At 45.0% G+C, this 66,541-nt stretch overlaps 1 long non-coding RNA gene across 1 annotated transcript; it reads left to right on the forward strand.

Annotated features, from left to right (window-relative positions):
• Positions 1-45,643: 45,643 nt before the first annotated feature.
• On the forward strand, positions 45,644-52,647 carry LOC143963482 (uncharacterized). Its single transcript, XR_013270974.1, has 2 exons — positions 45,644-45,688; positions 52,313-52,647. It is a non-coding gene; the product is annotated as an uncharacterized LOC143963482 (long non-coding RNA).
• The last annotated feature ends 13,894 nt before the right edge of the window (positions 52,648-66,541 follow it).

Here is a 66,541-nt window from a genome sequence, read left to right on the forward strand (position 1 = left end):
AGAAAAAAAAAGGGAGGGGAGTTGAGGCGGGGAAAAAATTGGAAGGGAGGACAGAAGGGGAAAAAAGGGAGGGGGAGAAGGGGGAAAAAAACAAGGGAGAGGAATTGGGGGAAGGGGGGGGGATAAAACCATGAGGAGGTGGTGGGGCTGGTGTGAACAGTGAATAGAGGAAGTAAAAATTGTACCTGGTAAAGATATAAGGTTGAGGGGTTCCGGGAAGGGCAGTGCACTAAGAGAGATAGGGTCAGTATGTGGCCATATTATGTAGCCAATAAAGCCACAGGTCACAGGTGGAGGCATGATAGGGCTAATTCACCTGTGCCTGTGTCACCTAAAAGAAAAGTGAATGGTATCACAATTAGGGGTTCACCAGTGCTAGTACCAAAAAGTAGGGGGTAATGCATCAAAGATAACGAGAGGGTAAATTTTGATCACTTACTAGGAGCCATCTAGGACCCACAATCCCGGGTTCCCAGTCCAGACCGTCGAAAGACAGGCGATTGCTCGTCATTTGTAGCTCCCAACCGAGCGACGCCAGCGGGCGCTGCTACGTAACGTCGCAAGGTCAGAGTTCCCACATGACGCACCCGCAAGATCGATTGCGTGTACGCAGTTGGTGTTTGATTACACCAAATGGATTTGGCTGTTTACTACTGGTTAATGGGAGAGGAGGTAACTGCTCCTCATATATAAATTTCATTCGAAACCGGAAGTGATGTCCTTGATGACTCCCTGGAGGAGGGGCGAAACGCATTGATGCATTTCTAGTTTCATAAACCAGTGACGCAACTTCCCCTGTCCGTGTAATGAATACCGATCAGCAGTGGACCCGGATCATTCACTGATGCCTGTTTAACATGGATATCCTGTGAGTGGCGTTTTTTTAGTTGCACAGCACACATAGTACCAGCGGTACTTCACTATTGTTTTTCTTGTGTTTTCTCCCATTATGGTTGATTAACTCTGGTTCATCCACGTGAATACCCCTATGGAAAGCTTTTTGAGAGTCCACTTCTCATACACCAGATCACAGCTCTCTTGACCCCAGACTGCAAAGCTGAGGGTCCATAACCTCTGGTGAGTGGGGTTACAAGAGGGGAATGTGGCTCACGAACACTTTATCTTGAATCACAGATGCATTTTATATATTTTGGAGCACTCAGCATTTTACTATATGTCGTTTCTATACTGCACAGCACGGATCCCCTTCACCCATCCTGCCTTCTTCTGGCCCGGACGGGCCCCTTACAGTTGTAACGGCTGTACCCTTCCTGATGGTGGCCCTGCAGGAAGTAAGGCAAAAGTAATGGAGCAGTATTTTTTTTAAACAGCTATGAAGATAGGGAGGTAAGCCTGTGTAGAATTTTATGGAAAGCTGTTTTATATGTGCGAAAGAAATACGATAATGCTATATTGGTACATAGGGAAGCTGGAATTTAGAAGGGAAAAAAAAGTGAACAAAGGTGAACTTAGTCTTTAACCTATTTCCATCCTCCCTCAGCTATTATACCTAATATACAGAAACGACCCCCTCTAATACTTACCAGACATCAACTGCAGCTCCGCCCCTAATGCAACTTCATTAATTAAGTGAAAAATATGCAGCCATCTTTCCTGACCTTATTCTGAATCTGCACGTTTCCTCACTGTCTCTGGAAGCAACGACCCACAAGCAGGCAATTAATGGAGTCAGAACACCTAATCTGTCATTGACCTAAGTATAGAGGCGTGACAGCCAGGAAACTAGTTCTTTCAGAGCAGGGTGAGGGCTTCCAGCTTGTGTTTTCCACTCAGAACTCCAAACAAACGCCTAAATCCACCACTGAATTACATATGTGTAAATTGTTTTAGTTGTCAAGGCATTTCAAATACTGTAGCTGCTGACTTTTAGGCCTTATACACACAGGGCGTTTTTACAGCTGTTTTTAGCAGCGTCAGACTTTTTTTTTTCAGCTTAAAAAGGCCTCTCCGTGTTATTCTATGGCCTCATGCACACACAGGCATTAAGACCCCATTCACACCTGAGAATTTTGTAGCTTGAAGCCTGAAGCTACAAAACGCTGGAGGGGAAAAAAAGCTATTATTCTCAATGGAGATGGTTCACATCTCCACTCCAAGTCGCCTGAAGCTGAACGCCTGAAGCTCAAACAAGTTCCGGACCCTTTTTTGCCGCTCGAATTGGGCAGATTTGGGCGTTTTTCTTTTTTACATTGGTGACCTTTTGCCCTGCACAAAACCGCTGCAAAAAACGCAGCAGAATCGTGGTAAAATTACGCGATTTTCTGCCTGAAAACACTATACTTAGGTGTGACTACAGCCTAAGAGCTGTAAGTGGCGTAGGCGTTTTCAAGCTGCAAAAAAAAACAGGACCAGCATGTTTTGAGGACTGGCATTAAAGCTGTAAAAACATCTGAGGCTGCTAAAAGCTGCTAAATGTGGCTAAACGCTTGAAACAGCATTAAGCTACGTCAGGTGTTTTTTTTAATGTCAAAATCTATAGTTTCCTACAGGGGCGTACCTAGAGCATTTGGAACCCGGGGCGGATCCTATATCTCACCTTAAAATGTAAAAACACCCCACTGTGCCCCCTGCATACCTCTGCATCCTTCAATATCTTTTTGCCACTACTGTGTACCCCTCTCCACAACTGTACCTCTGGGCCCCTTTAAATTACACATCACCCTGCACCTCTGGACCCCTTTACATTACACATCACCCTGCACCTCTGGACCCCTTTACATTACACAGCACCCTGCACCTCTGGACCCCTTTACATTACACAGCACCCTGCACCTCTGGACCCCTTTACATTACACAGGACCTTGCACCTAAGGACCTCTTTACATTACACAACATCCTGCACCTCTGGACCCCTTTACATTACACAGCCTTTGTACCTCTGGACCCCTTTACATAACACAGTACCCCGAACCTCCTGACCCCTTTACATTACACAGCCCTTGTACCTCTGGACCCCTTTACATTACAAAGCTCCCAGCACCTCTGGACCCCTTTACATTAGACAGCACCCTGAGCCTCTGGACCCCTTTACATCACACAGCCCTTGTACCTCTGGACCCCTTTACATTACACAGCACCCTGCACCTCTGCACCCCTTTACATTACACAGCCCCTCACAGCTCTGGACCCCCTGCATGTTACACAGACCCCCTACAGTGCAGACCTCCCTACCGTACAGGCCCCCCATCTACAGTGTAGAACCCCCTACAGTACAGACCCCCCTACAGTACAGAATCCTCACCTACAGTGCAGACCCTCCTACAGTACAGACCCCTTCACCCTACAGCGCAGATCCCCCCTACAGCACAGACCCCCTACAGTACAGAATCCTCCCCTACAGTGCAAACCCTCCTACAATACAGATCCCTCCACCCTACAGCGCAGACCCCCCTACAGTACAGACTTCCCTACAGTACAGACCTCTCCCCCCTACAGTGCAAACCCCCCCTACAGTACAGAATCCTCCCCTACAGTACAGACCCCCTTACAGTGCAGACCCCTCCCCCCTACAGTGCATACCCCCTACACTGCAGACCCCCCTACAGTGCCAAATCTTCCCCTACTGTACAGACCCCTCCCCCTATAGTGCAGACCCCCTATAGTACAGACCCCCTACAGTGCAGGACCCCCCTACAGTGCAGGACCCCCCTACAGTGCAGACCTCCCTACAGTGCAGGACCCCTCCTACAGTGCAGGACCCCTCCTACAGTGCAGACCCCCCTACAGTGCAGGACCCCCCCTACAGTGCAGACCTCCCTACAGTGCAGGACCCCTCCTACAGTGCAGACCCCCCACAGTTCAGGACCCCCCCCTACAGTGCAGACCTCCCCTACAGTGCAGACCCCCCCCCCACAGTGCAGACCCCCCTACAGTAAAGAACCCCCCTACAGTGCCAAATCTTCCCCTACTGTACAGACCCCTCCCCCTATAGTGCAGACCCCCCTATAGTACAGGACCCCCCCTACAGTACAGGACCCCCCTACAGTGCAGGACACCTCCTACAGTGCTGTGCATGCAGGAGGAGGGGGAGGCGGCTTCACTGTGAGTGACAGCCGCTGCCGAGACTGATCAGAACGGCGCAACTTGACCACAGAGAGAAGGGGATTGTTGCGCCGGGTCCCAGATCACTAAGCCGACAGGTTTCACTCCACTCGGGTGCTGCTCGCACCTCCCCCCTGCAATGCCGCCCACTGCCAGTGCCTCGGGCTCTCTCTGTGTGGGCTGCGAACCCGAGGCACGGCGCTGTCTCCTCTTCAGTTGCGGAGGGGGAGGGCGCTGGCCTGACACCCCCCCCCAATGTGTGGCACCCGGGGCGGCCCGCCCCCCACTTAGTCCGCCACTGGTTTCCTATGAAAGTCGGATTATGATGATCCGATTTGTGGTGAAAATTGTGTGGTGAGAATATTGAATGGGAACCCCTCGCCAAAATGAGAAAAAAAGAAAACGGTGTGGGGTCGTCCCCCCCAAGATCTTTGGCCTGGTATGGATTTTGAGGGGGACCCCCACACCAGACCCTTATCTGAACCTGCAGCCCCGCAGGTCAGGAAAGGGGGGGCAAGCGAGGGCCTCCCCTCCTGGACCATACCAGGCCATACACCCTCCACATGGGGGGGTGGAGGCAGAGCCCACCCCAAAGCATCTTGTCTGGTCTCTTCCCCACACCCCAGGGGGCATGATGGGGCGAAGACGTCACAAGGGTGCGGGGTCTTCTGATGACATCACCGGGTGGCCATCCCAAAATGGCTATATAAGTAACGGCACACACCGGACCTAACACAACAGTGGGAGCTAGTGTCAGGAGCAGACATCAGAGGAAGAAGAACCAGAGGAAGAAGACAGCAGAAAAAGACAGTGGAGGGAGAAGAACCAGAGAGGTTAGAAGACATTGCTGGAAAGGGGAGAAGACATCACTGGACAGGTGAGAAGACAGCAGAGGAGGAGGGAGGAGGAGGGAGAAGACTTCACCAGAGAGGGGAGAAGACTTCACCAGAGAGGGGAGAAGACCACAAGGAGAAGATACGTTGGAGCTGTTTTAATAAAGGACATAAAAACCTGTGTATTGTTTTTATCTATTTTCTATACTTTTTTGGGTGCATGGGTAGGGGTACAATGTACTCCTTACTCATTCACATAGGGTGGGGGACCAGGATCTGGGGGCCCCCTTCTTAAAGGTGACTTCCAGATTCTGATAAGCCATCCACCTGCAGACCCCCACAACCACTGGCCAGGGAAAGGGGGTGCTTTGGAGTGGGGTGGCACAGAGCTGTGTTGAGATTTAACCCCCTTCTTGACCAGGCCATTTCTTGTGATACAGCACTGTGTTACTTTAACCGTCAATTTTGAAAAAATAAAACAATATTTTTTACTTTCTGCTATAAAACATATCCAATAAAAAAAAAATGTAAAAAATATTTTTTATATATATAAATTTAGGCCAATATGTATTCTGCTAGATATTTTTGGTAAAAACAATCCCAATAAGCGTATATTGATTGATTTGTGCAAAAGTTATACCATTTACAAACTATGGGATATATTTATAAAATTTGTATTTATTTATTTATTTTTACTAGTAATGGTGGCAATCAGCTACTTATATTGGGACTGTGACATTGCGGCAGACTAATCGGGCACTAAGTGCCACTTTTTTTGGGAACCAGTGACACTAATACAGTGATCAGTGCTAAAAATATGCACTGACACTGTACTAATAACATTGACTGGGAAGGAGTTAACATCAGGGGTGATCAAAGGGTTAAATGTGTGCCTAAAATGTGCTTGGTTACTGTGAGGGAGCTGCTTGTACTATGGGAAGGCATGGATCTGTGTTCCTGCTTTGCAGAAACAAAGTATCACTACCTTCCCTACTGACAGAACGATGGTCTGCCTTGCTTACATAGACAGACCGCCATTCTGCTTCTTTCCCGAATGATCAGTGGGTCCCTGTGAACATTGAGTCCGCCAGACCCGCTGATTGGCTCCCACTGTGCCCAATCACAGTGAGAGCAGGAAGTGTCAGGCCATGTGCTAGGTATGTGATCTGGCACAGAGTGGCCACCCTGCCACAGTAAATGTACGTGGGGCAGCTGCTAAGTAGGGATGAGCCGAACACCCCCCGGTTCGGTTCGCACCAGAACTTTCGAACGGACCCCAAATTCGAACGAACTTTAGAACCCCATTGACGTCTATGGGACTCGAACGTTCGAAATTAAAAGTGCTAATTTTAACGGCTAATATGCAAGATACTGTCCTAAAAAGGGTTTGGGGACCTGGCTCTTGCCCCAGGGGACATGGGTCAATGCCTAAAATGTTTTTAAAAATGGCTGTTTTGGCAGGAGCACTGATTTTAATGATGATTAAAGTGAAAAAAAAAGTGAAATATTCCTTTAAATATGGTGCCTGGGGGGTGTCTGTAGTATGCCTGTGAAGTGCAACGTGTTTCCCGTGTTTAGAACAGTCCCTGCACAAAATGACATTAAACAGAAATAACATCATTGAAAACTTCTTGCGGTTTTAATGTTATATCTGGTTCCTGCAATATGGTTGAAAACCATTGAGAAAAATGGCATGAGTAGCCCTCCCTGCCCATTACCAGCCCCTTTGGGTCTTGTACGCATATCAAGGGGAACCCTGTACCCATATTAAAAAAAGGAAATGCGTGTGGCCCCCAGGCCCTATATACTCAGAACAGCAGTATACAGGCGGTGCAAACAAGACAGGGACTGTGTAGGTTTGTTGTGTTAAGTTGAATCTGTTTGTAATTTTCAACTGGTACATTTTTAAAGTGTAGCTCCAGTCAAAAAAATATTTTTAAGCTTTTTGGAAAACATAGGGAAGGGTTATCACCCCTGTATAATTAGTTTTGTCGTCCATATTTTTTCATCTCACTTGCTGTTGTCTCCTTTCCGTTTGCAAGTAGGAGATGTTTGTAAGTTGGATGTTTGAAAGTAGGGGCCTGCCCTATATGCTCTGCAGAAATGGCGGAACAAGGTGTTGGTTTTGCCACAACATTGTAAGCCCTCAAAGTGACTCTTGCTGGGCGCTGGAGCTCCCTGCTGTGAACGATTATATCAAGAATTGTAATTACATGCCATTGTTGAACAGTGGTAGAAAAATTGACCTTTGGTGGTTGTGGTGCTGGTGCCACAACACTATAAGTCCTCACAGTTACTCTGGGTGGGCACAGGAATGGGCCCTCCTGTGAAATATTATATCAAGAATTGTAATTACATGTCCCTGTTAAACAGGGGCAGAAAAATTGGGCCTTAGGCACTGGTGCGGGTGCCACGACACTGCAACCTCTCCCATATACTCTAGTTTTATTGCAGGAATTAGCCCTGCTGCAAAGCATTGCATCAAAAATTGTACTTAAACGCCCCTGTTAAACAGGGGCAGAAAAATTGGGCCTTAGGTGCTGGTGCCACGACACTGCAACCTCTCCCATATACTCTAGTTTTATTGCAGGAATTAGCCCTGCTGCAAAGCATTGCATCAAAAATTTTACTTAAACGCCCCTGTTAAACAGGGGCAGAAAAATTGGGCCTTAGGCACTGGTTCTGGTGCCACGACACTGCAACCTCTCCCATATACTCTAGTTTTATTGCAGGAATTAGCCCTGCTGCAAAGCATTGCATCAAAAATTGTACTTAAACGCCCCTGTTAAACAGGGGCAGAAAAATTGGGCCTTAGGCACTGGTGCTGGGGCCACGACACTGCAACCTCTCCCATATACTCTAGTTTTATTGCAGGAATTAGCCCTGCTGCAAAGCATTGCATCAAAAATTTTACTTAAACGCCCCTGTTAAACAGGGGCAGAAAAATTGGGCTAATGGCATCACCCAGAACCAGAAATGTTCTTCCAACATATCAGCGGAGGAGGAAGAGGATAGACAATCAACATAACAGGACAGTCACTCAGCATCAGCATAGGCAGTCTTGAAGGGATGTGATATTTCAAAAAAAAATTATTCGGTTACATCAGCTTCAGGTGCTTGGTAGCTGTGGGTGATCCAAGACTGATTCATCTTGATGAAGGTCAGTCGATCAACTGATTCGGTGGACAGGCGCACCCTGTGATCGGTAACAAAGCCACCAGCAGCACTGAAGGTGCGTTTCGAAAGAACGCTGGATGCAGGACAGGCCAGTAGCTCAATTGTATACTGTGCAAGCTCTGGCCAGTGATCCATCCTCAAGACCCAGTAAGCCAGAGGATTTTCGGTGGGAAAGGTGTCCAAGTCTGACCTTGCCCCTAGGTATTCCTGCACCATGTAAATCAGACGCTGGCGATGGTTGCTGGAACCGATCATACCTTGGGGCTGCGGACTAAAAAATTGTCTGAAAGCATCAGACAGACGGCCCCCTTCTCCACCGCTCCTTCTGACCGATGCCTCAGCAACACGTTGTCCAGGACCAGGAGTTTGTAACCTCCCAGTCTCTGGGAACGCGTTGCACAGACCTTTCTGCAAGGCCTCCCGGAGATGTCTCATCCTCTGCTCCCTCTGCGATGGCAAGATAAGGTCGGCAACCTTACCCTTGTACCGTGGATCAAGGAGAGTGGCCAGCCAGTAATGGTCCCTCTCCTTGATCCGAAGAATACGAGGATCCTTCCGCAGGCTTTGCAGGATCAGGGAGGCCATGCAGCGTAGGTTAGATGAGGCATTCGGTCCGGAGTCCTCTGGGTCACTAAGGGCAACATGATCCGCAGCTACCTCCTCCCAGCCACGTACAAGTCCACGTGTTTCTTGGGACTGTAAATCATCCCTACAAGACTGCTGCTGCTGCTGCTGATGCTGAGTGCCAGCCTCCACCTCCATGCTGACACAATCATCCTCCTCCTCCTCTTCCTCCTCCTCATCCTCTTCCTGTGTGATGGGTGGCACAGCAGGAACACTGTCTGGATAAAGGGGGCCTTGAGAGGCAAGGAAGTCCTCCTCTTCCTGCCTCTGTTCTGCCTCAAGTGCCCTGTCCATTATTCCACGCAGCGTATGCTCCAAGAGGTGGACAAGAGGTACAGTGTCACTGATGCATGCACTGTCACTGCTCACGATCCTTGTGGCCTCCTCAAACGGTGACAGGACAGTGCATGCATCCCTGATCATGCCCCACTGGCGTGGTGAGAAAAAACCGAGCTCCACTGACCCTGTCCTGGTGCCGTAGTCGCACAGGTACTCATTGATGGCCCTCTGCTGCGTGTGCAGCCGCTGCAGCATGGCCAACCTTGAGTTCCACCTGGTGGGCATGTCACATATAAGGCGGTTCTTGGGCAGGTTCAACTCCTTTTGGAGCTCAGCCAGCCGAGCACAGGCATTAAATGATCGGCGGAAATGCACACAGACTTTCCTGGCCTGCTTCAGTACATCCTGTAAGCCGGGGTACCTGCCCAAGAACCGCTGCACCACCAGGTTAAGGACGTGAGCTACACAGGGCACATGGGTCAGTTGTCCCTGTCGGAGGGCGGAGAGGAGGTTGGTGCCATTGTCACAAACCACCATTCCTGGCTTAAGCTGGCGTGACGTCAACCACCTCTCGGCCTGCCCCTGCAGAGCTGAAAAAACATCCGCCCCAGTGTGGCTCCTGTCCCCCAAACAAACCAGCGCAAGAACGGCATGGCATCGTTTTGCCTGCGTACTTGTACTTACATAGCCCCTGGAATGCCTACGGAGCACCGCTGGTTCTGAGGACAGAGCACTGGAAGAGGCCATGGAGGAAGAAGAAGAGGAGGGGGTGGAGGAGAGAGGTGTGTCACAACCAATAGTAGCATTTTGGAGGCGTGGTGGCGGAACAACCTCCAACACTACTGCACCTTGTCCTGCATCCTTCCCAGCTGCCAGAAGAGTGACCCAATGGGCCGTGAAAGACAGGTAACGTCCCTGTCCATGCCTGCTGGACCATGAGTCAGCGGTAATATGCACCTTACCGCTGACCGCCCTGTCCAGCGAGGCAAGGACATTGCCTTCCACATGCCGGTAGAGAGCCGGAATCACCTTCCGTGAGAAAAAGTGGCGTTTGGGGACCTGCCACTGAGGAACCGCACATTGTACAAACTCACGGAAGGGGGCCGAGTCTACCAACTGAAAAGGCAGCAGTTGAAGTGCTAGCAATTTAACCAAGCTAGCATTCAACCGCTGGGCATGTGGATGGCTGGGAGTGAACTTCTTTCGCCGGTCCAGCAGCTGGGGCAGGGACATTTGCCTGCTATAATCGGACGTGGGTGTACCGCTAGCAGAGTTCCCGGAAGCACTTGGCTGTGACACACCTAATTCTACACCTTCAATCCTCTCAGAGCAGGTTTCAGAGAGGACTGAAGGTCTAGTGGGGTTGGAGATGCCAGCTGATGAGGAGCAAGGAGAGGTCCGCTTTGTTCTTTGGTGTGGGTCTTTGAGGTACGCTTGCCAACGAGCTGCATGGCAGGTCAACATATGTCTGGTCAAGCATGTGGTGCCCAAGCGGCTGATGTTTTGGCCACGCGAGATACGCTTGAGACATATGTTGCAAATAGCAGCGGTGCGATCTGATGCACTCGTCTCAAAAAAGGCCCACACCAAAGAACTTTTATGCTGCAGCTTGTGGAACATGACTGCCAGATTGCTGTCCTTCTTGAGCATCCCCTCTCTCTACGCTCACGCTACTGCCTTCCTCTAGCTGAGTGTCATCATCAGAGCCCACAAAACACTGGGCATCCTCCTGGAGCATGTACCCAACACTGTGCTCAAAGAGTTCAGGAGACTCCTCAGGAGGACGTGGTTGGTCTAGGGAAGGAGTCACTGATGATGACATTGAGAGGAGGGAAGACGATGCGTTGGCAGCTGCTTTGCTAGTACCCTGAGACTGGGTGAGAGAGGATGAGGAGGATGAAGAGGGCTTGGTCATCCACTCTACCAAGTCGTTGGCATGTTGTGTTTCAACATGTCCAGCTGCCGAAAAGAAGGACAAGTGTGTCCCATGGCCACGTGCTGATGACAATGCACCGCGTCCACGACCAGCACTGTTGTCTCTAGACACAGAGCCTGCTTGCCCTCTTTTATCGGCTCGCACCTGTCTGCCTCTCCTTGCTGGCCTTCCAGACATGGTAATGGCCTGAAGGGAGTTGGGTAAAACAGCAGTGTAATGGAGTCACACAACACCCACTAAGCCCTGCAGATGGCTCTATTAGAGAACAGCAATAAACGGTAGATACAGGTGTATATTGTGCTAGAGTCACACAACACCCATTAACTCCTGCAGATGCCTTTATTATAGAACACCAGAGATAAAGGGGTATACTGTAATTGAGTCACAGAACACCCACTAAGCCCTGCAGATGCCTCTATTAGAGAACAGCAATAAAGGGTAGATACAGGTGCATATTGTGCTGGAGGCACAAAAAACCCACTAACTCCTGCAGATGCCTTTTTTTATAGGACACCAGAGATAAAGGGGTATACTGTAATTGAGTCACACAACACGCACTAAGCCCTGCAGATGCCTCTATTAGAGAACAGCAATAAAGGGTAGATATAGGTGTATATTGTGCTGGAGGCACAAAAAACCCACTAACTCCTGCAGATGCCTTTTTTATAGAACACTAGAGATAAAGGGGTATATACAGATGTATACTGTGCTGTGCTGGAGGCACACACAACTTCCAATAACTCCTGCAGATGGCAAGTGGGCTCAAATAGAGAAGAGCTATGTAGGTGGATATAGCGGTGTGTACTGGGTACAGAGCACGCAGACAGCACGCACAAGCTCCTAACACTACTGACTGCAAGCTCTATTATAAAAGATAGATCACTAGCTATATAGGTGAGGTGAATATAGCGGTGTATACTGCGGTCAGGGCACACAGACAACAACCACTACACAACAGCAAGATCGAAAATCGTCCGAAAACGATCGGTGTGTACTGTGTTGAAGGTACACAGAACACCCACTAACTGCTTCAGACGCCAACACACTACACTAGGCCGCCGCGCTGGCGGCCTTATATAGTGTGGGGCGTGTACTACACAGCCTGAGCTATGATTGGCCACAGGCATCCTGCCTGTGGCCAATCATGGCTCTCCTCGCTGCTGGCGCTTTGATTGGCCAAGCATGCGGGGTCACAGTGCATGCTTGGCCAATCATGAGCCAGCAATGCTCTGCGATGACGCAGTGCATTGTGGGCCGTGAGTGCCACACGAATTTGGCGCGAACGGCCCATAACGTTCGGAATTCGCCGAACGGGCGAACAGCCGATGTTCGAGTTGAACGTATGTTCGACTCGAACATGAAGCTCATCCCTACTGCTAAGCAGTTAATATAGTATATTTTGCTCTTAATCTCTATTTTAATCTCCTCCTTTAGGCCTTATTTACACTTGTGTTTGGGGATGGTAAAAAAAACCACGGCTGAGCCCCATTTTTACTCCCCACAACTGCTGCCCCTTATGCTGCACAGATAGACAAGGTAAGTGCATATGGCATGGCTGTGATTCCTTCCATCGTGGTACGGCATAAATTATCCCCACTATTGCATTCAGCAGACAGAACCCCCTGCTGGTTTTGACCCATTAAACTAAATAGGGGTGTCCCGCAACCACGTGCAATGCAGGTGCTTGCAGTGTGCTACTTAAAAGGGCTGTAAACCCTCAGGGTTTTTCACCTTAAAGCCACGTACACACGTAGCCGCCTGTCCGACGTACTTAGTCTGGCGGACTTCCCGCCGGACTGTCCGTCAGACTTTCCGAACGGGCTACTTGCCCACACACGGCACTTTTTCAGCGGACTAATACGGCGTACTAAGTCCGCCGTACTATCCGCCCTACTTTTGAAATGAACGGACTCGCCCACACACGCGGAGGAAAGTCCGCTCATTTCGAGCGCGTCTCCAGGTAGGCAGGGCCCGCGAGGGAGACGTCGCTGGCCCCACCGCCTGGTATGGACTTAAAGGGGAACCCCAACGCCAAAAAAAATCGGCGTGGGGGTCCCCCCAAAGTCCACAACAGACCCTTGTCCTAGCACGCTACCCGGCCGGCCAGGAAAGGAGGGGCGAGCGAGCGCCCCCCCTCCTGAGCCGTACCAGGCCGCGTGCCCTCAACATGGGGGGTGCCTTGGGGAAGGGGGGGCCCCAAAGCACTTTGCCCCCATGTTGATGAGGACAAGGGCCTCTTCCCGACAACCCTGGCCGTTGGTTGTCGGGGTCTGCGGGCGGGGGGCTTATCGGAATCCGGGAGCCCCCTTTAATAAGGGGGCCCCGGATACCGGCCCCCCACCCTATGTGAATGAGTATGGGGTACAATGTACCCCTACCCATTCACCTGTAAAATAAAGTACAAAAAAAAAACACAACACACAAGATAAAATAATTTATTGCACAGCTCCGGGGGTCTTCCGTCTTCGGGGGTCTTCTCGCCGGACTCCTCCGCTATCTTCTTGTAGCTCTTTTACTAGCGGAGGAGCCCGGCATTCTTCTTCGCCGCCGCGGCCTCTTCTTCCGACTTCGGGGGTCTGGTCCCCCTCTTCGGTTCTTCTGCCGGGCCACCGTGCCTTCTTATAGCTCTTTTACAGGCGGTGGCCCGGTCTTCTGTCGCCGCCGCCGCCTTCCGTTCTTCTTCTGCTTCTTCTTCTCCTGGAGATGTTGACTCGACGTTCTCTCCGGCCGCAATGCCAGGGACGCGCTGCGCGGTGACTTATATAGGGACAAGGGGCAGTGTCACATGAGTTGATGTCACATGGGTTGGTGTCACATGGTGACCCCGCCCCCTTACGATGTCACAGTCCCGGAGGATGCTGGGACTGTCGCCATGTGACATCAACCCATGTGACCAACCCATGTGACACAACCCATGTGACACCGCCCCTTGTCCCTATATAAGTCACCGCGCAGTGCGTCCCTGGCATTGCGGCCGGAGAGAACGTCGAGTCAACATCTCCAGGAGAAGAAGAAGCAGAAGAAGAAGAAGAACGGAAGGCGGCGGCGGCGACAGAAGACCGGGCCACCGCCTGTAAAAGAGCTATAAGAAGGCACGGTGGCCTGGCAGAAGAACCGAAGAGGGGGACAAGACCCCCGAAGTCGGAAGAAGAGGCCGCGGCGACGAATAAGAAAGCCGGGCTCCTCCGCTAGTAAAAGAGCTATAAGAAGATAGCGGAGGAGTCCAGCGAGAAGACCCCCGAAGACGGAAGACCCCCGGAGCTGTGCAATAAATTATTTTATCTTGTTGTGTTTTTTTTTGTACTTTATTTTACAGGTGAATGGGTAGGGGTACATTGTACCCCATACTCATTCACATAGGGTGGGGGGCTCCCGGATTCCGATAAGCCCCCGCCCGCAGACCCCGACAACCAACGGCCAGGGTTGTCGGGAAGAGGCCCTTGTCCTCATCAACATGGGGACAAGGTGCTTTGGGGTGGGGGGGCCGCGCGGCCCCCCTTCCCCAAGGCTCCCCCCATGTTGAGGGCACGCGGCCTGGTACGGCTCAGGAGGGGGGGCTTTTGCTCGCCCCTCCTTTCCTGGCCGGCTGGGTAGTGTGCTGGAACAAGGGTCTATTGTGGACTTTGGGGGACCCCCACGCCGATTTTTTTCGGCGTTGGGGTTCCCCTTTAAGTCCATACCAGGCGGCAGGGCCAGTGACGTCTCCTTCGCGGGCCCCGCCTACCTGGAGACCCGCTCGAAATGAGCAGACTTTTCTCCGGGCGGGAAAAGTCCGTTCATTTCAAAAGTACGGCGGACTGGCATATACACGGCCGGATTGTCCGCCGAAATGCGAGTCCGGTGGGAAGATTGGAGTGTAAAACTACATTCTAAGTCCGCCGTACTTTCGGGTCAAAAAAGTAGGCCGGAGGCTACACACGGGGGGATTGTTTGGCGGACTTGAGTTTGCCGGACTTTTCCACCCGCTTGTTTGATCGTGTGTATCGGCATAATGTATTCTGTCTTGGGTCCTCATTGGATAGATTGATAGCAGCGGGAGCCATTGGCTCCTGCTGACATTAATCAAATTCAATGACACAGGGGCAGTGCTGAGACCTGCTGTCTGTGTCAATAGATGCAGCAGCAGGACTCAGGAGTGTGCCAGTGTAGCCAACCGCCCGGCGATTTACGGACAGCCGTAAAAATAGGCACTTTTTTTCCTGCCCATAAATGCCGAACTGCCAGTAAAATGGCTGAGACTGGATCGGGTGAGAACTGCAAATGTGCACGCAGTTCCAGAAATCCCAGAGAATCCGATCCTGAGTTCTCACTGCCTGACCAGCACACACCCGCTGATGATTTCATACCACAAGCCTCATGCTAAGATCCGAGTGGGCTGAAGAAGGAGCCTCGGAGTGGACAGTTCAGTGGAGCTGGCGAGGGCTGTCAGTGGCACCAGCAGTACCGTCTGTGAGTGAGATGGACAGCGCAGACCTGGCCCATCAGACTCACCCCCTGGACAGACACACAAGGACCTGACCAGTGCCACTGGCCAGTACTGAGCACACCCTGCCCTGGCTGCAGCCCCCTGGTGAGTAAAATATGAAAACGTACACACAACCTTACCTAATGTGCAAACAGTGCTTATCATTCTACCAAATAATTAATAAAGTGTCTTCATTTAGTGAATAAAATATGACTAAATACTATCAGTGTATAAATAAAAAATAAATAATGAAGGTGAATAAATAAATTAAACGTTCAATGATAAAATAATAAACTTTCACTAACCTGAGCAAATGATATATGAGTAAATAGTGAGTAAATATATATAAGGGAAATACATAATTCATGGAAATGAAAATGATTGTAATAATATATAAGAAGGTACAAAATCCTAAGAAAACCACTGGTCACAATAAGTCCAAAAAACTAAATCCTGTGTGGTCCAGATAAAGACTTCCTATATGGGTCCAATACATTGATAGGTTATAGATGTCCACTCACCAGATGGTATGGATGCTCCTACCTTACGGCCTAGTGAATAAGCATGCATGCATACATACAAGCCCCAACTTTGGCTGTTATCTATGTGAAGGCCACAGATGGGCACAGGCAGCAATTACAAAAATGACAGTAATGAGATTGTACAAAATTATTGTATACAATCTCTGTCTTGCTATATCCTGTATCCTGCCCAGCTCCTGTACCCCGTCTGCATCTTCTGACCACCTCCTGTATCCTGTCTGCAGCCTCTAACCGTATCTTATATCATGTCCGCAATCTCTGACCATCTCTTGTATCATGCCTGCAGTCTCTGACCATCTTTTGTATCATGCCTGCAGTCTCGGACCATGTCTTGTATCATGCCTGCAGTCTCGGACCATCTTTTGTATCATGTCTGCAGTCTCGGACCATCTGTGTATCATGTCTGTAGTCTCGGACCATCTCTTGTATCATACCTGCAGTCTCGGACCATCTCTTGTATCATGTCTTCAATCTCTGACCATCTCTTGTATCATGCCTGCATTTTCTGACCATCTCTTGTATCATGTCTGCAGTCCCTGACCATCTCCTGTATCATTAAGAAATATATAGAAGAGCGCCAATTCAGTAAAAGGTGCATTTATTTAATACAATCAATAAAAAGTCTCACTTACATCCATGTTTATTATAATCCTCCGTTTGATAGTCAAATCACTGTTCCCTTTCGCTGGTGCTGTTACTGGATATAAACATGCAACAATCCTCCTCCACAGTGCACTAGGGGAAGCTCCGCTGTGTTCTGTAGTACACAGAGACACAGACAGGCTCATAGACAGTGTGTGACGTCAGCCCGGGGATACACGAAAGCACGACGCGTTTCTGAGCATGCGCGAGCCTCGTTCGGGCATGCGCGCTCCTTTCTCAAGTGCAAGTATAGGCAGAGCGGCGGTGGATGGCTCTTAAGTAGGAGAGTAAATGGATGATGTCAGACATAATAGTAATTAACCCTATAATCGATACAAGCGGGTTGGGAAGGTTATACTAATGGCAATAACGATAGCAAGTGAATAAATATATGGTGACGAGGGTGAACGTAAGAAGAAGGTGAAAAGAAAAAATTATATATATGTGGGGAACAAAGGATATATGTATAAAGAAAGTTCTGAAAGATAAAAAGAAATTGTTTTGGGCGAAGAAAATGGGTAGAAATGAAAATAAAGATAAATGGGAAATAAAAATAAATGGAAGTAAAAATAAAAATAAATATGAAAATGAAAATTAGAAATAATAATTAATAATTAAGAATAAGGATAGAAATAAATATAAAAATGAAAAAGAAAATGATAATAAAAATAATAATAATAATTAAAAAAAAACATTTTCTTTTTCATTTTTATCTTTATTTCTATTCGTATTCTTAATTATTATTTCTACTTATTCTTATTTTAATTTTCATATTTTTATTTTTACTTCCATGGTGATTGTACACATACATTACCTACCCTCTAAGGACAGCAAGCAACCTTTTTGGAATCTCAGCAAATTCCAAGTACTGTTTTTTAAATAACTTTTAAAAAAAACACCTTTTTCTTGATAAAAACTGCTTTGATTTTATTTTAATGAACGATACAGACTGAACTAAAAAGGACACACCAGTATCTTTTAAAGCGCTAGTATCTTGTGTTGTTTCTTTACATCTCCTGTATCATGTCTGCAGTCTCTGGCCATCTCCTGTATCATGTCTACAGTCTCTGACCATCTCTTGTATCATGGGTGCAGTCTCTGACCATCTCTTGTATCATGTCGGCAATCTCTGACCATCTCTTGTCTTTTATCATATCTGCAGTCTGTGAGGGAGAGTCTGGAGAGGAAGCAAGAGTGGGATTGCAGCCAGGATGGGACTTCCAGGAGGAGTCAGATGTGTGTGGACTGTGGAGAGGAGATTATAGGATAACACCAAAGCCACCAACCTGGAGCCGTCTGACTGAGCCCTGCACAGTGCACCTGAGAGGAGGTCAATGACAGCGCCGCAAGGCCAGTTTGAGGTCACTGATGTAAGGGGGAGTGAATACAATAATTTAAGGGGGCATTGATATAAAGGTTCCCCCTTGTATTAGTAACCCACCCCCTTACCTTAATGTATTCACTCTGTGGATGATGGTCTCAGGTCACCAGAGCACCCCCTTACATCAGAGTTCCCTCTTAACCGCTTCCCGCCCGCCCTATAGCCGAATGACGGCCTTAGGGCGGGCGGCTTCCCTCGCCTGGCCGTCCCTGGACGGCCTGGTGTTTACTTCCGCAATGCGCGCCGCCGCGGGCGCGCATCGCGGAAGTTCTGTGTTTGCCGTGTCCCCCGGGGACAGGCAAACACAGATCGCTGTAAACGGCCAATCACAGCGGCCGTTTACAGCGTGATCGGCGTGTCCAATGGGAGATGATCTCATATGTAAACATATGAGATCATCTCTCAGCGCCGCTCTCCCTCCTCACACAGACAGCGTGTGAGAGGGGAGAGAAGAACGGCTGCAGCAGCCGTCAGTGTACAAAAAAAAAAGTAAAAAAAAAGTTTAAAAAAAAGTGCCATCCTCCCCCAGAGCCATCCTCCCCCAGTGCCACCCCCCCCCAGTGCCATGCCCCCCCCAGTGCCATCCTGCCCCAGTGCCATCCTGCCCCAGTGCCATCCGCCCCAGTGCCATCCGCCCCAGTGCCATCCTGCCCCAGTGCCATCCGCCCCAGTGCCATCCACCCCAGTGCCATACACCCCAGTGCAATCCACCCCACCCCAGTGCCACCTGCCCGCAGTGCTATCTGTCCCCAGTGCCACCTGTTGTCAGTGCCATTTGTCCCCAGTGCCATCTGTCATCAGTGCCACGTATAAGTGGCATCTGTCATCAGTGCCACGTGTTATTAGTGCCACATAGTGCCATCTGTCATCAGTGCCACGTATTAGTGCCATCTGTCATCAGTGCCACGTATTAGTGCCATCTGTCATCAGTGCCACGTATCAGTGCCATTTGTCATCAGTGCCACCTGTCAGTGTCACGTGCCATCTGTTGTCAGTGTCACGTGTCATCAATGTCACTTATCAGTGCCATCTGTCATCAGTGTCACGCGTCATTGGTGCCACGTATTAGTGCCATCTGTCACCGGTGGCACGTATTAGTGCCACGTATTAGTGCCACATGTCATCAGTGCCACATGTCATCAGTGCCACGTATTAGTGCCACGTGTCATCAGTGCCACATATTAGTGCCACGTGTCATCAGTGCCACGTATTAGTGCCACGTGTCATCAGTGCCACGTATTAGTGCCACGTGTCATCAGTGCCACATATTAGTGTCATCTGTCATCAGTGCCACGTGTCATCAGTGCCACGTATAAGTGTCATCATTGCCACGTATCAGTGCCATCTGTCATCAGTGTCACGTGTCATTGTCCTGGTGCTTCAAAAGTGTAATAAATAGTCAACAAGTTAGATGTGTAATTTATGCTTCTAGAACACGTGATGGCGCTCCCTGCATGTTGGGCCTCTCTATGTGGCCAGGCTGTGAAAAAGTCCCACACATGTGGTATTGTAATACTCAGGAGGAGTAGCAGAATTTTTTGGGGGGTGTCATTTGTGGTATACACATGCCACGTGAGAGAAATAACCTATTACAATGACAATTTTGTGGAGAAAAATAAAGAAAATGAAAAATCTTCATTTTGCAAAGAATTGTGGGAAAAAAATGACAACATCAAAAAGCTCACCATGCCTCTTACTAAATACCTTGGAATGTCTACTTTCCAAAAAGGGGTCATTTGGGGGGTATTTATACTTTCCTGGCATGTTCGGGTCACAAGAAATGAGATAGGCCACCAGTACATCAGATGTGATCAATTTTGTGCGATTCGCACCACAGCTTGTAGACTCTCTAACTTTCACAAAGACCAAATAATATCCACTAATTTGGGTTATTTTTACCAAAGATATGTAGCAGTATAAATTGTGGCCAAAATTTATGAAGAAAAATTAATAATTTGCATAATTCTGTCACAGAAACAAAGAAATATGCGGTTTTTTTCAAAATTTTCGGTCTTTTTTCATTTATAGCGCAAAAAATAAAAACCCCAGAGGTGATCAAATACCACCAAAAGAAAGCTCTATTTGTGGGAAAAAAAGGACACAAAATTCATTTGGGTACAGTGTTGCATGACTGAGTAATTGTCATTCAAAGTGTGAGAGCACCGAAAGCTGAAAATTGGTCTGGGCAGGAAGGGTGTTTAAGTGCCCAGTAAGCAAGTGGTTAAATCATGGTCAGCAGCATTTCCCTTTATGTCAGAGTTCCCTTGCACTGTAATGTGCCATACACACGGTCGGATTCTCCAACGAAAAATGTTCGATGGGAGCTTTTTGTCGGAAATTCCGACCACGTGTATTTTCCATCGGAATTTCCGACACATAAAATTTGAGATCTGGATCTCAGATTTTCCGATAACAAAATCCGTTTTGTACTGAATTCTGACGCACAAAGTTCCATGCAAGCTTGGAATCAACCAGAAGAGCCGCACTGGCTATTGAACTTCATTTTTCTTGGCTCGTCGTATGTGTTGTATGTCACCGCGTTCTTGACGTTTGCAATTTCCTACCAACTTGTGTGACCATGTGTATGCAAGACACTTTTGAGCCACAATCTGTCAGAAAAAAATCCATGGATTTTGTTGTCGGAATTTCCGATCATTGTCCGATCATGTGTACGGGGCATAAGGGGGAATCCTGCAGACTGTGATGTAAGGGGGAACTCTGTGCTGGCTGGGTTATATTAATCTGACCTTCATTCAAATACGTTTTTCTACTTTTGTTTAAATTAAACACATTAATAATAGCACTAGCTACATGTTTAAAGTTTAAATATTGATATTTGCACTGATTAGCACTGAAAATTGCAATTTTAGGTACTTTTTAGCAGTGTCAGTAAAAAATGTGGCTCTGCCAATAAATTTAATGATTTTTGCCAGTAAAAAATTGGGGACGTTTGTAAATTTTGGTGTCTTTCACTTTGAGGGGTTGGCAACACTGAAGCTCGCCCACACGAATGCCCCCAGGGAGAGCGCTCTCCCCCCGGGGGCACTCTAGAAAAGGAGGATCGGGGGCCACTCTGTGCAAAATCACTGCACAGAGGTTGAAATCAGACCTGAAACAGCGAACCAGCACGCACCAGACCCCTGCTGAGAGCCGCATGTGGCTAATATGTGAACCAAGCCTAACGCTAGTGTGAACAAGCCCTTATAAAAATAAGGCTGGGTCCACACATGTGCGGTGCGAAATGAAGCTCCATTTTCACCGCTAATTGACAAAGTAGTTGTTCAGCATTTCAGGTCAGTTTTTGATCAGGATCAGGTCAGAATTGCATCAGTATCAGGTCAGGATTGCATCAGTATCGGGTCAGGTATACATCAGTATCGGGTCAGGTGTACATCAATATTGGGTCAGATATACATCAGTATCGGGTCAGATATACATCAGTATCAGGTCAGATATACATCAGTATCAGGTCAGATATACATCAGTATCAGGTCAGATATACATCCATATCGGGTCAGGTATACATCAGTATCAGGTCAGATATACATCAGTATCAGGTCAGATATACATCAGTATCGGGTCAGGTATAAATCACTATCGGGTCAGGCATACATCAGTATCAGGTCAAGTATACATCAGTATCAGGTCAGGTTTACATCAGTATCAGGTTAGGATTTTATACTATTCACAGCTGAACGACATGTGCGATTCAAAAGCCTTCCTATAGAAGTCAATGGGCCTGAATTCACACCTGAGCTAGACCGCACTGCTCAGAAAACTGACAGGACTCTCTTTTAGGGTCCTTTCACACGGGGCGGATCAGTTCTGATCCGCCCCGTGGATGTCCGTTTGCTTAGCGGGGATCACTCCGCCGATCCCCGCTGAGCAGGGAGATGACAGCTCCGTCTCTGCACACTGCGCAGGGACGGACCTGTCACAGCGCCGCTCTCCCCTATGGGAGATCGGATGACGACGGACCGCAGTGCCCGTCGTTACCCGATCCGATCCGCAGACGGATGGAAAAATTGCTTTTTCCTCCGTTACACTTTTTCGGATCGGAGCGGGTCGGATGTCAGCGGACATGTCACCGCTGACATCCGACGCTCCATAGACCTCTATGGAGCACCCGTTCAGGTCCGCCTGAAAAACTGACAGGCGGGCCTGAACGGGATGTCAGTGTGAAAGAGGCCTTAGGGTCCTTTCACACGGGGCGGATCAGTGCTTATCCACCCCGTGGATATCCGCTTGCTCAGCGGGGATCGCCGGAGCGATCTCCTCTGAGCAGGGAGATGACAGGTCGGTTTCTGCACACTGCGCAGGGACGGACCTGTCACAGCGCCGCTTTCTCATGGGAGATCGGGTGACAACGGACCGCAGTGTCCGTCGTCACTCGATTGGATCCGATGACGGATGGAAAAATATTTTTTTTCTCCGTTACACTTTTTCAGATCGGAGTGGCTCGGATGTCAGCGGACATGTCACCGCTGACATCCGACGCTCCATAGAGCTTTATGGAGCATCCGTTCATGTCCGCCTGAAAAACTGACAGGCGGACCTGAACAGATCGTCCATGTGAAAGGGGCCTAAGGCCTCTTTCACACTTGTACGACTTGGGACTGCAAAGTCGCATGACAAGTCGTTCCACACGATTTTCAATGACAGCCATTCATATTAGTGTGACTTCAAGTCATGTCGACTTCAAAGTAGTCCCTGCACTACTTTGGTCTGACTTTGATCCTACTTCAGCCCATTGAATATAACTGAAGTCGGATCAAAGTTGGATCACCGTCTTAACTGATCCGACTTTGGCATGCGACTTGTGCTCTGATGATCTCGAAGGGGCACTTCACAATAAATTAAAAAAGTGTCATGGGTTCCCCCTCCAAGAGCATACAAGGCCCTTCCGTTTGGTATGGATTTTAAGGGGAACCCCCACGCCGAAAAAACTGCATGGGGACCCCTCCAAAATCCTTGCCAGTTTATCGGAATCTGTAAGCCCCTTATGATGGGCATGATGGGCATGATGGGCGGTGACATCATAAGGGGCAGGCCTCTGGATGATATCACCTGGTGACCCCGCCCCATGCCAATATAAGTAGTGGCACACCATGCACCCAGCATTAGAGAGTGTTGAGTTATCATCAGAAGAAGAACAGAGGGAGAATACAGCGGAGAAGACCCGGCAAAAGAGCTAGAAGAACCGGAGAGGGCTAGAAGACATCAGGGGAGAGTGGAGAAGACCCTGGAGAGGGGAGAAGAACCAGCAGAGGCAGAAGACATCAGCGGAGGAGGCACTGGAGCTGCCTTAATAAATTACTTTAAAAACCTGTGTATTGTGTTTTAATTTTGACACTTTTTTTAGGTGAATGGGTAGGGGGTCAATGTATCCGATACTCATTCACATAGGGTGGGGGGCCGGGATCTGGGGCCCCCTTGTTAAAGGGGGCTTCCAGATTCCGATAAGTTCCCCGCCCGCAGACCCCGACAACCAACGACCAGGGTTGTTCGGGAAGAGGCCCTTGTCCTCATCAACAAAGCACCCACCCCCCCATGTTGAGGGCATGCGGCCTGGTATGGTTCAGGAGAGGGGGCACTCGCTTGTCCCCACCCCCTTTCCAGACCTGCCAGGCTGTGTGCTCGGATAAAGGTTAGGCATGGATTTTGGGGGGACCCCCACACCATTTTTTGGGCGTGTGGGTTCCCCTTAAAACCCATGCAAGCCCAAAGGGCCTAGTATGCTCTTGAAGGGGGTTCCCCCTAAATATTTATACCAGATAGTGCCTGGTATTGTTGGGGATCAAACTCGGATCCCTGTTCATTGAAGTTGGACACATGTCAGACCTCAAGTTGAAAGGCAAAGTCGGATCCACAGTTGTAAGTCCACATCGTGTCGTACCAGTGAGAAAGGGGCCTAAGGCTGGGTTCACACCATTGCCTCTTTCAGGTCACAGCAGGGGTCTAGTGCATCCTCCTGGTTCATCCTCATGAATTCAGACCTGAAATGGACCAAACCTGCTGTGGAGATATGTGAACCGGCTCCTTAGAGAGCCGGTCAAAATCTGTGAACACAGACTCCCGATCCTGGGTTCACACCTAATACCGATGCAGTTCCCATCAGGGGTCCTGTGCTTCCTGGTTCACCGCTTCAGGTCCGATTTCAGTCTGAATTTTTGACTGAATATGAACCTGAAACTGATCAAAAGACGCTCCTGTGCAAATTTGCACACCGGAGCCACAGCGCAGATATGTGATCCGTCTCCATAGGGAGCCAGTCAAAATCTCCTGCTATTGCTGGGTTCAACCTATGCAAATTGGATGCAGGTATAACCGCATCCAATTTGCATGACAGGACGATGTGACCGCTTCTCTGTGTCACAGTCCCGGGGGATGCTGGGACTGTGACATCATAAGGGGGCGGGGTCACAATGTGACATCACCCGGTGACCGCGCCCATTGTCCCTATATAAGTCACCGCACAACGCATCCATGTCATTGCGACCAGAGAGAGCGTTGAGTCAACATCTCAAGGAAAAAGAAGAAGAAGAGAAGGTGGCGACGGAAGACCGGGTCACCGCTAGTAAAAGAACTGGAAGAAGAAAGCGGAGGCCCGGCAAGAAGACTCGAAGAGGGGGACAAGACCTCCGAAGTCGGAAGAAGAGGCGGCGGTGGCAACAGAAGACCGGGCCACCACTAGTAAAAGAGCTGGAAGAAGAAAGAGGAGGCCCGGCAAGAAGACCCGAAGAGGGGGACAAGACCCCCGAAGAGGGGGACAAGACCCCCGAAGTCAGAAAAAGACCCCTGGACGGCGGCGGCGACAATGAAGAAAGCTGGGCTCCTCTGCTAGTAAAAGAGCTAGCAGAAGATAGCGGAGGAGTCCGGCGCGAAGACCCCCCAAGGCGAAAAACCATCGGAGCTGTGCAATAAATAATTTAAAAAACCTGTGTTGTGTTTTTTCTTTAAACTTTTTTTTCACCAGGTGAATGGGTAGGGGTACATGGTACCCCAATACTCATTCACAGGGTGGGGGGCCGGTATCTGGGGCCCCCTTATTAAAGGGGGCTCCCGGATTCCGATAAGCCCCCGCCCACAGACCCCGACAACCAACGGCCAAGGTTGTCGGGAAGAGGCCCTTGTCCTCATCAACATGGGGATAAGGTGCTTTGGGGTGGGGGGGCCACAGGACCCCCTTCCCCAAAGCACCCCCCCATGTTGAGGGCACGCTGCCTGGTACGGCTCAGGAAGGGGGGCAGGTCGCTCGTCCCCACCCCCTTTCCTGACCGCCGGGCTGTGTGCTCAGATAAGGGTCTGTAATGAACTTTGGGGGGGACCCCCAAGCCGTTTTTTCCTCCGTGTGTGGGCAAGTCCATTCATTTCGAAAGTCCAGTCGTGTGTAGGCAGGTCCACTCGTTCGGAAAGTCTGGCGGACCTCCGCTTCAAAGTCCGATCGTGTGTACGCAGCATTACTGACAATGATTCTCCAAAAAATAATCCATATACATCCACTACTTAAAGTGGTTGTAAAGGCTCAAGGTTTTTTACCTTCATGCATTCTACGCATTCTATATCCTCCTTTTTGCAGCCCCCCACCCAACCCCCTCTCTCCTGAGCCCCATCACGATCAAGTGATATGCACGACAGCCTTGGCTCTCTGGGGACTCGCCGTCCTAATTGGCTGAGACAGCAGCGGGAGCCAATGGCTGTCATTCACAGCCAGTGAGCCAATGAGAAGAGAGAGGGGATGGGACCGAGATGCAGCTCTGTGTGTAAATGTACATGCAGAGTCATGGCTCTGGAACGCACCTGCTTGGGTGTCTCCATTACAAGCTGTTTGCTCTGGGGGCATTCGGCAGGAGGGAGGCAAAAATTGCTGGCAAGGGACCAGAGAAGAGGAGGATCAGGGCTGCTCTGTGCAAAGCCACTGCACATAGGAGGAGACTATAACATGTTTGTTATTGAAAAAAAAAAAAAAGAGTCTTTAAAATCATTTTAAAGCGGTTTTCTGCTTAAAAAAAAAAAATTAACGTCAGCAGCTACAAATACTGAAATACTGCAGCTGCTAACATTTAATAATCGGACACTTACCTATCCCAGGGTCCAGCGATGCAGGGGATCGAAGCCCTGCTCATCCCCCCTCCGCTCGGTGGCGCCGCCATTTTAACTGTGGGCACATGGCTGTAGCTTCACAGTCGGGCACCCACTGCGCATGTGTGAGCCGTGCCGTGCGCTATGACTGGCCGTGCAATCATCTGGGACCTGTCATGTGTCCCAGATGATTGACAAGAGGGAGGGGGAGAGGCGATCTCCCTTCCTGCGCCGAGGGAAGTGACGTCAGGAGCCCAGCCCGAAGGAGGCAGACTACGATGGACCCCCTAGCAACAGGCATTTAGAGATGAGTAAAAAAAAAAATCTCCACATTTATTTTTTATTTTTTTTTAAGCACATTAATATATTTTTTTTTTGGGGGGGGTGGTGGAACTCCACTTTAATGGCCCTGTAATCTATTTTCCATTAATTGTTTCTTACTGTGTTTTCTGCCTCCTTGTAACATCTTCTGTGAGCTCTCAAAAGCTCCCACTTTCCCCCTCACTTTTGTTTATTTGGAATCTGCATTAGTTGCGGCCATTTGCACTGCTCTATGTACATGACAAATCCCATAGCCCATAATCCATAATCCATCCTGGGAGCAACCAAGAGAGGGTGGTTATGTTTCTATGTGTAAAATGAACGTAACCACTCTCTAACAGGAAGTCAGATCACAGCAGCAAAAATAAAAAAGGAATTTGGAGATTTGGAGGAGACTGAGAGAAGGTATTTTTCTGATTTAAGAACTTGAATAGATTGTTATTTTACACTTTCCCGCCTGGCCTATAGCAGATTACATGCTTTGACTCTGTATATGCATTATACCCATCTATGCAGCAGGTGGAGCTGTAGTAGTATAAATTATAGCTCAGGTATTAGGTAAATTAGGTAAAGGTAATTGGTTAACATTAGATATGTGTATGAGGAGGAAAGAGGGAGAGAGGGAGTTTTTGCCAAATCAGAGACAGTCCCTCGAAATGAGAAACAGGAGCTATACTATGCAGTGATTCCTTTACTTTGGGGGATTTCCTCGCACCTCCTGATGTGGCTATGGAACAGGAAGTGAAGGTAAATCTTCCCAGTGGGATACTAAACCTGTACGGTTTACGAAATATTCGCCTTGCATGCAGCCACTGATGTCAGCAGCGCATGCGTTCTGAAGGTTGGGTAGATGCTGCCGGACCTTGCTAGAACGGAGGACTTCCATGCACATGTGCGGGAGTGACATCTTTGCGAGTCCGGCCTCTCACATCCCTGGAGCCAAGAACCCGTAAGAAACACAGGGGAAACGCGTCAGCTCCCTCAGCGGTGAATGGGAGGCGGTGTGGGTGCCTCGTTCTAAGATAAGTATTTCATAATGAGCTAGTATTCAATGCATACTAGCTCATTATGCCTTTGTCTTACAGGGTTTTTTTTTTATGTCAGGGCATACAACCGTCCTAAGTTTGCACACTTCTTCCTTTAAAACAACACCAGGCCACATGCCTTCAGCATGGGAAGCATACCTTGTCAGTGGGGATCCCTGTAACAAGGCGCGTTGTCCCTATGCTGATGAGGACAAGGGCCTGGCTCGGTGGTTGTGGGTTCTACAGGTGGCAGCTTATTGACTTTCCTTTCAGGAGGTCAACAAGTGTTGTTCATCATGACTGACATGGATCTACATCACCAGATGATGTGATTGGCAATGGCTTTACATCGTGGGATATTTTTTGTCCTGTCAGACTTATCAAAAAGTGTTGGCGTGATTATTAAAGAGGAACTGCAGTCTGCTCACATAATTTGTAATAAAAACATCTTTGTCATTCTGAAGCTTCCCACCAACCACTTTGCATATTATTTTATATATCCTGTGATTCTGTACTTGCCAAATATGCTGCAGAAATCTCCCTCCACTGAGTCTGGCTGCAATCATTTTAACTGTGATCAGCTAAAGCTACTGCCTGTTCACTTCCTGGATTTACACAGACACACATAGGCACACCTCCAGCTCTGCATCTCTCATTGGCCCTCTTATGACTCATCCCCCCCTCCCTTCCTAGCAAACTCTCAGGAGTGTGAGAGAGAGAGAGAGAGCTGTGCATGGTGTCTTACACCTAGGCATTTTACCAGACAAGAAACAGGAAGTGGGCTGTATGAGGTATTTACTGGCAGAAAAAAAATGTTTTCCTATCCAAAATTAAAATAACAAGGGCAGAAGATTTAATAGATGGAAAGATGCACAAAAATTAAGTTCCGCTTTAACTTTACATTTTTTTTGTGAATGACTAAGGATACTACCGGTATGTAATCTTTATCACTCACGTAGGAATTCTTCTAGATAATGATGATTCCTCTCCCCATGGACTTCCACAACCAACAGGATTGTGGCAAAACAGGTCATTGTTTTCCTCAACAGGTAGCCTCCCCATCTTGAGGGCATGTGGCTTGGCATAGTTCGGGAAGTGGGGTGCGCATGCTTCCCCCCGCCCCTTCCTCGTAAACTTAATGTTTCATGCTCAGATCCATGGATTATTGAGAGTAGCTCAAGCTTTTTTTTTCTTGTTTTTTGGATGGGGTTCCACCTTCAAATCCATACCAGATCCTCAGCAAGGATAATGACCTGGTATGTATTTTTTGGGGGGAAACCCTCCTTTTTTGTGTGTTTGTGGCCTCCAGGTAAGTTAACATCTATAGCAGACCTTCCTCTTGGATAAGGGTCTAGTATAGATGAAGGTGAATACCTAGCTGCTTTGTTTAACCGCTTGCAGACCAGCCGCCGCTGAGCGAATTCACGTTATACTACGTGATCTTGCGGGGTTTGCACAGCAGGCCCGCCGCGGGCTCCGCGAGTCGTATCTCGGGTCCTGCAGACTCGTAGTCCGTGGGGATACACGCGATAATCTCACGGAGAGGAAGAACGGGGAGATGCTAATGTAAGCAAGCATTTCCCCGTTCTGCCTAGTGACACTGTCACTGATCACAGCTCCCTGTAATCGGGAGCAGAGATCAGTGATGTGTCACGCACAGCCCCCCCCCCCACAATTAGAATCACTTCCTAGGACACACTTAACCCCTACAGCGCCACCTGTTAACTCCTTCCTTAACTGCCAATCACATTTACACAGTAATCAATGCAATTTTAATCGCACTGATCACTGTATAAATGTGAACGGTCCCAAAAATGTGTCAAAATTATCCGATCTGTCCGCCATAATGTTGAAGTCATGATAAAAATCGCAGATCGCCACCATTACTAGTAAAAAAAAAAATATTAATAAAAATGCCATAAAACTATTAGACATGTGCAGAGTAAAATATTTTGTTTTGTAATTTAGTTTTCGTCCGAAAAATTTATTAATTTAGTTACTCCCGAAATTCGTTTTTATTTAATTAGTTTTTCATTCAAAAATTTCATTCGTCCGAAAATCCACATGAATTACGGTCGAATCTGTCTTTGAAGGCTTATGGTGTCTGTCGAATGTATAAAGAAGATTCGACGGAGCTAGTATATAGCATACTTCGTGTGAACTTTAGAACCCTATTAAAGTCTATGGGACTCCAACGTTCAAAATCTAAAGTGCTCATTTTAAAGGCTAATATGCAAGTTACTGTCCTAAAAAGTGTTTGGGGACCTGGGTCCTGCCCCATGAGACATGTATCAATGCAAAAAAAAGTTTTAAAAACTGGCGTTTTTTCGGGAGCAGTGATTTTAATAATGATTAAAGTGAAACAATAAGAGTGTAATATTCCTTTAAATTTCGTACCTGGGGGGTGTCTATAGTATGCCTGTGAAGGGGCGCATGTTTCCCGTGCTTAGAACTGTCCCTGCACAAAGTGTAATTTATGCAGGAAAAAAAGTCCTTTAAAATCACTCGCAGCTATTATGAATTGTCGGCTCCGTAATACAGAGAACACTCATTGAAAGTCATTGATAAAAAAAAAAAAGCGTGGGGGTCCCCCAAATTCAATTACCAGGCCCTTCAGGTCTGGTATGGATATTAAGGGGAACCCCGCGTCAAATAAAAAAAAAAAATTGACGTGGGTTCCCCCTAAAAATCCATTCCAGACTCTTTATCCGAGCATGCAACCTGGCAGGAAAAGAGGGGGGGACGAGAGAGCTCCCCCCTCCCTCCTGAACCATACCAGGCCACATGCCCTCAACATTGGGAGGATGCTTTGGGGGTCTGTGACCCCTCAAAGCACCTTGTCGCCATGTTGATGAGGACAAGGGCCTCATCCCCACAACCCTGGCCGGTGGTTGTGGGGGTCTGCGGGCGGGGGGCTTATCAGAATCTGGAAGCCCCCTTTAACAAGGGGACCCCCAGATCCCGGCCCCCACTGTTTGAAATGGTAAGGGGGTACAGAAGTACCCCTACCATTTCACAAAGAAAGTGTAAAAAATTGTTAAATAAGACAAACACACTTTTGAAAACTTCCTTTATTAAAAATAAAAAAAGTTAAAAAAAAAGATTCCAGCAGTGGTAATCCACTCTTGCTATCCAGCGACGGATGATCATCTCTCCGGGGTCCAGCGATGGCTGATCTGATCCAGCGCAGCAAATCCATCCATCTTCTGTCTCCACAGAGGAGACACTGTGGGGATCCCGGCGGCCTGACGTTTGTTATATGCGGAGGGCAGGGCCAACCGTCACCTGACCCCGCCCCCCTCTGACGCAAGGGGAAACCCGGGCTTCCCCAGTGACGTATGGGTGACCCCGCCCCCCTCTGATGTAACGGAAACCTGCCTGTGTTCCAAAAATATGTATAAGAATACGTATCAACCTAACCTGAGGAAAAAAACCTGAGGAAAAAGATATGTTTTTTTATATATTTTTTGGGGATATTTATTATAGCAAAACGTAAAAAATAATGTGTTTTTTTCAAAATTGTCGCTATTTTTTTGTTTATAGCGCAAAAAATAAAAACAGCAGAGGTAAACAAATACCACCAAAAGAAAGCGCTATTTGTGGGAAAATAGGATGTCAATTTTGTTTGGGAGCCACATCGCACGATCGCGCAATTGTCAGTTATAGCGACGCAGTGCCGAATCGCAAAAATTGCTCTGGTCTGGCCAGCCAAATCCTCCGGGGCTGAAGTGGTTAAAAACAGAATGAAGCAGCCAGGAACTATAATTTATCAGATTTTTTTTTAAATATCAGCTTTGCTGTAGTAGGTTGAATACATAGAACAGATGTAAAAAATATATAAGTGATTCCTGTTGCGCACAACCTTACTACAAAAAATTTAAATGAAAAAAAATATATATAATATAGAAAGCTGCACACATATATAAGTGTTCTCTACACTCAAAGTAATATAAAAAAAGGGGGGTGTTTTATGTGGTGCTAACCAAACTATTCAAAACCATAAACAATTATAAATAAATATATAATAAATATATGTAAACAATGTGCAAAAAAAGTGTAAACACTGTGCAAAAAAGTAGCAACCAATGTGCAAAACAATAAAGTGCATGAAAATATCAGTATGACGTACTGAAAATAAAAATAGTATAGTGCATTAAACAATATGCAATCAATAAGTCCATGCAATAGTGCAATGCTGTGCAAATCCTATAGGCGTGTTTATATCAAATCCATTCTTCCAAAAACTCCAATGGATATAAGTCCATCCAGTGCAAGGTGCAGCAAAATGTAAACAATCCACTCAAACAAACTGTGCACTCTTGTCCAGCCAGTAATGATGAACATGCAGGTGTAAATAATAAGTGCAAAGTACACTGTTCCTTCAAACCTCAGTGTTCTAGGTGCACCCACTGTTTTCCCCAGCCTCTCACCTCTAGTAAGGGTCCCTATGGACCGGATCACGCTTGGGGGTGATTCAATGAGTATTCTTCCACCTCTTATACATAAACCTCCGGATCCTCAATAATTCCTCCAATAGCCACACACCGGTAAGTATATATAAGAGAAAGGGGGGGCTTCCAATGAGTAGTACAGTAAAATCCTTTTTATTATAAAAAAATATCCACTTACATTTAAATGCAATGTTTTCAGCAATACAAACAGCGGTGCTTCCGGTCTCGGCCGCAACCGGAAGTAACGAATGACACCTCAACTAATCCTTGACGCGTTGCGTCACATAACACGTGACTTTCTCAAAGGGTTATGCACTTTATTGTTTTGCACATTGGTTGCTACTTTTTTGCACAGTGTTTACACTTTTTTTGCACATTGTTTACATATATTTATTATATATTTATTTATAATTGTTTATGGTTTTGAATAGTTTGGTTAGCACCACATAAAACACCCCCCTTTTTTTATAGAACAGATGTGCTATTTCACAGGCAGGTTCAGGGCATCCCCCAAGTGTAAAGGAACTTAACATTTTCTATGATTTGGCTCTCAGTGATTTTAATGGAGTTGGGATTCAGCATCTGAACTTAGCTAAGGTTCCTCGAGAACACCGAGAACTGAGCCCAGGTACATTCAGATCAAACATTTGGACACTGGAGCATACAAATTCTTAACAAACTACATTTGTCAGTGAATTTGTATTATACACTGTAATTCATCATCATGTATTTAGTACATACAGTAAGAATACAATTGGTTTGTTCTGACTTGATTCTCAGACTATCGATGTGGCATAATACATTAAACTCTTATGTATTCTTATGTCTTATGTACACACGATCGGAATTCCGGCCAGAAAAAGACCAATGAGAGCTTTTCATCAGAAAATGCGACCGTGTGTATGCTCCATCGGAATTTAGCTGTCCGAATTTCCGCCAGCCAAAAATTGATAGCATGTTCTCAATTTTCCCGACGGAAAAACTTTCTATCGGTAATTCCTAGCGTGTGTATGCAATTCCGACATGCCAAAAATCACGCATGCTCAGATTCAACTATGAGACAGAAGCTATTAGCTACTGGCTATTGAACTTCCTTTTTCTAGTCACGTCGTACATGTTGTACGTCACCGCGTTATAAATGATCGGAATTTGATGTGACCGTGTGTAGGCAAGACAGCTTGAGCCGAATTCTGTCGGAATTCCGTCGGGAAAACCATCAGAGCTTTTTCCGTCAAGAATTCCGATTATGTGTACGCGGCATTAGTAAATCGAACACATTGGGGTTGACTTACAAAAGGCAAATAGAGTTGCAGTTGGACTCCGCAAGAGCGGTTGCTCCAGAGCCTAGTAAATGAGCAGAAGCTCTGCTGACTTCCATCATCCAATTTTGTGGAAGTAAAAAAATGCATATTTTTTTTCCTTGCATAGCATTGGGTATTCTTTGCTTTACCTCATTTACTAAGCTCTGGAGCAACTGCACTTTTCAAAAAGCACATCCTATTTCCCTTTAGTAAATTAACCCCATAGTGTAGAACTGCTGCAGAAGGAATAATTCATTTTCATGTGACGCATAGATTTCTGATTTTGGACTGCTACCCAAGTTCTATCCTATTGGCTAAAAGCCTTCTGAGCCTTGCTTTGCTGTTCTTTATTCTATTTGAAAACAAATGCCTTCAGTTGGCTATTGCTGTATCAATGAGATCTGTCCAGTTTATCAAGAACAATTTTAGAACAATTTTAAGAAAAAAAAAAATCAGAATTAACAATGTGGGTGACTGCCTTTAAAAGGCACGACTATATCAACTTTCCCATGAGAATCCTACTGCAAAACATTGCTGTATCCCCGAGAAAACATCCGCATTAAGACACAGCCTAACAAGTGCCATGTGCAGCGTGGGAACCGCATATCGGCCTTCCTGAGAGATATAAATAGAACATCAGGATGCTGAACACAGCAGGATTTTTACTATGGGCATTACTAAAGGGAAAATACACCCTACATGGAAAGAATCATAGAAAACAAAAGACCTTTGTGACTTTATATTTAGAATTCTATTTGATTCAAGGACAGGTGTTCTTAACACATGAGCCAAGTTTCTTTCATTTACATTTTTACAAGGCTGTGTCATTTATAAAGAAATGTAAATAAGCATACTGCTTTAGGGTCTAGAAAAGAGGTAAATTGTTGTAACTCTGCTCATAAGTTACCTAGTTTGTTCTAGACAGGAGACTAGTTTCAGCGTTGTGTACTGCAGTGTTTCTCAACCTTTTTTTTCCATCAAGTCACCCTTAAAAATTCTGCACAATCCCACGGCACCCCATTCTAAAATTTAAAAACGTAATTAATCGTTTTACATAATGCAACAACATCTACATGCATAGGACACCCAGCATTAGAGGTGATTTATTCTTCCAAAGCAAATACACCTTTGCACACTGACACTAACTCGTATTCCAGTGTTTTTCTTCTCCCTTACTCAGCCCCGGTGTTGAAGGATAGGGGAAAAGGAGGTACAAACAAGGATTCTGTGCAGGTGCCCAATGTTCTCCTTATCAACAGATATCATTGGTTGTTAGGACACTGGCGGCTAGAAGGTTGTAATAGTGCACATGTGCAAATAATTACTGCGCTATTCTACTAAATATCACAAAAAAGCGGCTACATACGAATGTGTCAAAATTCATAAATGTGAGAAAGCAAAAAATGTAGCGCTGGTAATGAAAAGAGTAAAACTGTATTGTAAAGTGCGTAAATCACAAGTGCTAATAACAAATGTTGTGTAAAAATATATGAATAAACATCGGCATATAACAACCGAACTAGAAACATGTGAGTCCGTGAAGAACTATATAAACATAAAACAGTCCAAAAAAAAGGATCAGTCCCAATAATCACTACGTCTGTCTCAACCACGATGGTGCAATTTAAGCCAGAAACGATTAGTGGATCTCTGAAGAAATGGCTTTGATGGTATAAAGAAAGAATGGGTACTCCTACCAGAGCCAATGGACCTACGTGTCAGCGACACCAGGTCAAACGAGCGTAACTGGATAAACACACGATGATGTAGAGCAGGGGTGTCCAAACTTTTTTCAAAGAGGGCCAGATTTGATGAAGTGAACATGCACAAGGGCCGACCATTTTGCCTGACATTCTTTGAACCATTAAAAATCGGTCTAAGTGTGTTCGTTCGAACACTAATACACGACCCAACAAGAATTCTCTTGCCTTTGTGGCTGTGTGTGTTGAAGAGATGAGCTCGGGCGTGTTATTTGGATATACCGTATTTATTGGCGAATAAGTGGGAAGTTTCAGGAAAAAAAAACTTAAAATTTTAAATAAAAAACTCTGAAGCAAAATAAGGGTCAGTGCCCATCTGCGCTCCCACCATTGCCAGGAATGCACCCACCATTAGCCAGGAATGCACCCACCATTAGCCAGGATTTCAGCCACCATTAGCCAGGAATGCAGCCACCATTAGCCAGGATTTCAGCCACCATTAGCCAGGATTTCAGCCACCATTAGCCAGGAATGCAGCCACCATTGCCAGGATTTCATTCACTATTAACCAGGAATGCAGCCACCATTAGCCAGGAATGCAGCCACCATTAGCCAGGAATGCAGCCACCATTAGCCAGGATTTCACTCACTATTGCCAGGAATGCAGCCACCATTGCCAGGATTTCACTCACTATTGCCAGGAATGCAGCCACCATTAGCCAGGATTTCACTCACTATTGCCAGGAATGCAGCCACCATTGCCAGGATTTCACTCACTATTAGCCAGGAATGCAGCCACCATTGCCAGGATTTCACTTACTATTGCCAGAAATGCAGCCACCATTAGCCAGGATTTCACTCACTATTGCCAGGAATGCAGCCACCATTGCCAGGATTTCACTCACTATTGCCAGGAATGCAGCCACCATTGCCAGGATTTCACATACTATTGCCAGAAATGCGGCCACCATTGCCAGGATTTCACATACTATTGCCAGGAATGCAGCCACCATTGCCAGGATTTCACATACTATTGCCAGGAATGCAGCCACCATTGCCAGGATTTCACATACTATTGCCAGGAATGCAGCCACCATTGCCAGGATTTCACATACTATTGCCAGAAATGCAGCCACCATTAGCCAGGATTTCACTCACTATTGCCAGGAATGCAGCCACCATTGCCAGGATTTCACATACTATTGCCAGAAATGCAGCCACCATTGCCAGAATTTCACATACTATTGCCAGGAATGCAGCCACCATTGCCAGGATTTCACTTACTATTGCCAGGAATGCACCCACCATTACCAGGATTTCACTCACTATTAGCCAGGAATGTACTTACCATTGCCATCAGTGCAGCCTTGGAGGGGACATGGAGGGGGCTGGGCGAGCGCCAAAGATAAACGTAAGCTTATATAAGCTTAGATAAGCGTAACTGGATAAACACACGATGATGTAGAGCAGGGGTGTCCAAACTTTTTTCAAAGAGGGCCAGATTTGATGAAGTGAACATGCACAAGGGCCGACCATTTTGCCTGACATTCTTTGAACCATTAAAAATCGGTCTAAGTGTGTTCGTTCGAACACTAATACACGACCCAACAAGAATTCTCTTGCCTTTGTGGCTGTGTGTGTTGAAGAGATGAGCTCGGGCGTGTTATTTGGATATACCGTATTTATTGGCGAATAAGTGGGAAGTTTCAGGAAAAAAAAACTTAAAATTTTAAATAAAAAACTCTGAAGCAAAATAAGGGTCAGTGCCCATCTGCGCTCCCACCATTGCCAGGAATGCACCCACCATTAGCCAGGAATGCACCCACCATTAGCCAGGATTTCAGCCACCATTAGCCAGGAATGCAGCCACCATTAGCCAGGATTTCAGCCACCATTAGCCAGGATTTCAGCCACCATTAGCCAGGAATGCAGCCACCATTGCCAGGATTTCATTCACTATTAACCAGGAATGCAGCCACCATTAGCCAGGAATGCAGCCACCATTAGCCAGGAATGCAGCCACCATTAGCCAGGATTTCACTCACTATTGCCAGGAATGCAGCCACCATTGCCAGGATTTCACTCACTATTGCCAGGAATGCAGCCACCATTAGCCAGGATTTCACTCACTATTGCCAGGAATGCAGCCACCATTGCCAGGATTTCACTCACTATTAGCCAGGAATGCAGCCACCATTGCCAGGATTTCACTTACTATTGCCAGAAATGCAGCCACCATTAGCCAGGATTTCACTCACTATTGCCAGGAATGCAGCCACCATTGCCAGGATTTCACTCACTATTGCCAGGAATGCAGCCACCATTGCCAGGATTTCACATACTATTGCCAGAAATGCGGCCACCATTGCCAGGATTTCACATACTATTGCCAGGAATGCAGCCACCATTGCCAGGATTTCACATACTATTGCCAGGAATGCAGCCACCATTGCCAGGATTTCACATACTATTGCCAGGAATGCAGCCACCATTGCCAGGATTTCACATACTATTGCCAGAAATGCAGCCACCATTAGCCAGGATTTCACTCACTATTGCCAGGAATGCAGCCACCATTGCCAGGATTTCACATACTATTGCCAGAAATGCAGCCACCATTGCCAGAATTTCACATACTATTGCCAGGAATGCAGCCACCATTGCCAGGATTTCACTTACTATTGCCAGGAATGCACCCACCATTACCAGGATTTCACTCACTATTAGCCAGGAATGTACTTACCATTGCCATCAGTGCAGCCTTGGAGGGGACATGGAGGGGGCTGGGCGAGCGCCAAAGAACAGGAGAATCTCCTGTTTTCACAGCGGCTTCTTTAAGAGAAAGTCCCGCCTCCTTTGATGGACAGAACAGTCGTCCAATGGCGGAGATGGGACTTCCTATTACAGAGGCTGCAGTGTAAACAGGAAATACTCCTGTGTGCACAGCGCTCGTACAGCCTCCTATCTCCAATGCAGCCAGACTATATATCTTTTGTGGCCCCGGCGCTGGGAGATCGTCGGGGGCCACAAAAGATATATATGTTTAGATTACCAGGCGGGCCGTTCAAAACCGGACCGCGGGCTGCGATTGGCCCACGGGCCGGACTTTGGACATGCCTGATGTAGAGAGATGCAATAGGCCACCAGGGGTCCCTCAATCGATGTGGAATGGTCCACGATGACCTCAGGGAATCCAGTCTTCTCTTGACGGAATCGGGAGGATGGAAGGAATGCCGCCAACCAATGAATCACCCACCAAAGGTTCAAACCAGCATGTATATAGAATGTAATCAAGCTAATGCACACTATTAAAGGGTCCAAAACTGAAGTAAGAAGAGGTGCCAACACCCGCAGTAGCAATTGATGGCAGGAGGAGCACAATGGGGCCGATGGAAACCCAGAGAGATCAGCAGCGGCAGAAACTATCTGTTTTGGTTTAGTGATGGACAGGAAGTCCATAGTGCACAATAAAAACCTGTGGCTTTATGTAACTAATAGGAAGGCTTGATCAACCTGCTGGTTGTATACAATTTTTGGACAATTTCTGGACATTTTGCCAAGCCACCTCTGACGACATCTGAAGGCACCCTGGTTGAAAAAGGCTGGTGTACTGTATGGGTTGCTGTATAATGGATGATTAGCTGCAGCAAATATCTACTGATGTACACCATCAGTCACAAAGATATACAGTAAAACCTTGGATTGAGAGCATTATTCGTTCCAGAAGTATGCTGCTTGTAATCCAATGCACTTGTATATAAAAGCGAATTTCCCCATAAGAAATAATGGAAACTCAAATGATTCATTCCACAACCATTTATTCATAAGTCCTTCAGTTTATAGTTCTTATAAAAAGATTATAGCAATGTGACAAAGTTGTGGAACAGTAAGATGTCCAACCACCAATGGCGGCCTCCACAAGGGGATTAGAAGCAAAATCCAGCAGGAGCTGCAGAGTATAAAAGAGAAGAGAGGTGCGTTTAAGTGTAGTAATATGGTTACAATTAGAGCCCGTTCACACTCGCAGTGCCCGGGCGTCGGCGGTACAGTGCCAATACTTTTAGTGGCGCTTCACCGCCGTTTTAGCTACGCTTTTCGCCCACTAACGGGTTGCTTCTAACCCCCCTATGATCAAAAAAGGGTTAAAAGCACCAGGAAAGTGCCAATGGGGCTTCAACTGCACTGCCCAATGATTTCAATGGGCAGGGGCACTTAAGGAGCGGTATATATACCGCTCCTAAAGCGCCTCAAATAAGCTGTTTGCAGGACTTTTGACGTCCTACCAGTGCACCGATCCAGTGTGAAAGCCCTTGGGCTTTCACATTGGAGTGAGAGGACAGGCGCTTTACAGTCACTTTGCAGGCGCTATTTTTAGCGCTATAGCACCTGTAAAGTGTTTTCAGTGTGAAAGGAGTCTTAATGAAGGTACAACATTTAGCAACTCACATGGTTGATGATTAAAAGGGGCACATCTAACTATGCAGGCATCTGGGGTAAAGCTGTCCACTTGGACCGTTCCCCTCACTGCCGACTCTCACCGCTGTCAGTCTGCAATCGTAACCGGGAAGACTACCCTGCAGTAGGGCGATCTTGTGGAGTGTATCATGGAAGGGATGGTGTCAATGGCAGTGGACAGTTTATGTGGACAGCTTTACCCCGGATGCCTGCATACTTAGATGTGCCTGTTTTAATCATCAACCATGTGAGTTTCTAAATGTTGTACCTTCATTAAATGTAACCATATTGCAAGAGGCACCTCTCTTCTCTTTTATACTCATGCAGCACTGACCCCCAAAGGAGCGGCTGGTTTTATTGGGCTTACCGTTACCTTCTTGACCTCGTGTGTGTCTAGGGGTTCCCGAGGTAGATGGCCCAAAAAATTGCAGAAACTGACACTGGATCCACTTTTGGGATTTTTATTTGACAACAAATAGACAAAACAGTCTCTTAAAGAAAGGTAGAAGGTTGGGTAGGAAGTTCAGGTACTCTTGGAACTGCAAAAGATAGGAAGTCTCTCACTATAGAAATCCAGAGAATTACTGCTCACAACTGGATTCTCACAGCTCCCGGATAGACTTCCTCCCACCAGGCCTAGCAGCTGATAGAGTGTTTAAGTAAAACAAAGTCTCTGCCATAGACTTGAATGTATAACACTTGTGAATAAAGTCTCTGCCACAGACTTGGATGTAGAACACTTGAATAAAGTCTCTGCCACAGACTTGGATGTAGAACACTTGACTAAAGTCTCTGCCACAGACTTGGATGTAACTGAAGGACGTAGATAAATTTAGAGAGCTATCATACGGTACCAGTATCTCGCAGCCGGTCCGGCGATACCATATGAGTGTAGATTCACTTGATGTCTTTCAACTGAGCCTCCAGGCTCCTTCTGAGAAGCCAGCCTTATGCGTGGCCTTCTTCCAAAGAGTCCTCCCCTGGTTGCTTCTCCAGTTGCTGGGCCTCTCCACAGAAGAGACGGCACTGGACCACCTTTGAATCCTCCTCCCAGTTACGTTGCCTCGGGCTAGCCAGCCCCGAGACTTGAAATTGGATGGATCCGCACCCCAGGCCATGAGGGCCATGGGGGCTGGTCAGGAGGACCAGGACCAAGCAGACAGAAAAAACTTTTGGACCGGAACCGAGAAGCATGTGATGTCAGTACCTTAAGTACCCTCTCCTAGAATGCACAGCAAGAAGACACTCCCACTGGGCTGGTTCCGAGAAAGAATGCCACTCAATACACTTAGCTAAACTAGTTTCTCACACTTGCCAGTGGTGACAGCTACACCTGTAGCCAAACAGAACCCAGTGCAATCCAGCTAGACTTGTACTGAAACCATAATTTGGTATAATTAACCCTAAAACCCAACTATGGCTTTAGGAACTCTAAATAGAAAAAAAACACATAGCGCGTGCTCTTCAGGAGCCGGTGCTACATTTTCCTCCCCCCTCCCATTTAGACGATGTCCTCATCGTCTGGGAAAGAAAGGAAAAAACTTCTAATCCTAGAAAAATGAAGTACCTGAACTTTAGGGTAAGAATGGGGAAGGGAAAGAAAACAAAAGAACATTGAACAAATGTGAAATATTCAACAGTTGACACAGGTAGGTTTCATGTTATACAACCCAATTCCTTGCTATCTATTCCACCCACTCTCCGGCAGCTTGATAGATGCTCTTGATGACTCCTGGAAATAAAACACACACAAACAAAAACTCACAACAAAACACACTCTGTTTCTATATTTTTAGAAGGCAGGGTCTCATTCACAGATGAGACTCTCTCTCCCAGACTTAAAAAATCTAACAACTAGCGAGCAGGAAGACTAAATGTTTTGTGCAAACCCACACCACCTAGTGGCGAGAGTTATTAAGTGCAAGTCCTTTCGTTGAGATAAGTACTGTGGCCTGTGGAAGATCTTAACACGGAGCTTCTTTAGAAACCTAAACTCTAAATAGCTACCCCACATTCCTTGCATTCAAGAAAAAGGAAGAAAAACTCTTTTGAGGTAAGAAAAAAAACAGTTCTGGTAGCTCTTTTACCAGTAAAACCTTAGGTCCGGCGAAGTCAGTGTTTTTCCCTGAGCGTCCACTGTAGTCACAAAGTAGACCACATTGTCTCTTCCTGGCCGGTAGATCATGACTTTGTCCACATAAATATGCCTCCCATAGCTCCAGTGTTGGAGGCAGTCGGTGAATCGCTCATACATGTCCGGGGCACACACTTTCTTCCTGAAAGGTTTTGGAACCTTGAGGTAGTCCCAAACATCATTAGCATACCATTCCTCACGGTTTTCCTCAATCATCCTCATCCTCATAATTTCCTTGGGCACATACGGAAACTCCAGTTCATACTCTGTTGCCACCCGCTTGTTAAGCAGCCGCTGGGACCGTGCGAGCCTGGGCAGAGCTCTAGCACTTCCATCCCCGGGAGGCACCCAGGATTTGGGAGACTTGCGCACCATGGCAAAAGAGGTTTTCTTTGGCTCAGGCAAGTTTACAGGCTTTGACAAAATCAAGTCTATGGTGGTCAGGGTTTCCGCCCGTGGCGATACACTCCCCGAATTTAGGGTCGACCAGCCAGAAATACTGCAATCATCCGCATTGGCTCATAGCATCTCCTGGAACATGGTCTCAAAAAGGTCCTCATCCCCTACATCACATAGATAGAATCTAGTTCTGAATCTCTCAACTCCTCTGCTGGCAGATAATTTGTCACAGTCCCGCCCAAAACAATGGCCCCAGATTTCTCACCAGTAGTGTTAGCAGACTTCTCCGGAAATCTAAATAGAAAAAAAACACATAACGCATGCTCTTCAGGAGCCGGCGCTACACTCAGTTGTGACTTGACGCTACTTGTATATCAAGACACCGCTTGTATATCAAGTCAGAATTTATTGAAAAATTTTGCTTGTCTTGCATAACACTCTCAAACCAAGGTTTTACTGTACTAGTTTGCTGAACAGAAAAAACTGTAAAAAATGTATGTCTTCTAATCACTTACTTTTCTTCTTTTTTTTTTTGCCACCTCAGTGATTTCATTTGGGAGACTCAAATCAACTCTTCCATTCATCTTAGCCTCAACCCATTTCCACATCATCGTAGCAAAAACAAAATATATCCGTTGAGTGTGTTTTTTTTTTTTTGCTCCATGGGCATCAAAAGTAAACATTTTACCGTATACAATGTTACCAAATAATGTCCCATCTGACCCATCTCCCTACCCACACCCACCCTCGGTCTCGCCAAATATCTAAAAAAAACTACTCTTTCGGCCCTGGGTCCTGTTATACAACCGCCATCCTTTCGGCATATCTCAATGATTGCTTATATTTTTCCCAATCTTTCCATCTCGTTACGAACCCCATTTCACCTATTTCTCCACTAAACTTTACATACTCTAAGTTGTAGATTTTATTTATATTACAAAACCAACTTTTCAAAGAGGGACTTTTTGGATTTTTCCACATCTGACGAATTAAACTCTCTGCTGTGTTTAAAAAGCAAGGAATAAGTGTTTTCTTGTATTGATTAATGGACGACGTACCTCTGTGTAGCAAACATACCTTTGGCTCTTCTGGTATTTTTAAGCCCGTAATTTCCTCAGTTGTTAATATTACCTCTTTCCAAAATTCTCTAATTTTGGGGCATGTCCACCATATGTGGATCATGGATCCTATTTCTGTGCATCCTTGCCAACATAAGTTAGAGGCCTCTCTTTGAAAACGGTATGTTTTATCTGGGGTTAAATACCACCGAGCCATACATTTATAGTTAATTTCCAAAACTCTGCAATCTGGTGAAATTGCCCCCCCCCCCCCAAAAACGTTCTTTCCCCGGTGCGAAATAATCCATGTTGCATAATGTCATCACTGGGGAATTATACTCCCAGTTTTGTTTTTATGGACCCTGTCCCATATTGTGATTGCTATCCGAGTGATCGGGTGTATGTGTCCATCTAATTCTCTGAAATGTGGTGGGATCCATATCATTTTACCCAAAGGGGCTTTACTGATCCCATTTTCTAACTTAACCCATCTTTTTTCTTTATTATTTTTTACCCATTCCACCACACGTGCCAATAATATTGAGTGATAATAAGATCTAATATCGGGCACCCCCAAACCCCCTTGCGTCTTGTCTCTTGACAGAATTCCCAGACTTATTTGTGGCTTTCTATTTTTCCAAATAAACCTACGAAATAACAGATTACATTTTTTAAAGTATAATTCAGGGATCGGGATTGGCACCATTTGTATTTTCTATAATATTTTAGGTAGTATTATCATCTTCAGACAATTTATCCTGTTAATCCAGGATCTTTGTCTGGAGGCTATAATGTTTAACTCATTAAATCATTCGTTAATGGAATAAAATTATGTTGGTACATCAATTCGTATGTAGATGTTATTTTAACCCCCAAATACTTAATTTCCTTGTCTCTCCAGATAAATGGGAAAACCTGTTTGAGTCTACTTACTTCCTTTGAAGCAACATTTATATTTAGAATTTCTGATTTTGAGGGGTTCATCTTAAAGTTTGAAACTTCGTCATATATTTTTAAGATGTGCATTAAGTTGGGAAGGGTTGTCGTAGGTCTAGCAATGTAAAACAAGATATCATCGGCATATGCCGCTATTTTGTGTACATCATCGTCGATCTGCACTCCCATAATATCAGGGTTCGATCTTATCCTGGCCAACAAAGGTTCCATTGTTAAAATAAATAGTAAAGGGGACAAGGGGCAACCCTGCTGCGTCCCATTGAACATTTGGAAGGGGCGCAAAAGAGACCCGTTTATTTTAACCCTCGCAGTGGGATGTTTATATAGTGCATATATCCACTTTAACATCTTAGGGCCCACCCCCATTGCCTCCAGAGAGTTTTGCATGAATCCCCAGTCTACTCTGTCAAACGCTTTCTAGGCGTCTATAGACAGTAGTAGTCCTGGAGATCCACTCTCTTTCAGTTTGTGGATAGCCAAAAAAGTTCTAATGCCATTATCCTTACTCTCTCTACCAGGGACGAATCCCACTTGGTCCATATGGACCAGGTCATTCATTACCGACTTCATTCGATTCGCTAATATCTTTGCAAACAATTTTACATCAGCATTCAGTAGGGAGATAGGCCAGTAGCTAGAACACAAAGAGAGGTCTTTTCTTTTCTTGGGGATAATAGTAATCTCGGCCTCAAGCACTTCCCTTCGGATTTCCCAATCTGTGCCTATTTCATTCATGTATAATACCATTTTAGGCACCAAGATGTCACTACATTTTTTATAATAAGCGTTAGTAAACCCGTCTAGGCCTGGACTTTTCCCATTCGCGGACTCTTGGAGCATATTAAGTGTTTCTTTTTCTGCTATGGGGTCTTCCAGGGGGTCAGTTTTATCTTGGGATATTTGTTTCAGGTCCCAACTATTTAAAAAAGCTCTGGTATTGTCTAATCTCTTGTTGACAATATTCAGGGGGTCTTTTTGAGTTATTGAATATAGATTCGCATAATATTCTTGGAAAGCCAAAGCAATCTCTGGGGTAGAAAAGACCCTTCCCCCTTTCTCTGTTTGTATACTTTCGATAAAGTTCTAATCACTTACAATCAAAATATAGGACAATTTTGTTTTTCTTTAAGCTGAACTGTAAGTATTCTCTGTATTGCATATTTACACTGGTCCAGTTTAGATCAATGTAAGTATACATATCTCATACCTAATGGGCAGCTGGGGAAGCTGACAATCAGTTTATTAGTTGGTGACAATAATCACCCAGATCCTATGCTAAGTACTGACCAAAGGAGTTTGCTTGCTGGATGCTACTACCTTTAACAAAATGTCTTGATTTTTTTAAAATAAATACAAGGCATTTTCTGATTGGATCAGGAAAGGAGGGGTGGTGATGCCACTTTCTCCACCTTGTCCAATCAGAGAATAACTTGTATTGATTGAAAAATGTTCATGATGCTTTCTGAATTGCAGCAGTGCTGAGCAAGCAACCTTCTGTGGTCAATGTGCAGATGGGAAGCTGTTCGCACAGGACCCTATAGATTGCAGCACCGACTACTACAGTGATTTTCAGCTTCCCCAGCAACCTTCTGGATCTCAGATATGGATACTTACATGGACTAATGCAAAGTTGCAAAAAAAAAAAAAATTCCGGGAGTTCTGCCCAAACTGTAGTAGAGAAAGGGGAGGTCATTGTGTAATCCAGCATGGCTAAATAGAATTTCAATTGTTTGACACGTATGACAATTCCCATATATGTATCTCAGCTGTACCCTTTTTTCTGGAGTTCAGTTGTAATGATCATTTTACATAATTTCTTTCAGGGATCATATATATTGCATGCTGCCATGGAGATGCCAATAATGTAAGTATAATTGTACTTACTCTTCTTCCACAAAAATGAAACTGTCAGTTTTTTCTCTGTATTTGGCTATTACATAAACCCCTTCCACTGGCTAATTCCTTTTTATGGAGCTGCTGATGGATTTGTAAGGGAGCATTGTCCACGACAGAGCTAATGTTTACATTGGATGACTGACAGATTAATACTGAGCTGTACATTTGTTATGACAGCAAAATAGTTTTCTATTACAAGTCAGCCCAAGCATTCCAGTTTTGTTCTGAGTACCAATGTTATTGAAACTAACTTTTTATTAATTGAAAACTGTAAAATAAAAACACTATGTTTAAAGCCAATAAAGCTATTAAAATGAATAACAATCAATTTTGGTCTGTAGCCACCTATGATTTTATAAAAATTTAAATATATATATATATATATATATATTTAAATATATATATATATATATATATATATATATATATATATATATATATATATATATATATATATATATATATATATATATATTGGCAACCATGGCAACAGCATTCTGCAACGACTTTAATTTTTGTGAGATACTCCCAACCAATCCTGTATGTGCAGCTTTTTTTTTTTTCTATTAAAATACTGTGACTGATCATATGATTATAGTAAAAGACCCCCCCCCCCCCCCCCCCACCATTTAAGCATAATAACAACAACAAAAATAAACAGTATCGGGTAAGGATCAATTTTCTAGATATGTATGTAGCTTTTTTTTTATCAGTAAAACTAGTTGTGTTTTTCAAGCTGAATTCCAGGCAGAAAAACAGTCATTGAAATATATTGCTCAATAGCCACAAAGAATATAAATCTACTTTGTGTGCACTAAATGACTTCGAAAACTTCTGCAGATTTTGGGGGAGATTTACTAAAACTGGAGAATCTAGTGCAGCTGTGCATGGTAGCAAATCAGGAAGGTAGGAGAACTCAGAATCTAGTACAGCTGTGCATGGTGCAAATCACTTCTAAGGCTGGCCCTACATGGTCGAATTTTGAAAGAATTTTCTTTTGAAAATCCGAAAATTTGTGCGTTTTGTGATCCGATGGTGCCACCATTGATTTAGAAATTTGGCCAACCAAGCCTTCAATTTAACCTCATGTTGCTACAGAAAATAATTTTTTGTGCCTGGGAATCTTCTTTTGTTTCCGGAATTTTTTTTTCTTGCACATTTCTTTTTCGATTACATTTCTCGCACGATTCTCCCAACATTGATTAGAAAATCGTTTGTTTTTCAAAAATTATCCAACATGTCCGATTACTCACATTTAATTGCTGCACGGAAATCGGCTGTTGCTGCAGCCCACTAATGGTACAAAATATGAACGAAAATTCTTAGATAAGATTTTCAAAATTCAACCCATGTATGGCCTACCTAACTTCAGCTTGTTCGATTAAGCTTTAACGATAACACCTGGAATCTGATTGGTTTGTTTGCAGAGCTGCACCAGATTGTGCACGCTCCAGTTTTAGTAAATAATCCCCATTGCCTTGTAAAAGTAGCAGCGATATCATCAGGACCACTGATAAAAGACATGGAGCCCTGTACAGCCTACCTGACGGGGCCACCTTCAGACCCACCCCCTGGTCCCGCCCCTAGTCCCTCCTTCAGCCCCCCAGTCCCTCCCTAGACCCTGCCTTGAAACAAAGTGCAGGTTTGTCTTCAAGTAATATTTATCACTGCAGACAGTGCCACCCATGCCGCCAATACCATAATGTGCTGCAGACAGTGCCACCCATACCACCTATGCCATAATGTACTGCAGACAGGGCCACCTATGCCACCAATGGCATAATGCAGCAGGTTATGGCATTGGTGGCATGGGTGGCACTGTCTGCAGTACGTTAGGGCATTGGCGGCATAGGTGGCACTGTCTGCAGCACATTATGGCATTGCCGAAATGGGTGGCACTGGCTGCAGGCAGCACATGCGTTATAGGCCATAACGCATGTGCTGCCTGCAGAGACAGTGCTGCCCATGCTGCCAATGCCATAATGTATAGATGCTGCTGCAGACAGATACAGTGATATAGTGGATCTTGAATCACCCCCCCCCCCCCAAGCAAGCACACACCAGTGTTAGCCGGGCCCCACAAGCCACTTCCTCTCTGATAATGCTGCTGCTGCCTGGAGTGTCAGTCACAAACAATTTCAGATGTCAGCTACTTCCTTCTTCTGCCACTGCCGCCGTTCCCCTTAGCACTTCTTCTCCAGTGTCACTGTCTCTGGCTCAGTGGAGAACAAAACAGAGCGCCATGAGCAGAGGGGGAGGAATCACTCTGCCAGGGAAGGAAAATTATATAGGCTGGGACTTAAGCCAGCATGAGGAGCGGGCACGGAAGAGACATGCGCCCAAAACAGAAGAAATAGCCTCTCCCTCCCACCCACAAGAACATCAGTACGGAGGTGGCAAAAAATTGAAAAAAAGCCCTGAAAAGTCAAAGGGGGGGGGAGAGATGAGGTCGGTGTTGATGATGGGTCATGGGGTGGTGGCTGAAGGAATATTTTTTTTTATTCTGCATCAATTCGGTCTCTGTGCAGATTGCTCGACCCCCCTGCTGGCCAGGCCCAGTACAACAGGGCCAGTTCTACTGGTCTATCAGTGGCCCTGGATATCATTGCTGTGCTGTTCATAATCTGTGCAGAAAGCAGAGCTGTGAGAGGGACCCAGCAGCTCCACCCACTACAGGTTTCCTACATAAAACTACAGGAGGGGCGGAGACAAGACCAGGCACACTATACAAGGAGAGATAACAGCACTGACTGGTCTTTATTACAAGAGGCTCCTGCATAGAGACAAAGTTTCATGCTGCATTACTGCACAGATCTGGACACCCTAGAGCAGAGGTATTGAATTAAAACTAGTGGAGGTCCGAACAGTAACATTTTCTTCCCACAGAGGTCCGAACTGCATATTTGTGCGATATCCCAGATCCTATCACAGTCTCCTCATTTTATATCCCAATCCCATTCTAGCATCAGTGTCCTCAGTCCCCTGCATATCAGTCATCCACTTCACATCAGTTTCTCCTTTACATTAGTATCCACTGTCCCCTACACACACCACTGCCCCCTCATCCCCCAACAGCCCTTGTCTTCCTTTACATTATATTGCCTTGCCCACAGCACTGGCCTGCTTCAAATCCCCTACCCCCACAGCATTGCACCCCTTTACTTCACATGTTCCCCCCACAGCACTGCCCTCCTTCAGATCTCCCTCCACAGCACTGCCCCCTTCACATCCCCCCACAGAACTGCCCCCCTTTACCCACAGCATTGCTCCCCTTTACAACACTTCATCCCCCCAGAGCTCTGCCCCCTTTATTTCACCCCTCACAACACATAACACTGTCCCCTACAAATATACCTACCAGGACTGCTTCCTTTACACCCTCCACTTAAAATAAAGAAAAAAGACTTTCTGTGCTATGGCTGGTATAATGGTAGAAAATGGAGCGGGTAGCACAATACTTAGGTACAGAATATATCAATATGGAGAGAAATGTGCAGAGCTTCTGTAACATTAAACGTGAGATACTATACATGCAATGTAACTTTACTTGTGTGTATTAATAGCAATAAGTACAAAAAAAAAAAAAGAAAATGCAATGAATTCAGGTAAAAATAAAACTGTGTGGTTAGGATGTAATAGTACATAAAACCAATTAATATGGATGTCAGTTCATAGGGGAGAGAGGTCCTTATAGCTATTCAACTCACAAGTGTCAGCAGGAAAGGTTCAAGACCATCCAAAGATCCCAGATAGAAAAAGCACATCACCCTTGTGCAGCAGCAGTTGGAGGCTTACCAGAAATATATGACCACATTAGATCAGTATAAGATTCACAAGATTCTCTGATCATGGAGTCTCAATATGTGTATCCTGGATCACTATTTCTCCCTTGGGAGCAACGGTTCATGGCCAGATCTCATATAGCAGCCGACATAAAAACAAACAAAGCAGCCCCCATAGTGAAGTTCAGTTGGCAGAATATAAAATTTAGTAAAAAACAGTATTGCTCCCCTCCCCCCACAGCACTGCTCCCCTTTCACATCCCCCTCCTTGTATCACAATAATGTGCTCTGCCACCACCTTCAAATCACCCCCCCCCCCCCACACACTCACACACACACACACACACACACACACAGCACTGCCGTCTTCAGGTCACCACTGCCTTTCCATCCACAGCCATGTCCTTTTGCTTACCTTGCACAAAGTGCAGAGCAGACGGGAGGCACAGCAGCAATGGATGAAGGAAAGGGGATGGGGCAGGGGCTGCCGAGGTTAACTTTTCCTATTGACAAGCAGGTGATTGGTTGCTAGTGTCCTAGCATTCTATCACCTGTTAGTTAATAGGAAAAGTTAACTCATGCAGCTCCCACCCCACCCCCTGCCCTTCATCCAGTGCTGCTGTGCCTCCCGGCTCTCTCATTGCTATCCTCTGCCTCCCGTTCTACGCGCTGCCTTGAGAATGACAACAGTGGGGGCCAGGGGGAGGAAGGAAGGCTCCTAAATTGTGCGACCGCAGGAACGCATGACCGCCCTAGAGACTCAGGGCTATAGCTCCAGTAGACACCCCCTAGCAACGCCACTGTATCTTGATATCATTGTCCTTAATGTCTTACCACTTCAACCCCGGAAGGATTTGTCCCCTTAATAATCAGGTCATTTTTTGCAATATGGCACTGCATCGCTTTAACTGACAATTGCATTTTTCCCCACAAATAGAGTTTTCTTTTGGTGGTGTTTAAGCACCTCTGCGCATTTTATTTTTTGCGCTATAAACAAACAAAGAGTGACAATTTAAAAAAAAATTGTTTTACTTTTTGATATAATACATATCCAAAAAATATATATATAAAAAAATACATTTATTCATCAGTTTAGGCCGATATACAGTCTTCTACATATTTTTGGTAAAAAGAAAATCGCAATAGGTGTATATTGATTGGTTTGGGCAAAAGTTATTGCGTCTATAACTTTGGGATAGAATTAAGGACTTTTATTTTTTGCTATTGTTTTTACTAGTAATGGCGACGATCTGTAATTTTTAGCAGGACTGCAACATTGCAGCAGACAAATCTGACCCCAAATGACACTTTCTGGGGATCAATGACATTACTACATTGATCAGTGCTGTAAAAATGCACTGATCAATGTAAAAAATGAAGCTGGCAGGGAAGGGGTTAACACTAGAGGGTGATCAAGGGGTTAAGTGTGTTCCCTAGGTGTGTTCTAAATGTAGAGGGGATAAGCTCACTGGGACATAACAGAGATCACTGTTTCCAATCACTAGGAACAGTAGATCTCTGTCATGTCATCTGTCAGAATGGGGATCCGCTTGTTTACACTGGCAGATCCCCGTTCTGCCTCTGTACTAGGCGATCGCAGGTCACCGGCGTTCATCGGGTCCGCCCAACCGAAAGCAAGGGAGTGTTATTGGTATTGTCTGCAATTTGTACAATTTTTCGAGAGTATTACCGTTTTTACCACGTTTATTGCTATTTTCCTGGTCTCATTTTGGTCTCATTGAGCAATGGAATATAATTAGCTTGATACATTTTTCTCAACAAGGTGATCGGTTTTATTCCAAGGTATTTTATTTCCTTTCTCACCCAGATAAATGGAAACTCCCTCAGTAGAGCTAATTCCTCTTTTTTACTTAAGCTTATATTCACAATTTCCAAATTTATTGGGCATCCTTGTCTTGTTCCATTGAACATTTCAAACGATGCTGAAATACGTCCGTTGACCTTTACTTACGTGGTAGGGTGATTATATGCGTTTTTAATCCATTTTAACATTTTGGGGCCTATTCCCGGGTTTTCTATTGTATCTATCATAAATCCCCAGTCTACCTTGTCAAATGCTGTTTCAACATCTGTTGACAGGAGTAGAACTGGGGACCTTTCTTCTCTGCCTTTCTGTAGCAATAGCAATGTTGTTATACAATTATCTTTACCTTCTCTTCCTGGTATAAATGGTCTCAGGCATCAGGTTTTTTAATCATGTTGTTAAAATTTTTGCATACAATTTTGTATCTGCGTTTAACAAACTATTGGTCTATAATTAGAGCATAATGTTGTGTCTTTTCCCTCCTTAGGTATAACTGTTACATACACTAATAATGATTCTCTCCTCATTTCCTCCCCCTCTCCCAAATTATTAATGTAATCACAGATTTTTGGGATTCGTTATATATTTTATAGTATCTAATTGTGAATCCATCGGGTCCAGGGCTTTTTCCTGTTGCTGTATTATTAATTGCTTTTCTAAACTCTTCTCGTGATATTGGGTCTTCCAAGTTATGTTGTTTTTCTACTAAAATTCTAGGCAATTTTACTTTACTGTTAGATATTCCTGTATTTGTTGTTTCCTTTTTATTCCTGCTTCTCGTGTCTCCTTTTCCCTTACTGAGTATAGGGTACTATAGAAACTTTGGAAAACCTTTGCAATTTTTGCAGTTTCATATACCGTCTCTCCTTTCACATTTTTCATCTTTTCTATATAATTCAATTTTGTCAGGGCTGGCTTAGCCCTTCCTCCTCTAGGCTGGCCGCTCAGCTGTCGGCTAATTGCCAGCTCTCTTCTCTTTCCACAGTTTACCAGCTGTTCCCGATGATGCTCGTCTGACCTGCCTATTTAAAGCCTTCCAGCTCACTCTTTCCTTTGCCTTTGCGTTAGTCACATCACTAGGAACCATCTCCTGCTGTTTGTTTCAAGACTGGCTTGCTGACATCCCTCCTGGCTTCTATCCTGCTTGCAGTTGCTCTCCTTGGATCCCTGACTTCTGCACTGGCTGATTACCCGATCTGGTTTATGAACTTTGGACTGGCTGACTACCCGATCTGGCTACTGGACTCTGGCTATGCTTGACTACGCTTTTTCCTATTTACCTTTTTATTTTTATTAATAAACAAGTGTGATTTGATTGTACTTCTGTCTCTGTCTGTTTCATGGTTCCTGGCAAATTACTTTTTATTTTTTAAGGTTTTTGCAAGGTATTTTCCTGTTTTATTCCCCCATTTATATGTATCCTTCCCCAGCATATTAAAGATGTTTCTTATTTCCTTTTCCATTAGATCTTTTAATTGATCTCTTTTTATTATTAATGTCTGTTGAACTTTGGTGTCTACTTTCCTTTTATGTTTCTCATATATTACATCTCATATATTTCTTTTATTACCCTTTCCATTTCTATCTTTTTTCCCTCTTTTTTTCTGATGCCTATAAATATCAACACTCCTCTGATGTAAGCTTTGTGTTTTTCCCATGTTATAGCTTTTGACACCTCCGGTTCAATGAAAAATATTGTTCTATCTCTTTTTTTTTTTTTCCCTGTTTCTATGTCTTGTACCAGGTCTTCATTTAGTATCCATGTATTTACCCTATTCTGTGTTCCCGTAAGTCTCAACTTCACTATTAATTGGGCGTGGTCTGAAAGTGTTGTTATTTCAAGAGATGATGTTCCACAAGGATATAATCTAACCTTGAATACATATCATGCACTTTGGAGTGGAATGAATAAACCCTTACTCAAGGGTTTTGAGCAGTCCAAACATCTACCAGTTGACATTGGTATAGTTTCTCTTAATCGCTTTTAATTGATAATCGCCAGTTCCCAGTGCATGTGACGTACTATCCATTCGTGGATCCATACATAAATTAAAGGTCCTTGCCAAGATTAATTTACCATTCTTAAAATCCAGTAATTTGCTTAAAACCTCTTTTCTTGTTCAATGTTTTTATTAAGGTGTACATAAGAAAGACAGAAAAGTTGATAAGCAGTTACATGAGATACAGTTTCTTTGAACAAAAGCATACATAAGCGTATGTGCCTGAGGGTGAACATGTACAGTATAATAAATTCAGAATCAGTAAAACAGCATGATACAGAGGACCGAAACCTTGGGCCTCTATTGGCCTTTGTACAATGTGGGGTATTCCTCCAGTCCACCAGATCACCCCTAAATGGATCAAACTGTGAACGGGTGGGGGCTAGGAAACATTTAATCTATGACTGTAGCTAGAGGTGTGATATTGGGGAGTTTGTAAGTAATGAGTACTCAATGCCTCTACCTACATTCACGTACTTAAGACCTCTTTTAGGTAACCTTTCAAGTTTTTATTGGGACAGTATACATTAGCCAGTGTACATTCCATTCCTTGCAGGTTTCCTTTCAAGAATAGATAGCGTCCCTCAGGATCCACTTTCTGATCTTCCAGTGTAAATCTAAGATCTCTTGCCAAGCCTATTGCTACCCCTTTCGCTCTTCTTATTGGGGATTCTCCATAGAACCATGTTGGATAAGGTTTTCAGTATAGTTTAATATTTGTGTCTAATACTATGTGTGTTTCCTGTAGGAATATTATGCCTGCAGAGTATCTCTTAATTTTTTTAATACATTGTACCTTTTTTCTGGGGAGTTCAACCCTCTTACATTGTATGTTAAACAATTTATTCCTCACACGGGGGAGGAAAACTGAGGGGTTCTTCAGAGGAGAAAAGGGTGGGTCTAACCTCATGGGTCTGTTGGGCAGTTGTAAGAGCAAAGGCTTTTCGGGATATCCCTTCCTTTCGGCCCACCAAGCAGGCTGGAAAGCTCCAGTTATACTGTATATTTTGATTTTGCATCAGGTCCAGGAGAGGTTTTAGCAGTCCCCTTCTCCTAAGTGTCTCGTGTGATAGATTCAGAAAAATTTGCAGTTTAGCACTTTTGTATTTTATTGGTGGTTTACCCCTTATATTTCCCCAAATTTGTTTTTTTTCCGCATAGCTCTGGAATCCTATAATAATATCTCTTGGGACCTCTGTTGGTATACTTTTTGGTCTTCTAATCCTGTGGACTCTTTCTATTCTAAAGCCCCATACACACTATCAGTTTTTCTTCTGAGTTTTTCCTTCAGATTTACCAAAACCATGTAGTACAAGGGCCTGCCTTATTGCATACAAATTGAAACTCCTAAGGTTTTCCCTCATATTATATGATTTTGGTAAATCTGAAAGAAAAACTCAGCAGAAAAACTAGTAAAACTACTAAATAGTGTGTATGGGGCATTACTTGTTCTGCTTCTTCTCTACTCAATAATGGTTTAAGTATTTTTCTCATCTTTTCCACTAGGTATTCTCCATTTGTCAGTTCTGGTAGGCCCCGTATTCTCAGATTTTTTCTTCTGCTTTTAGCGTTTTCTTTGTGTATTGTTGCCATCTCGGGTTTTAAGGAGTTTTCTAGTGCTGCAAACATGGCTGCCATCTCTACCTTTGTAGGGAGTTGAGCTTTCAGGGAATGATCCTTCTTATGTCCCCTTTCTGAGTCACTTTCTGGGTCTTGGTTTATTCTTGACTGGTTAAGTATGCTTATATCTGATCCTGATCTATTTTGTCCTTTTTTTTGTCCTTTACTTCCATTTGTTTTGTCCGATTTGCTTTCTGACTTTCCATTACTTGTTCCTTGAATTCTCCTTCTTGGGACATGCACTTTTTAATTGATCCTGGACTTGAGCTTACTCTTGGTGATTTTGCAGCTGCCCCTTATTTTGTTAATCTCCTCCTCATGTCCAGTTTCTTTATATATATTTATACTTGTTTACAGTTTTTCACCTGCAGTCAGTCCCTTTAACTTTTCTTTCAGCATTTATAGTATATTGTGTGGTATATAGTAGTAGAATAGCCAGACCTTAGCAGTGCGAGTTCGGTCACTTTACAGTATCATAGTCCAAGTGACAGTCTATAAATCCACATAGAGAAAAAAGGGGAGAGAGAAGAAACAAAACAAAATCAGACGCCACTAAGAAGCTGGGAGAGAAATAGATGACTCATCACTTCTGTTGTGAAGTCTGTTGTCTGTGTGGGGTCTGCTGTGGTTTTGAGGGAGGTAGAGGTGTGTCCAACTTTCGCTTTCACTGTGTGGTACTGCGTGGCACTACAAGACACTCAACTTCATTAAGGGGAATACTGGCTCTTCCTGTCCTGTCCCTATGGGGTTACTTGGGTGTTGCTCTGTTCTGTCTCTAGCCAGAGCCAGTATACCAGTGGTCCCAATGGGTCTCCGCCTGTCTGGCCAAGTTCTCTCACGCTGGATGCCAAAGCATACACCTCCACTTCTGATCTCCCCGTTTTCCCCCTAGGGCTGCCAGAATGCCTCCAAGCACTGCTGAGCGCCGCCGAGTATAGGCGGATGTCTCTGATTGCTCCCGAGCACTCCCACGTTCTCCTCTGTTCCCCAGTCTCGTCCGACTCTTCCGCTCAGATATGTTGGTCCCCTTACATGCTCACATGCTCACATCTACTGTGCCATGGTGCTGCCACGACATCACTGCTCTCAGGCTTTGGTACAGGTTTGTGTACCTAACTGGCTTGTGTAGCTGGACATGAAGCTGAGGGTTTGAGGTGGGGGGGAGAGCACCAGGGGCCGCCGTGATCTCTTCTGCTACATGGGGACGGATGGTTTCACCTGGAGCCTCGTAGCATAAGCTTCCTAGCAGCGCCATTCCTAGGCTCCTCCCCCTTTCCCCCGCAAGGCAAGCTTTCCTGGCAGGTGTTCTAATCCATCTCCACTCTGTCTAAAACTCTTTTGATTCATGAAATAGACACGTCTGAAGGCTGTTTGTTAACTTTTTTCCAGTTATTTCTTCTATATACTCCAGGATTTGTTGCTAGTATTCTTAAATTTTTGGGCATTCCCACCAAATATGTGTCATTGTGGCCCTCTGTCCACATCCTCTCCAACACTTTGGGGATTTGTCCAGTTGGTATTTATGTATTTTATCGGGCATCAGATACCATCTAACCAATAGCTTATAATTCATTTCTATTGTGTTTATATCTGTTGCATAGTTATGTAATGTTTCAGTCATTCTCTCAACTTGTTGGCCCTCTAATTTCTTTAAAAAAAATATTTTTCCCATTTCTCTATATAGGGGGGTGTATCTTGTCCTTCCAAGTCTATCAGTATTCCATATACTTTGGATATTCTGTGTTTTAAAGGATTTTGTACACAACAGAGCTTTTCCAGTGGGGTTCTTCTCATTTCTAATTGGTTGTGGTAGTGTATTTACCAAGTGTTTTAATTGGAAATATTCCCAATCACTTATTTCCCATCCGTTTATTTCCTTTATTTCCCATGGTGTTTTCATCTTCCCCTGTTTAGTGATATCCCTTACTTGTGCATTCTCCATTCTAGCACCTAAAAGTGTCCCCTTCCCTGGGGGAAAAAAAGTTTGTTCCAGTAAGTGCAATTAATGGTGAGTTGTATACCCATTTTTTTTGTCGATATAGTGTATCCCATATTTTAAACACATTTGTGGTCAAGTCGTGTATCTCCAACCCTAGTGTTCTATATTTATGTGGTACCCAAATATTTTTGTGCAGTTTAGTTCTACTTAATATATTCTCAATCCTAATCCACTTTTTTTCAGTATTTTCATTTACCCATTCTACCATTCATGAAATAATTATTGATTTATAATATCTATCTATATCTGGTGTTTTAAACCCCCGTGTTTTTTTTTCCTAGTGATTTTTGCGAATTTTACTCTTGGTTTTTGTTTTGCCAAATGTATTTTGTCATCGTTGTTCTAACTGTTCTGAAGAAGCTTCTTGACAGATAATTTCAATTTAATTCCCAAGTATGGCAATTCTCTTCTCATCCACGTGAATGGAAATTCCGTTTGTAGTGCGAGTTCTTTATCTTTTTCTACACCTAAATTTAATATTTCTGTTTTGGTAGGATTTATATTAAAGTTTGAGAGTTCCCCATACTTTTGTATCTCTTTTATTATGTTTGACAATGTTACTCTTGGGTTAATTACATACATGAGGATGTCATCTGCATAAGCCACGATTTTATGTTCCTCTTCCCCCACTCTTGCCCCTCCTATATCTCGATTGTTCCTTAACCACTTTCAGACCAGGCCATTTTGCTGGCTTAAGACCAGACCAGTTTTTGCGATTCGGCACTGCGTCGATTTAACTGACAATTGCGCGGTCATGCGACGTGGCTCTCAAACAAATTTGACGTCTTTTTTTTCCCACAAATAGAGCTTTCTTTTGGTTGTATTTGATCACCCCTGAGGTTTTTATTTTTTGCGCTATAAACAAAACAAAAGTGCCAATTTTGAAAAAAACACATTATTTTTTACTTTTTGCTATAATAAATATCCCCTGAAAATATATAAAAATGATTTTTTTCCTCAGTTTAGGCCCATACATATTCTTCTACATATTTTTGGTAAAAAAAGCGATTATTGATTTGTTTGTGCAAAATTTATAGCGTTTACAAAATAGAGGATAGTTTTATGACATTTACATTAATAATTTTTTTTACTAGTAATGGCGGCGATCAGCGATTTTTATTGTGACTGCGACATTATGGCGGACACATCGGACATTTTTGACACATTTTTGGTACCATTGTCATTTATACAGCAATCAGTGCTATACAAATGCACTGATTCCTGACACTGGCAGTGAATGGGGTTAACCAGTAGGTGGCAGTGTAGGGGTTAAGTGTGTCCTAGGGGCGTGTTACTAACTGTGGGGAGCTGGGCTGTGTGTTAGTGAACACTGATCTTTGCTCCAATCACAGGGAGCAGAGATCAGTGTCACTTGTTGCTAGGCAGAATGGGGAGATGCTGTTTACATCGGCATCTCCCAGTTCAGCCTCCCCGAGAGGCGATCGCGGGTATCCCTGTGGCGATCAAGTCAGCGGGACCCGCGACCGGACTCACGGGGTCCCAACTGGCGCGCGCACGCGATGACAGGGTGGCAATTTTAACTGGACGTACCTGTACGCCAGTTTGCCTGCCCGTGCCATTCTGCCAACGTACATCGTCATGTGCTAGTCAGGAACTGGTTAATGTCGCAAGAAAAGGTTCCATCGACAATACGTACAAGAGCAGCGAGAGTGGGCACCCCTGTCTTGTTCCATTGTGCATTTCGAAAGAGGGTGACAGCGTCCCATTGACTTTCACCATTGCCGTTCGCTGATTATATCGATTTTTAATCCATCTCATGATTTTAGATCCCAGTCCCAAGTATAGTAGCATGTCCATCATGAATCCCCAGTCTACTCTGTCAAACACTTTTTCAGCCTCATTTGACAAGAACAGTACTGGGATTCCCCTTTTTGTCCTCTTCTGCAACAATAACACTGTTTTTATGCTATTATCCCTACCCTCTCTGCCAGGTACAAACCCTGTTTGGTCTGGGTCTACCCATAGTGGTATTATTTTTTTTTAATCCAGCAGCCAGGATTTTTGCATATATTTTTATATCAGCATTCAATAAAGCTATAGGCCTATAGTTTGAGCAGACGTTCTTATCTTTTCCCTCTTTAGGTATTAGCACAATATGGGCTAATAGTGACTCTCTCCTTGTCTCTTCATCTTCTCCCAACTTATTTAAAGGGGAGGGCCAGCTGAAATTTTTTTTTTAAAGTCAGCCGCTAAAAACACTCTAGTGGCTGACTTTTAATAAGCGCACTTACCTGCCAAGGGTGCCCGCGATGTCGGCCGGCCGAGGCCGACCCGTCCCTCGGCTCACGGGTCCCGGCGCCGCCATTCTATCTAAGGGAAACAGGCAGTGGAGCCTTGCAGCTTCACTGCCCGTTTCCTACTGCTCATATGCGAGTCACGCAGCACTTTGTGAATGGGGCGCGTTGTGTTTTGGGACACACACAATTCCCAGAACACACCGTGCCCCCATTCCCCAGAAGACAGCGTGAGTGAGGCGAGAAGACCGAAGATCATTGCGGAGTAGGAAGAGGCAGATTAGGACGATATGCCTAGCAACAGGCATTTCTGGTAAGTTTTAAAAAAATATATATATTTTAATTTTTGTTTTTTCATATTTTTTGGAACATTTTAATATAATTTAGTTTTTTAGGGTGGCGCACCACTTAAAGTATTCACACAGCTTGGGGACCAGTTGGTTCTGAATTTTTTTGTAATATTTAATCGTGAACCCATCTGGTCCTTGGTTTTTACCTGTGGGGGTTTCTTTTATTGACAGTTTGATTTCATCTTGTGTAATAGGTTTTTCCAGCTCTATTAGATGTTCCGCTTGAATTTTTGGTAATTTGGCCTTTGCTAAGTAATCTTGTGTGTATCTTTTCCTTGCTTCTTTTTTTTTCCTTTGGCTCTTGGTTTCTTATTGCATAGAGTGCACTATAATACTAATGGAAGGCGGGTGCAATTTCCGTTGTCTTATTTACTATTTCTCCTCTGTCATCCTTTATCTTCTCTATATAGTTTAAGGACTTCTTTTTATTTAAGATTTTTGTCAGGTGCCTCCCTGGCTTGTTACCCCATTTGTATCTCTCCTGTGACACCTTATTAAACTCCTTCCTATTTTCTTGCTCCATCAGTTCTTTTAGTTGATTTCTTTTTATAATTAGGGATCTATGGGTTTCCACTTCCGTTTGCTTTTTATGTTGTTCGAGGTTATATAATTTCGAGGTCGAGGTCATATAATTCATATTTAATTCAAATTTAAGATTTTCTCCATGGTGTTTTCTCTTTCCTTCTTTTTTCTTGCCCCGATGGAAATCTATTTTCCTCTTATAACCACCTGATGCACTTCCCATATAGTTGCTTTTGATAATTCTGGCATGTCGTCATGTCGTCATTTCTGTTTCCTCATCATCGATTAACTCCTCATTTAGTCCCCATGGGCCTTTCCCATAAGTTTCTTCTTTTAATTTCATCTTCATTATGACTGGTGCATGGTCTTAGACCAGTGATGGAGAACCTTGGCACCCCAGATGTTTTGGAACTACATTTCCCATGATGCTCCACTACACTGCAGCGTGCCAGAGCATTATGGGAAATGTAGTTCCAAAACATCTGGGGTGCCAAGGTTCACCATCACTGTCTTAGACTGTTGTTATTCCTATTGTTGTTCCCAGAACTTCTTCCAGGGCTCTGTGTTCAACCAAAATGTAATCCAGCCTTGAGTACATACCATGTACTGCCAAATGAAATGTATAGTCTGTTGTAGTTGGATGTTGAATTCTCCAAATATAGACAAATTGGTGTTCATGTATTTTTTTAAAATCATTCTTAGTTGTTTGTGTTCTCTGTCCAATGCAGCTGATGTAGTATCTAATTTAAGGTCCATGGAAAGATTGAAGTCTCCAGCCATAATTACTTTGCCTTGTTTTAATTCCAACAGGTCATTTCGTACTCTTATCAAATATTTTTTGGGGTTCTTATTGTAGCAATATACATTTGCAGGCGTGTATTTCAAACCCTGTAAGGTCCCACTCAAAGGAAGCATCCGACTTTTCTATTTTCTACTTCAAAATGTAAATTTTTACCAAAGCCTATTTCTACTCCTCTAGCCCTCTTGATTGAAGAAGCTCTGTAACACCATGTTGGAATGTTCCTTGAGTATAGCTTGACATTTGTGTCCTGTGCAATATGTGTCTCCTGTAGAAATATCATTTCTGCAGTGTTTCTTTCTAGCTCTTGTAAAACCATATGCCCTTTCTCTAGGGAATTTAGTCCTCGAATAGTATATGTTAATACTTTTATGTTACTCATATTTCTCAGTTACTCTTCAGTTCCACTTTGTTCCCACCCCCGGCCCCCCCCAATATATAGGGGGTGCCCTGGGCCGGGGGACACAGGAGACCCCTCTCCTCCAGAAGAGCTGCTGACCACTTGCCTGAAACAGACCAATTCCCTCCCTCCACCAAGTCAAGGCCTACAGCGTGCACATGTTCAGCACCATTGCTAGGCTCCCCCCCCCCCCCACACACACACAGTGCCAGCATTTGATGACACAGTGGCTTGTTTGATGGCACAGTGGCTACAATTGATGTTTTTTTTCAGACTTTTTTCAAAATTTGGAGCACCAGCCGCCACTGTTTATGGGGTCCTCGGAACAGTGAAGGCAGGTGTAGTGGTATCTTTTCCTGTATTCCTCAGGGTGTCAGGCGGGGCATTGAGGATTTTACTGCTCTCCTACAGGGTTAGAGAGTTAGACTGTCCTGTGGCAGCACAGTGAACATGAAGTCTCTGTATAGGCAGAAGTGAACCAGGTAAACCACCCATGGACTGTAAGGTTGCTTCTGTTTTGGGCAACAAGGCTGTTCACAATCTGGCAGGTCTCAGAGATCGTAGCATGGCAACAAGCTGCAAGGTTAGAGGTAACCCAACAGTTCAGGGCCACCATCTGCAGTTGGCCCCCTGGTGCAGGATCTGGATTTTAAATATGCAATTTTTTATTTTTTTAGCAGTATGCTTGCAGTAAGCACGGGTGTAACTAGAGCCAGCCAAACAGGGCATTTGCCCTGCATGTCATGCGGGGCACTCTGGGTTCCAGGTACTACAATTACCAGTGCAGCTGCCACCTGTCACAACAGTAAAATAGTAAATTTATAGCTGAGGAGAGCTTCCTCCAGGTTCTTCCTTGGCCCTGACATGTGTTATGACAACAAAAGGAGGAGCCTGAGAGGAAGAACATCTCCCAGTGTTGAACTGTACCTGAAGTCTGTGCTGGGGGCAAAGATTTTGGGGGGAATTGGAGGATTTGTGCTGGGGTGAATGTGCTTGGAAATGGATTTGTGCTAGAAGAAAAAGTTGGGGAGGAGGAAGATTGATCCTGTGGGGGGAATGGGGGTGGGGAAATGTGCAGGGAGGGAGTTTGAGAAAAAGATTAAGGGGATTTGTACTAGTTGGAGGGATTTGGGAGGGGGATTTGTGGGGGGAGGGTATTTGGGGGGTGAAGAGGATTTGTACTAAAAGCAATATTTGGGGGTAAATACAATTTGTGCTGGGAGGAGGGACGGGGGGGGGGGGGTTGTGCTGGGGGAAAGAATTAGTGCTGGGAGGAGGGATTGGGGGTGGGTGAGGATTTGTTCTGGGAGTGGGGTCCTTTGTTCTGGGAGTGGGTGCAAGATTTGTGCTGGGAGGGAGGATTGGGGGAAGAGGATTTGTGCTGGGAGGGTGGATTGGGAGGAAGTAGGATATGTGCTGGGAGGGATTTGGAGGGAAAGGGGATTTTTAATAGAAGGGCGATTTTTTGGGGGTAATTGTGATGTGAGGGGAATAGAATTTATACTGGTACAAGGGATTGGGGTAGGGGGGTTTGCAGGGGGAGAATGTGCGGCGGAAAGGAGGATGGGGAGATTTTTGCTGAAAGGATAATGTTGGGGAGGGTATTGCTTCCAGGGGAAATTTTGTTCTTTCCTGACACCTACACTGTGCCTTACGCACTACTACCAAATCCAGCACTTATTTCAGTACTCTGTGACTTTTGAACTCTTTGCATTATACACCCTAGACTCCTTCACTACGTGTCAGGTTTTTAGTGCTGTGTCTCTTGGGGAATTCCCTCTCACTTTCTGCCTTAGTGACCAAGAAAAGAATTTCTTTGAGCGTCTTGATTTCACTCCAAGCAAACATGTACAGAACCAGTAATACTGTCACCAGCCTTATTCTTTAAAAGGCCTTATGTTTATGGAGCTTAAAAACTCTGCCTATACAGGCATTCAGCACTTTTTGTTAGCACCTCTGTTGGCCTAGGTGGCTATGCACACATAGGCATTTACATGAGTATTTGAAGAGGAGCTTTTGAGCAGAAACTAACATCTAAGTATGCATAAAATGCACACGTATGCATGCAAATGTATTCCAAAGGCCAGAATGGGCTTGGAGGGCATGCCTGGAGAGACAAAGGCAATTTTGATCCACCATGATGCAAAGCATCGTGGCATGTGTACACCTCCCCCCCACCCCCCCACCCCCCGCCTTTGCAGCTTAAAGGACAGCAGTTGGGGGCAAGAAAAACAAGGTTCAACTGAATATTTTTACCGCCTCCTCAACTGAAAGTATAAATGAGCCCTCGTAGAGTGTGACAGAGGAGTGAGCAGCGACATTAGCAGAGACATTATGAAAATGGCTGTCCCCTAAATCCCTGTTTCTATACATATCATTAATTTAAAAATAAATTCCACTTTTATTTGAAGTGTGGATGATAATAGATATTTAGAGGTAAACTTATTTCTACATACAAAGTAAAAGAAGACAAATTCTGGAGAGCAAAAGAAAGAAAGTACGTGTGTTTACCATGAACATTTTTTTTTACATAGGGCAGGGCTGGAAATCACCCTGCCAAAAATGGGATAGATTTTGCTAGATTATGCTAATAAAAAAAAACACGTCAACACTGTGCAAGGTTATGATAAATCTCAGGAAGGGCTAATCAGCAAAGAAAAAGAATTAAGCCAGTCATATGGTCTCTTATCAAATGCTACATGCTTCACAAACATAGCCCAATATACACGCCGAAATAATAAACAGCATTTATATTCTCATTTGTCAAAGTAAACCTTTGTGTGACGGCAACATGTACAGACTAAAAAGTTAGATAAACAAAACATGAAATGTGCAGTGGTGTACAAAAACTGATGTCAGCCTATATGATTTAAGAATATATTGGTGTAGCTCTGTCAGAGCAATAAAATATGATTCCTGATTGGTTACATTGACAATTTTCTTTCACAATATTTTTATTGAGAAATAGATTAGCATACGAAAAAAAACAATAAACTAACATCAGAGTGCATTGACAACTTTCAACCAGACAACAAGGACGCTGTTTTAATGAGTTTGGATTTCCTTAGTTGGCAAAGATTTCCACTACCATTTTTCCATTTCCCTGGGAAGGGATTTAACGGAAAAATTCACCCAAGAGGCCTTTCTTATTCAGGGATCCATGTATCCTAGGGTTCCTCCAGACTGAGGCTGCTAATGGTTCCTTGAGCAATGAGCAATTTCTGACTCTCAGATAAACAACCAATAACAATGATTATTTTAGCTATCTTTATGGGGGGGGGGGTTCTTAACTCTCACCACCAATGTAAGGAGCATTCTTCCTAGTGCCCATCACATTAATGCAGCCCTCCAAATTTCCACTCGCCTGCTTGCATTTGGCAAGTGGAAATAAGCTGTGGAGCCGCATCCTAGGAAGGGGCAGGCACCACCAGCAGACGAGGTTTAATGGGAGCAGATTCTCCTCCCAGTGATCAGCCAGCAAACTGTGGGGAAGGGAGAGGAGAGGAAGAGGAGAGCCGACCGGATCATATAATGTGACACAGTTTGGATCTGAAACGCTGGCCCATGTCAAACAAAGTCCCACCTCCTTGACCTGGAATAAAGGGGGTGAAGGGAGGTGCACTTAAGTGTAGTATAATAAGACCACAATTTAATGCACAAGGAAATGCACTTACAGGATAGAAGAAATTATTTGCATGTCTGTCGTCAAAGCATCATCCTTGAGGGCTGCCTGCTATCCAGTTTTCCATCCAGTGTCCAGGTGGCTGTGAGAGGCTGAGCTGGGATGCTGGAGATGTTCAGGAAGTCCAGGGAATCCAGGGAATCAGAGCTTCCTGGCTTGGACTGCATAGGAGGAAATTACCTCACCGGATAGGCGGGCCCTGATCGTAGAGAGGACAAAAAAGTCTATGGCTTTTGGCTGGACTTCCTAGACATCTCCAGCATCCCAGTTCAGCCTTTCACAGCCACCTGGACCGTGGATGGAATACTGGATAGCAGGCACCCCTCGAGGATGATGCTTTGACAACAGACATGCATATTTCCAAGGAAGATTTCTAATAATTGCTCAGAGAGTTGTTGCCTTCTCACCAAGCTGCTTACCTATTGTCCTGTAGCACATCCCAGCCTTGTGCAGGTCTACAGTTTTATCCCTGATGTTCTTAAACAGCTGTCTGGTCTTGGCCATTGTGGAGAGGTTGGAGTCTGTTTGATTGAGTGTGGGGACAGGTGTCTTTTATACAGGTAACAAGTTCAAACAGGTGCAGTTAATACAGGTAATGCGTGGAGAACAGGAGGGCTTTTTAAAGAAAAAATAACAGGTCTGTGAGAGCCAGAATTCTGACTGGTTGGTAGGTGATCAAATACTTATGTCATGCATTAAAATGCAAATTAATTATTTAAAAATTATACAATGTGATTTTCTGGATTTTTGTTTTAGATTCCGTCTCTCACAGTTGAAGAGTACATATGATAAAAACGACAGACCATGTTTTGTAAGCAGGAAAACCTGCAAAATCGACAGTGTATCAAATACTTGTTCTCCCCACTGTACATATATATATATATATATATATATATATATATATATATATATATATATATTTATTATCGTTTGTGCCGGTGGCACACATTAGAGATTTTTTGGTTTTAAATTCTGGGGTCTCTATGGCAGACTTTGGATAGGAGTAACAGGTGCAGAAAAAGTGGGCTTTGGACGTTGATGGTGCCTTCACACCACAACCTATACCTATAGAGGTACTCTGGATGAAAGCAAGAATTTGCCTTGTTGTAAAAAATTTAAATTTGATGCACCTGTCAAACAGGTGCTCCACTTGTTCCCCCCCCCCCCCCTTTCTGCTGCCACATTTGGCACAGGGGGAAGTGTATTGCATCTGATGTATTTTTCACATTCCTTGCTGCTAAAGAAGCCATTTTGCAGCATCAGGGATTGGGACCCATGGGATAAGGAGTACCATTTCAGCTGGATGTAGTGGAGATGGATGGTACCATATCTTGGAGTCTGTGGCAGCCAAATGAAAAGAAAGGACAGAGAGCAATACCCAGTGGATTTTGGTCCAAGCAACTGACAAGGGCACAGAGAAGATACACGCCCCTAAAAAAGTACCTGTTTACAGCGTACACAGCACTTCAACATGTAGAGACCATTGCAGGAAATGACACAGTCAACATCCATACTGCATTGCCAATAGCAGGATGGGTGAGAAATAATGGACTGACCACTAGGGCAGCTATAGCCCAGAACCAGACA

The sequence above is a fragment of the Lithobates pipiens genome, unplaced genomic scaffold, assembly GCF_037356315.1.
Source record: "Lithobates pipiens isolate NorthernLeopardFrog02 unplaced genomic scaffold, aLitPip1_a1.2 Scaffold_8, whole genome shotgun sequence".
Taxonomy (NCBI): Eukaryota; Metazoa; Chordata; class Amphibia; order Anura; family Ranidae; genus Lithobates; species Lithobates pipiens.